The sequence below is a fragment of the Oncorhynchus keta genome, chromosome 27, assembly GCF_023373465.1.
Source record: "Oncorhynchus keta strain PuntledgeMale-10-30-2019 chromosome 27, Oket_V2, whole genome shotgun sequence".
NCBI lineage: Eukaryota > Metazoa > Chordata > Actinopteri > Salmoniformes > Salmonidae > Oncorhynchus > Oncorhynchus keta.
In genome coordinates this window covers 39,718,334-39,774,732 of record NC_068447.1, presented here as the reverse complement: position 1 = coordinate 39,774,732, position 56,399 = coordinate 39,718,334, and the positions used below count along the sequence as shown (strand labels likewise).

The 56,399-nt window shown below is 41.5% G+C and overlaps 3 protein-coding genes across 4 annotated transcripts; 1 reads left to right on the top strand and 2 right to left on the bottom strand.

Moving 5' to 3' along the window:
- Positions 1-5,180: 5,180 nt before the first annotated feature.
- Positions 5,181-22,187, top strand: LOC118360014 (tumor necrosis factor receptor superfamily member 5). Of its 2 annotated transcripts, none has more exons than XM_052482399.1 (9): positions 5,181-5,454; positions 17,737-17,815; positions 17,948-18,073; positions 18,815-18,961; positions 19,157-19,250; positions 19,376-19,434; positions 20,593-20,631; positions 20,717-20,748; positions 20,850-22,187. In XM_052482399.1, the coding sequence occupies exons 1-9, from the start codon at positions 5,374-5,376 to the stop codon at positions 21,132-21,134; spliced, it is 942 nt and encodes a 313-aa protein (XP_052338359.1). In that variant the 5' UTR covers positions 5,181-5,373; the 3' UTR covers positions 21,135-22,187. The 2 variants fall into 2 exon arrangements, with proteins under 2 accessions (XP_052338359.1, XP_035594927.1); XM_035739034.2 differs by having other exon boundaries at positions 5,182-5,454; positions 20,539-20,631.
- Positions 22,188-23,907: 1,720 nt separating this feature from the next.
- irx7 (iroquois homeobox 7) lies at positions 23,908-25,664 on the bottom strand. The gene is made up of 2 exons (XM_035737998.2): positions 25,186-25,664; positions 23,908-24,979 (listed from the first exon to the last, which is right to left on the bottom strand). Exons 1-2 carry the CDS (start codon positions 25,477-25,479, stop codon positions 24,194-24,196), a joined length of 1,080 nt encoding a protein of 359 aa, XP_035593891.1. The 5' UTR covers positions 25,480-25,664; the 3' UTR covers positions 23,908-24,193.
- Positions 25,665-30,740: 5,076 nt separating this feature from the next.
- On the bottom strand, positions 30,741-53,164 carry LOC118360012 (ankyrin repeat domain-containing protein SOWAHB-like). Its single transcript, XM_052482397.1, has 12 exons — positions 52,879-53,164; positions 48,730-48,791; positions 47,990-48,280; positions 41,418-41,516; positions 38,142-38,192; positions 36,614-36,715; positions 36,427-36,438; positions 35,347-35,349; positions 33,581-33,667; positions 32,510-32,582; positions 32,251-32,352; positions 30,741-31,983 (listed from the first exon to the last, which is right to left on the bottom strand). The coding sequence occupies exons 1-12, from the start codon at positions 53,000-53,002 to the stop codon at positions 31,808-31,810; spliced, it is 1,182 nt and encodes a 393-aa protein (XP_052338357.1). The 5' UTR covers positions 53,003-53,164; the 3' UTR covers positions 30,741-31,807.
- Between the last annotated feature and the right edge of the window lie 3,235 nt (positions 53,165-56,399).

Here is a 56,399-nt window from a genome sequence, read left to right as displayed (position 1 = left end):
ATTTGTCACATACACATGGTTAGCAGATGTTAATGCGAGTGTAGCGAAATGCTTGTGCTTCTAGTTCCGACAATGCAGTAATAACCAACAAGTAATCTAGCTAACAATTCCAAAACTACTACCTTATAGACACAAGTGTAAGGAGATAAAGAATATGTACATAAAGATATATGAATGAGTGTTGGTACAGAGCGGCATAGGCAAGATACAGTAGATGGTGTTGAGTGCAGTATATACATATGAGATGAGTATGTAAACAAAGTGGCATAGTTGAAGTGGCTAGTGATACATGTATTACATAAAGATGCAGTAGATGATATAGAGTACAGTATATACATATACATATGAGATGAATAATGTAGTGTATGTAACATTATATTAGGTAGCATCGTTTAAAGTGGCGAGTGATATATTTTACATCATTTCCCATCAATTTCCATTATTAAAGTGGCTGGAGTTGAGTCAGTGTGTTGGCAGCAGCCACTCAATGTTAGTGGTGGCTGTTTAACAGTCTGATGGCCTTGAGATAGAAGCTGTTTTTCAGTCTCTCGGTCCCAGCTTTGATGCACCTGTACTGACCTTGCCTTCTGGATGATAGCGGGGTGAACAGGCAGTGGCTCGGGTGGTTGTTGTCCTTGATGATCTTTATGGCCTTCCTGTGACATCGGGTGGTGTAGGTGTCCTGGAGGGCAGGTAGTTTGCCCCCGGTGATGTGTTGTGCAGACCTCACTACCCTCTGGAGAGCCTTACGGTTGTGGGCGGAGCAGTTGCCGTACCAGGCGGTGATAGAGCCCGACAGGATGCTCTCGATTGTGCATCTGTAGAAGTTTGTGAGTGCTTTAGGTGACAAGCCGAATTTCTTCAGCCTCCTGAGGTTGAAGAGGCGCTGCTGCGCCTTCTTCACGATGCTGTCTGTGTGGGTGGACCAATTCAGTTTGTCTGTGATGTGTACGCCGAGGAACTTAAAACTTACTACCCTCTCCACTACTGTTCCATCGATGTGGATAGGGGGGTGTTCCCTCTGCTGTTTCCTGAAGTCCACAATCATCTCCTTAGTTTTGTTGATGTTGAGTGTGAGGTTATTTTCCTGACACCACACTCCGAGGGCCCTCACCTCCTCCCTGTAGGCTGTCTCGTCGTTGTTGGTAATCAAGCCTACCACTGTTGTGTCGTCCGCAAACTTGATGATTGAGTTGGAGGCGTGCGTGGCCACGCAGTCGTGGGTGAACAGGGAGTACAGGAGAGGGCTCAGAACGCACCCTTGTGGGGCCCCAGTGTTGAGGATCAGCGGGGTGGAAATGTTGTTGCCTACCCTCACCACCTGGGGGGCGGCCCATCAGGAAGTCCAGTACCCAGTTGCACAGGGCGGGGTCAAGACCCAGGGTCTCGAGCTTGAAGGGCACTATGGTGTTAAATGCCGAGCTGTAGTCGATGAACAGCATTCTCACATAGGTATTCCTCTTGTCCAGATGGGTTAGGGCAGTGTGCAGTGTGGTTGAGATTGCATCGTCTGTGGACCTATTTGGGTGGTAAGCAAATTGGAGTGGGTCTAGGGTGTCAGGTAGGGTGGAGGTGATATGGTCCTTGACTAGTCTCTCAAAGCACTTCATGATGACGGAAGTGAGTGCTACGGGGCTGTAGTCGTTTAGCTCAGTTACCTTAGCTTTCTTGGGAACAGGAACAATGGTGGCCCTCTTGAAGCATGTGGGAACAACAGACTGGGATAGGGATTGATTGAATATGAATATAAATAATGTATAGCGCAAGTGATGTGTGGTTATGGAAACTCATATCAGACTGAAATGTAAACAACGACAGCAAAAAACTCCACGACATTTCACGACAACAAAAAACTCCACGACATTTCAACGTGGACATTTATGTATTATTTGGTTGACGTTGATCAATGAGATTTCAACCTTTATTCACTCACTCAACAAGCCATCCAAAAGTTTGTTGAATTCCCAATGTGTTTTCACTATGCTTTCAACCATCTAGCACAACCAAATATCAATGGAAATATGTCAGAAGTTTGGTTTAGTTGTCATTTAAATATGTTATCACTGCACTTTCAACCACTTAAAAGCAAAACAAACTTCAAATGTGAATACAATGTCAGATATTTTGTATTTATACAACAATTGAATGTGTTATCACTGTGCTTTATCTAGCGTAACAAAATTACGTGGATTGCATTCGAGATTACATTAAAAGCATATAGTGCAAGTGAACAATTATGTTCGAGATTCTATGCAGATCATAGGAATTGTGATATGAGTTCCCATAACCGCAGACCTGCAAACTTTGCATGCCAACTTGAACATGCACACTTTCTATGGTTGCATAAGTAGACATTTATAGATACAGTAACCTCAAAATGTGACATTGGATATTTTACTCAAAAGATTGAATAAATACTATTATGTTAGTTTGTAATATAACTTTAGGCTAAGGCTATTTACTGTATTACAAAAGTAATGTTGTGTTTGGTCGACAACATAACCAAATATCAACATTTAAAGGATGTCTAATGCTTGGATAATTTCATCTGAGCCACTGGCTTAATCCTATTCTTTAAGTTTGGTTTAGTTGGAGACTGAATTCAACATAACTTGTCAATAAAATAACACATTTTAATAGGCTATTTTCTGTATTAAAAAAATGATTTTGAATTGTGTTTGGTTGTCAACGTTAACAAATATTTGAAGGAGATGTATATTTTGTGCTACTAACTTCTGGCTTTAATTCCCGTTTGTCTCCAAATGAATAATTGATATGTTGGATTCATGTCCCCATCATAACCAAAAAGCAAAGTTGAAGAATAGGACTAAATCTAATCTAATCAAACTTTAAATGTACTTTCAATAAAGTTTGATTTGATTTAGTCCTATTCTTGAACTATTTTTGGTTGAGATGGAGACGTGAATCAAACATATTAATTAATAACTTGACGATTACATTTTGAAATCAACCAAGGCTTGAAACCCTAGGCCTCTATGTATTGTCTGTTTTTAGTTGAACTGTGGGTTGAATTGAAACCGAGCAGCTGTTGATGACTTTGCAAATACTATATGGGCTTAAACAGTATCATAGATGATATATGACTTATAAGTTATGGTTACATTTAATTAGCTCTTTTATATCTGCCCTTTTGACAGACTTTGCGACCATCAATGAATCTATCTAGTTATTAAGAGATCTCTCAATAATCTTTTTCAGGATAGCACATTGGTAGCAGTCACTGACAAATATCTAAGCAAATTCGGGCTGGGCATGATAACATTTTGGGATGGGAGACCAAATGCATCCCTATAGATAAATCAACTCTCCAGTAGGAGGTGCTGCCCAGCCTATTGTTTTTTTTCTTCCTTTTTTATCCCTATAGATAAATCAACTCACTTGGCTCTGTCATAACCTCACATGGTCTCTCCTATCATTGCTATGCAGACGACACACAATTAATCTTCTCCTTTCCCCCTTCTGATGACCAGGTGGCGAATCGCATCTCTGCATGTCTGGCAGACATATCAGTGTGGATGACGGATCACCACCTCAAGCTGAACCTCGGCAAGACGGAGCTGCTCTTCCTCCCGGGGAAGGACTGCCCGTTCCATGAACTCGCCATCACGGTTGACAACTCCATTGTCTCCTCCTCCCAGAGCGCTAAGTACCTTGGCGTGATCCTGGACAACACCCTGTCGTTCTCAACTAACATCAAGGCGGTGGCCCGTTCCTGTAGGTTCATGCTCTACAAAATCCGCAGAGTACGACCCTGCCTCACACAGGAAGCGGCGCAGGTCCTAATCCAGGCACTTGTCATCTCCCGTCTGGATTACTGCAACTCGCTGTTGGCTGGGCTCCCTGCCTGTGCCATTAAACCCCTACAACTCATCCAGAACGCCGCAGCCCGTCTGGTGTTCAACCTTCCCAAGTTCTCCCACGTCACCCCGCTCGCTCCTCCGCTCTCTCCACTGGCTTCCAGTTGAAGCTCGCATCCGCTACAAGACCATGGTGCTTGCCTACGGAGCTGTGAGGGGAACGGCACCTCAGTACCTCCAGGCTCTGATCAGGCCCTACACCCAAACAAGGGCACTGCGTTCATCCACCTCTGGCCTGCTCGCCTCCCTACCACTGAGGAAGTACAGTTCCCGCTCAGCCCAGTCAAAACTGTTCGCTGCTCTGGCCCCCCAATGGTGGAACAAACTCCCTCACGACGCCAGGACAGCGGAGTCAATCACCACCTTCCGGAGACACCTGAAACCCCACCTCTTTAAGGAATACCTAGGATAGGATAAGTAATCCTTCTCACCCCCCTTTTAAGATTTAGATGCACTATTGTAAAGTGACTGTTCCACTGGATGTCATAAGGTGAATGCACCAATTTGTAAGTCGCTCTGGATAAGAGTGTCTGCTAAATGACTTAAATGTAAATGTAATATTGGATAAAACATTGAAGATGTGAAGTTGTTTCAAAGGTACAAATTCAACATATTTTATACAAGGTTTGATTATGTTAAATTGATTACCATGATGGCATAATCCTGTGGTTGAAATGTCACCCTCAAAACAACAGTTGATTACTTTTTTAATAATATCCCATGTTTTTCCACATACTGTCGATTCCACGTCACAATACCTTGCACAGTATGCTGAAACCATGTTTATTCAACCAGTTTGTCTCCAGTGGGTATTATTGAAAGTGTATATTTAAAAAGTGTATATCAGAATGTACCAAGATTTACAATTATATTTGAGTCATTTAGCAGATGTTCTTATTTAGAGCTACTTACAGTCAGTGCTTTCATCTTAAAATAGCTCACGGGTGCCCGCATCCCCGCTGCTGACACCAGTGTAGAAAATGTGGGAGGCAAATAAAGTGGGAAATGACACTCCCAAACTATTGGTCTCAAGGCAAGCACAAACCACACTCCCAAATAGGCTTACGTTATTTCCATCGAGCCTGCCCTCTTCAACCTAAACTTGATGTACAGCTATGATAAATAGCCTAATCAAAGATCACATTTTTCACAAAAATATTGGTAGGCCTAACGTTTACATGACTCATTAATGTTCGTTCGTGCATTCCACATCTTGAGTACGTTAAACCTCGGGCATTTTACAGGAAACGGTCACGTGTGTTTGTTTGTCTTTTAAGGAATCCCCCATGTTTCAAGTCACTTATATATTCTCCGAGTCCAGCCCACCGCTCAGCCCGTAGGTCTACAATACCGTTGCTTGACTACCCAGACTCGTTGCTCTGGACAAACGCTACGCCTTACCCACGTTTATGTAGCGAAAGATTGAGCAGCAGAATAATTTAGCGTGAAGGCTTGTACAGTAGCCTATTTGCGGAGTGGGATTGCATAGAAGCGGATGAGAGGAGTTGCAAAAATACTTGGTTGTTTTATTACGACAAGGATCGAAATGATCGCTCTGCTTTTATGTATTCTGTCGGTGAGTTGCTTAGGTTACTTTTTATTATTGTGTGCTACATTGGCATACGTCTTTTGCATTCAGGGAACCATATACAATACATAATATGCTACAAATAGCCTATATTGATGTTGGGTTTCTTTTGAATTAATTTTACAATTGAAGCGATTTTAAAGAAGTTTGCCAAATGCGTCAAAGCTCATTCAACACTTTCACTTTCGATTTCGTTTTGAAGCAACTGCCTCTACAAAAAAATGTCAGTTAAAGCTACAATGTTGCAATATTTTGTTATTTTACTATCTCTAATGTGAAGTATTAACGCAACTGACTTATGACATGTGGTTTTATAGGCAATAGTGGCCAATCCTCAAAAGGGCTTAGGTTTTTGAGATACCACAACCTGAGGTTTTCACGTCTCTAATGCTTCCCATTTGTGAAATGGATTTGACAGCAAAAGTGCTTAAATTGATAGATATTATGACAAACCCCTAAACTCAAAACGTGCAGAATAATGACTGGCTGAAGGGGTTTGGGCCACATAGGTTAATGTAACCATAGCTGTGCAAAGTATGGGTGCTGACATGCTGACCAGACCGGACAAGTCGCATGCATAAATTTAGAAATCCATGTTAAAATAGAAGTCATTCCTATTTCTGACGCAGATCGAGCTGAAAGTCCTGCCTCTCCCATTTCTTCATTGGTTTATAGAAGTAGGTACCCACCCCATTGGTTATACCCACGTGGGTTATTGAAAGACGAACTATGTTGCCGGTTGTCGTGGTAATACAATGAAAGTTTAGATGTGATCGCCATATAAGTTCAAATATGAAAAAGCCTGGAAGGAGGAGAGATGACTAGAAACAATTCGGGTTGGCTGTTTTATGTGTGGATTAATTGCCGGAGTAGAGGTCCTTGTGCATTTCAGGTAAAATAACAACTCAATGTTTATATCCCAGGACAAATTAGTTAGCAACAGCAAGCTAGCTAAATAGGACAAATTAACGTTAGCTAGCAAGTGCAAGCTAACTAGCTAAATTGTTAGCTTGCACTTGCACTGTCCCCAAATTAATGTAATTGGTTCAGAGTTTGTTTGGATATTTGGATAACCTGCGTGTCGGGATCGCGTTTGGTGTGGGGGGGGCAAAATAAATATATGCATGATGGCGCACGCTCGCAGCTGGTTTGGGTTCCGTGTCAAGTGTGCTGCAGCAACTATGAAAATGTATGATGAATGTAAGCTTTTTAGTAGCTGACATAGACAGTGAAAATACTTATTTATTTTCAGTAAAAAGTTCCTATGTAGATTTTGTATGTTCAGCCTCTTGCAATTACGTTAGATTTGACCCCACATCAGAGGTGGCTGGTGGGACAAGCTATAGGGGGACGGGCTCATTGTAATGGCTTGAATGGAATAAATGGAACGGTATCAAACATATAGAAACCGTTCCATTTATTCCATTCCAGACATTTCAATGAGCCTGTCCTCCTATAGCTCCTTCCACCAGCCTCCTCTGCTGCAAATCAATGATGGTGTCCAAAATTCAATATGGCTGCCACAATATAATTAAAATGGTGGTTTAATCACCTGTATATACAGTACCTGTCAAAAGTTTGGATCTACGGTTTTTCTTTGTTTCCTATTTTCTACATTGAGGAATAACCGTGAAGACATCAAAACTATGAAATAACACATATGGAAACATGCAGTAACCAAAAAAGTGTTAACCTCTTGGAACCACCCATCCTGGATAATTGTCATCAACTACGCTAAATAGCATAGCGCAACGGTCAAATAATCTTACTAGAAAATATTAATATTCATGAAATCACAAGTGAAATATAGCGAAACACAGCTTAGCCTTTTGTTAATCACCCTGTCATCTCAGATTTTTTAATTATGCTTTACAGCGAAAACAATACAAGCATTTGTGTAAGTTTATATATATACTACAAAACATTATGTACACCTAGCGGCAGGTAACTTGGTCACGGAAATCAGAAAAGCAATCAAATTAATCATTTACCTTTGATCTTTGGATGTTTTCACTCACGAGACTCCCAGTTAGACAGCAAATGTTCCTTTTGTTCCATAAAGATATTTTTATATCCAAATACCTCCGTTAGTTTGCTGCGTTATGCCCAGGAATCCACCGGAAATAGCAGTCACGACAACGCAGACAAGTTCCAAATTATATCCATAATATCAACAGAAAATTTCAAACGTTTTTATAATCAAGCCTTGAGGTGTTTTCAAATATCTATTCGATAATATATTAACCCGGACAGTTGGCTTTTCACTAGTACCGGGAGGGAAAATGGCTACCTCTCTTTTTTGCGCAAAAATCACACTGAGAGCCGCCAACTGACCACTTACGCAATGTGGACGTTTACGCTCATTCTTCAAAATAAAGGCCTGAAACTACGTCTAAAGGATGTAGACACCTTAGGGAAGCCACAGAAAAAGGAATCTGGTTGATATCCCTTTCAATGGGCAATAGGGATGCATAGAAAGACATGGGTTTCAAAATAAGAGTCACTTCCTGATTGGATTTTTCTCAGGCTTTCGCCTGCGCCTTGCTTCAAGGTTTAACAAATCCAAATAGATTTTTTTATTTTTGAGATTCTTCAAAGTAGTCACCCTTTGCCTTGATGACAGCTTTGCACATTCTTGGAATTCTCTCAACCAGCTTCACCTGGAATGCTTTTCCAACAGTCTTGAAGGAGTTCCCACATATGCTGATCACTTATTGGCTGCTTTACCTTCACTCTGCGGTCCAACTCATCCCAAACCATCTCAATTTGGTTGAGGTCGGGTGATTTTGGAGGCCAGGTCATCTGATGCAGCACTCCATCACTCTCCTTCTTGGTCAAATAGCCCTTACACAGCCTGCAGGTGTGTTGGGTCATTGTCCTGTTGAAAAACACTTTTTAATGTTTTATTTCACCTTTATTTAACCAGGTCGGCTAGTTGAGGACAAGTTCTCATTTACAACTGCGACCTAGCCAAGATAAAGCAAAGCAGTGCGACACAAACAACAACAACACAGAGTTACACATGGAATAAACAAACAGTCAATAATAGAATAGAAAAAGTCTATATACAGTGTGTGCAAATGAGGTAGAATAAGGGAGGTAAGGCAATAAATACAAATGGGTGCTACGGGTAGGTGCTGCTATAGTGAACAGTGAGCTGAGATAAGGCGGGGCTTTACCAAGCAAAGACTTATAGATGACTTGGAGCCAGTGGGTTTGGCGACAAATATGAAGCGAGGGCCAGCCAACGAGATCATACAGGTCGCAGTGATGGGTAGTATATGGGGCTTTGGTGACAAAATTAATGGCACTGTGATAGACTGCATCCAATTTGCTGAGTAGAGTGATGGAGGCTATTTTGTAAATGACATCGCCCATGTCAAGGATCTGTAGGATAGTCAGTTTTACGAGGGTTTGTTTGGCAGCATGAGTGAAGGCTGCTTTGTTTGCGAAATAGGAAGCCGATTCTAGATTTAATTTTGGATTAGAGATGCTTAATATGAGTCTGGAAGGAGAGTTTACTGTCTAACCAGACACCTAGGTAGTTGTCCACATATTCTAAGTCAGAACTGTCCAGAGTAGTGATGCTGGATGGGCGGGCAGGTGTTGGCAACGATTGGTTGAAGAGCATGCATTTACTTTTACTTGCATTTACATTGGCATTGTAGCTCGTCTGGAGGTTAGTTAACACCGTGTCCAAAGAAGGACCAGATGTATACAGAATGGTGTCGTCTGCGTAGAGGTGGATCAGAGAATCACCTGCAGCAAGAGCGACATCATTGATGTATACAGAGAAGAGAGTCGGCCCGAGAATTGAACCCTGTGGCACCCCCATAGACTGCCAGAGGTCCGGATAATGGGTCCTCCGATTTGACACACTGAACTCTGTCTGAGAAGTAGTTTGTGAACCAGGCGAGGCAGTCATTTGAGAAACAAAGGCTGTTGAGTCTGCTGATAAGAATGTGGTGATTGACATAGTCAAAAGCCTTGGCCAGGTCGATGATTACAGCTGCACAGTATTGTCTCTTATCGATGGCGGTTATTATATCGTTTAGGACCTTGAGCATGGCTGAGGTGCACCCATGACCAGCTCGGAAACCAGATTGCATAGCGGAGAAGGTACGGTGGGATTCGAAATGGTCGGTGATCTATTTGTTAATTGGCTTTTGAAGTCCTTAGAAAGGCCAGGTAGGATAGATATAGGTCTGTAGCAGTCTGGGTCTAGAGTGTCTCCCCCTTTGAAGAGCGGGATGAGCACGGCAGTTTTCCAAACTTTGGGGATGATACGAAAGAGAGGTTGAACAGGCTAGTAATAGGGGTTGCAACAATATCGGCAGATCATTTTAGAAAGAGAGGGTCCAGATTGTCTAGCCCGGCTGATTTGTAGAGGTCCAAATGATAGTCCCACTAAGCGCAAACCAGATGGGATTGCGTATTGCTGCAGAATGCTGTGGTAGCCATGCTGGTTAAGTGTATCTTGAATTCTACGTAAATCAGAGACAGTGTCACCAGCAAACCACCATCACACCTCCTCATCCATGCTTCACGGTGGGAACTACACATGCGGAGATTATCCGTTCACCTGCTTTGTGTCTCACAAAGACACGGCGGTTGGAACCAAAAATGTCAAATTTGGACTCATCAGGCCAAAAGGCAGATTTGAACCGGTCTAATGTCAATTGAATATAGAGAATGCAGCAGACTGCTTGACATGACAACACCAAGCATTCCAAGTCACAAACGCCTCTGAGGATCAATGAGGCAACTCAGAGGCTCCAACTGAAAGGAAAGAGAACCCTGGACATCTTCTCCATAGCTCTACCTCTTGCGGTATACCAACAGTGGTAGAACTTTGGATTGGGCTCTTAAGTCACCTCCTTATTATTTGGAAGTAAGCTTGAATAATTGCTAGTCCAATACTGTTGCCTGAATCCAACATGACCTTCCGCTGGCTCACTGCATTTGTGATGCCCATTGGGATGTTCCGGTGCACTCTTATGATATTTGGGTTGAGCTGGCACATTTATCTAAAACAGAAAATCATGTCCACCATCCTGGCTGTCTGCCCTGTAGTTGCCTTATAACAGTGGCAAGAAAAATGTGAACCCTTTGGAATTACCTGGATTTCTGCATACATTGGTCATAACATTTGATCTGATCTTCATCTAAGTCACAACAATAGACAAACACAGTGTGCTTAAACTAATTACACACAAATCATTGTATTTTTCTTGTCTATGTTTAATACATAATTTAAACATTCACACAGTGTTGGTTGGAAAAAGTATGTGAACCCATGACTTCTCCAAAAGCTAATTGGAGACAGGAGTCAGCTAACCTGGAGTCCAATCAATGAGATTAGATTGGAGTTGGTTAGAGCTGCACTGCCCTATAAAAAACACTCACAAAATTTGTGTTTGCTTTTCTCAAGAAGCATTGCCTGATGTGAAACATACCTCGAAAAAGCGATCTCAGAAGACCTAAGATTACGAATTGTTGACATGCATGAAGCTGGAAAGGGTTACAAAAGTATCTCTGAAAGACATGACGTTTACCAGATCACGGTAAAAACACATTTTCTATAAATGGAGAAAGTTCAGCACTGTTGCTACTCTCCCTAGGAGTGGTCGTCTTGCAAAGATGACTGCAAGAGCACAGCGCAGAATGCTCAATGAGGTAATGAAGAATCCTACAATATCAGCTAAAGACTTACAGAAATCTCTGGAACATGCTAACATCTCTGTTGACGAGTCTACGATACGCAAAACACTAAACAAGAATTGTGTTCATGGGAGGACACCACGGAAGAAGCCACTACTGTCCAAAAAAAACATTGTTGCACGTCTGAAGTTCGCAAAAGAGCACCTGGATGTTCCACAGCGCTACTGGCAAAATATTCTGTGGGCAGATTAAACTAAAGTTGAGTTGTTTGGAAAGAACACAACACTATGTGTGGAGAAAAAAAGGCACAGCACACCAACATAACCTCATCCCAACTGTAAAGTATGGTGAAGGGAGCATCATGGTTTGGGGCTGCTTTGCTGCCTCAGGGCCTGGACAGCTTGCTATCATCAACGGAAAAAGGAATCCCCAAGTTTATAAAGACATTCTGCAGGAAAATGTAAGGCTATATGTCTGCCAATTGAAGCTCAACAGAGGTTTGATGCAACAGGACAACGTCCCAAAACACAGAATTAAAACAACAACAGAATGGCTTCAAAATAAGAAAAAACACCTTCTGGAGTGGCCTATTCCTCTTTCCGAAACTGTTTCGGTTCAGCAATATTTTTGGGGTGTCTGGTGTGAACTCTCTCTTGAGGTCATGCCACAGCATCTCAATCGGGTTGAGGTCAGGACTTCCTCAACCGATTGAGATGCTGTGGAATGACCTCGAGAGCGGTTAAATAAATAATAAACAGACACAGCCCTTTCACAGACTCTCCTTCACAACCAGACAACCAACCATTACACTACAGCAGTATCATCAGCATCAATCAGACTGAGATAACTATAGTCAATGGGTCTCGTTGGCATGCAAGCTGCATCTGCTGAGTGCCTGCACCCAACTGTCGTAGAAATGGAAGCTGCTGTACTACAGGTTGCTTTCCTGTAACTTGGTTATGCTACTATGTGCTTGTGTTGTGAAAAACATGAACACAGATTGAAGAACTAGTTGTATTCAGCTATTCAAACACAACAGAGGCGGGGCAGTGCCACTCATAGTTTTGAGTTATATCAAAAGCAGTAGCGGTGGGTGGGTAAAATCACAGGGGAAGCCAAGTCAGGGGGAAAAAATGCAATTGATTACAACCTATGTGTTGTGATAATTGCATTGTTTGCTCTATAACCTGTTAGTTCATATGACTTCACAATGTGATAGACAGTGCTTTCGGAAAGTATTCAGACCCCTTGACTTTTTCCACATTTTGCTACATTACAGCCTTATTTTAAATTGGATGAGACATTTTTGTAAATCTATTTTTTTTTTCAATTAAACGGAAATAATACATGGTCATAATATTCAGACCCTTTACTTAGTACTTTGTTGAAGCACCTTTGGCAGCGATTACAGCCTCAAGTCTTCTTTGGTATGACGCTACAAGCTTGGCACACCAGTATTTGGGGAGTTTCTCTTATTCCTCTCTGCAGATTCTGTCCGTTTGGATGGGAAGCATCGCTGCTTTGGCTAGGCCACTCCAGGACATTCAGAGACTTGTCCTGAACCCACTCCTGCATTGTCTTGGCTGTGTTCTTAGGGTCAATGTCCTGTTGGAAGGTGAATCTTTGCCCCAGTCTGAGGTCCTTAGCACTCTGGAGCAGGTTTTCATCAAGGATCTCTCTGTACTTCGCTCCGTTCATCTTTCCCTCGATCCTGACTAGTTTCCCAGTCTCTACCACTGAAAAACATCTCCACAGCATGTTGTTGCCACCACCATGCTTCACTGTAGGGATGATGCCAGATTTCCTCCAGATGTGACGCTTGGCATTCAGGCTAAGTTCAATCTTGGTTTCATCAGAGCAGAGAATCTTGTTTCTCATGGGTCCTTTAGATGCCTTTTGACAAACTCCAAGCGGGCTGTCGTGTGCCTTTTTACTGAGGAGTGGCTTCCGTCTGGCCACTAACATAAAGGCCTGATTGGTGGAGTCCTTCTGGAAGGTTCTCCCATCTCCACAAAAGAATTCCGGAGCTCTGTCTGAGTGACCATCAGGTTCTTGGTCACCTCCCTGACCAAGGCCCATCACCCCTAATGCTCAGTTTGGCAGGGCGGCCAGCTCTAGGAAGAGTTGGTTTCAAACTTATTCCATTTAAGAATGATGGAGGCCACTGTGTTCTTGGGGACCTTCAATGCTGCAGACATTTTTTGGTACCCTTCCCCAGATCTGTGCCTCGCCTCAATCCTGTCGCGGAGCTCTACGGACAATTTCTTTGACCTTGGTTTTTTCCTCCAACATGCATATATAGACAGGTGTGTGCCTTTCCAAAACATGTCCAATCAATTGAATTTACCACAGGTGGACTACAATCAAGTTGTAGAAACATGTCAAGGATGTTCAATGGAAACAGGATCCACCTTAGCTCAATTTCGAGGCTCATAGCAAAGGGTCTGAATCTTATGTTAATAAGGTATTTTTGTTTTTTATACATTTGCAAAAAAAATCTAAAAACCTGTTTTTGCTTTGTCATTATGGGGTATTTGTGTGTAGATTGAGGAGTTTTATTTATTTAATCAACTTTAGAATAAGACTGTAATGTAACAAAATGTGGGAAAAGTCAAGGGGTCTGAATACTTTCCGAATGCACTGTATAGGCCTACGGCCGAGACAAAGAATACACAGTGGCAGAATAAATTTAACCATACCTTTGTTTCATCACAAAACCGGAGAGCGACATCTGTCTGAAGTCTAGCACCACAGACTCACTGATCAGCCAAAACAGCCATGCACACACACTCCTATTGAATATGCATGAATGTGTATTGTGAGCAGGCCTATGCCACCTTAATCTACCCAGTTTTTTAAAAAGATTTACCATTCAAATAAAAGTATTACCATTATGATGTTGTTATGAGTGAGATTGGTTAAAAACAAAGCCAAATGTATTGTTTGATTTAAACAAAAGTATGCATTAATGCATATTTTTTCATAAAAAGGATTTAATGATATTGAACATCCGCCTAAAATATTGTTCATTGGCCTCCCTAAAAAATCCTGTTTGGTCATTCTCCAATTTACAGGGTATTTGAGCTCCATCTAATGGCAGCCATATTTGATTTTGGACGCCATATTGGATTTGCGGCAAAATCCAGGATGGCCCCAAAGATAATCTGTGGTGGCCCCCTGACTATTGCAAGAGTAACTATATGTGTTTTTGTCTGGCAGAACCATACAGCACTGAATGAGAGCAAATTTTACTCGGAAAGTTGTCTATTAATCAGTTCCCAAAAATGACATTCATCATAATATTTATATTATATTCATAGGTCAATCAATCAATCAAATATATTTATAAAGCCCTTCTTACATCAGCTGATGTCACAAAGTGCTGTACAGAAACCCAGCCTAAAACCCCAAACAGCAAGCAATGCAGGTGTAGAAGCACAGTGACTAGGAAAAACTCCCTAGAAAGGCCAGAACCTAGGTAGAAACCTAGAGAGGAACCAGGCTATGAGGGGTGGCCAGTCTTTTTCTGGCTGTGCCGTGTGGAGAATATAACAGAACATGGCCAAGATGTTCAAATGTTCATAGATGACCAGCAAGGTCATATAATAATAATAATCACAGTGGTTGTAGAGGGTGCAACAGGTCAGCACCTCAGGAGTAAATGTCATTTGGCTTTTCATAGCCAATCATTCAGAGTATCTCTACCACACCTGCTGACTATAGAGAGTTGAAAACAGCAGGTCTGGGACAGGTAGCACGTCCAGTGAACAGGTCAGGGTTCCATAGCCGTAGGCAGAACAGTTGAAACTGGAGCAGCAGCATGACCAGGTGGACTGGGGACAGCAAGGAGTCATCTGGCCAGGTAGTCCTGAGGCATGGTCCAAGGGCTCAGGTCCTCAGAGAGAGAGAGAGAGAGAGAATTAGAGAGAGCGTACTTAAATTCACACAGGACACCGGATATGACAGGAGAAATACTCCAGATGTAACAGACTGACCCTAGCCCCCTGACACATAAACTACTGCAGCTTAAATACTGGAGGCTGAGACCTGGAGGGTCGTGAGACACTGTGGCCCCGTCTGACGATACCCCTGGACAGGGTCAAACAGGCAGGATATAACCCCACACACTTTGCCAAAGCACAGCCCCCACACCACTAGAGGGATATCTTCAACCACCAACTTACCATCCTGAGACAAGTATAGCCCACAAAGATCTCCCCCACTGCACAACCCAAGTTGGGGCGCCAACCCCGACAGGAGGATCACGATAGTGACTCAACCCACTCAAGTGACGCACCCCTCCAAGGGACGGCATGGAAGAGTACCAGTAAGCCATTGACTCAGCTCCTGTAATAGGGTTAGAGGCAGAGAATCCCGGTGGAGAGAGGGGAACCGGCCAGGCAGAGACAGCAAGAGTGGTTCGTTGCTCCAGTGCCTTTCCGTTCATCTTCACACTCCTGGGCCAGTCTACACTCAATCATAGGATCTACTGAAGAGATGAGTCTTCAATAAAGACTTAAAGGTTGAGACTGAGTCTGCGTCTCTCACATGGATAGGCAGACATTCCATAAAAATGGAGCTCTATAGGAGAAAGCCCTGCCTCCGGCTGTTTGCTTAAAAATTCTAGGGACAGTAAGGAGGCCTGCGTCTTGTGACCGTAGCGTACGTGTAGGTATGTATGGCAGGACCAAATCGGGAAAAATCGGGAGGAGCAAGCCCATGTAATGCTTTGAAGGTCAGCAGTAAAACCTTGAAATCAGCCCTTGCCTTAACAGGAAGCCAGTGTAGAGGCCAGCACTGGAATAGTATGATAGTAAACATGCTAAACACGGCTGCTAGAATCTTGACTAACAGAAGTTTATTTACTGCTTTATCCGGGTAGCCGGAAAAAAGCATGGATGAATTTCTTTGCATCATTTTTTGGACAAAGTTTCTGATTTTTGCAATGTTATGAAGATGGAAAAACTCTGTCCTTGAAACAGTCTTGATATGTTCGTCAAAAGAGCGATCAGGGTCCAGAGTTACGCAGAGGACCTTCACAGTTTTATTTGAGATGACTGTACAACCATCAAGATTAATTCTCAGATTCAACAGAAGATATTTTTGTTTCTTGAGACCTAGAACAAGCATCTTTGTTTTGTCTGAGTTTAAAAGTACAACATTTGCCGCCATCCACTTCCTTATGTCTGAAACAGGCTTCCAGGGAGGGCAATTTTTGGGCTTCACCATGTTTCATCAAAATGTACAGCTGTGTGTCATCTGCATAGCAGTGAAAGTTAACATTATGTTTCCAAATGACATCACCAGGAGGTAAAATATACAGTGAAAACAATAGTCGTCCTAAAACGGAGCCTTGAGGAACACCGAAATTTACAGTTGATTTGTCAGCGGACAAACCATCCACAGAGACAAACTGATATCTTTCCGACAGATAAGATCTAAACCAGGCCAGAACTTGTCTGTGTAGACAGATTTGGGTTTCCAATCTCTCCAAAAGAATGTGGTGATCGGTGGTATCAAAAGCAGCACTAAGGTCTAGGAGTACGAGGACAGATGCAGAGCCTCGGTCTGACTCCATTAAAATGTCATTTACCACCTTCACAAGTGCAGTCTCATTGCTATGATGGGATCTAAAACCAGACTGAAGCATTTCATATACATTGTTTGTCTTCAGGAAGGCAGTGAGTTGCTGCCCAACAGCTTTTTCTAAAATGTTTGAAAGGAATGGGAGATTTGATATAGGCCGACAGTTTAAAAATATATATTTTCTGGGTCAAGGTTTGGCTTTTTCAAGAGAGGCTTTATTACTGCCATTTTTTTGTGAGTTTGGTACACATCCGGTGGATAGCGAGACGTTTATTATGTTAAACATTGGAGGGCCAAGCACAGGAAACAGCTCTTTCAGTAGTTTAGTTGGAATAGGGTCCCATATGCAGCTTGAAGGTTGAGGCCATGATTATTTTCATCAATGTGTCAAGAGATCTAGTAGTAAACAATTTGAGAGTCTCCCTTGATCCTCAGAACAACTTTGCTTTGGAGGAATACGTATTTGCTTTTGTGAGCTTTTCCACAAAGAAGTTAATGAATTTATCACTGCTGAAGTGAAAGCCATCCTCTCTTGTGGAATGCTGCTTTTTAGTTGATATTTCCACCTTTTGTATCTCTGTGTTTACAGGTCTATATTTCCAAGATGCATTAAGAGATCCTGGTGTGTGTGTGTGTGTCCACATTTGAGCAATTTCAGAGCTTACGATATTGGGTTACATGTAACCCCTTCCCCACCCCCCTCCAACCAGGCATTATTCTGCACATTTTGACTTTAGGGTGTGTCACAATATCTATCAATTTAAACACTTTTGCAGTAAAAAAAAAAAAATCACAACCAGTCCATTTCATAAATGGGAGACATTTAGAGATATGAAAAATATGATTGTGTTTTGTTCTACCCCTGAGTAGGAGTATCTCAAAAATGTGTCTGGCTTGCCACAAGCCTATTAGACTAGAGCGTGAATTTAGGTACTTTCCGCCCCTGTTGTAGTGGTTGTGACGGTTGAGGTGAGAGAATAGATCATTGTAGGGACAATTTTTTTTCTACCTTTTTGTTGACAGGTTTTGACCGTGGTTTACTCATGTGATCCAGAAACACAGTACATGAAGAATGGGGTGTGTTGCAGTATGTGTGGGCCAGGTAAGGAAGAGAACATTCATTATTTGACATATCTGTACTCTTATCAGCCTTTTGAGTGAAACTGAGTCAATAAACCCTTGTTAGGATCTACACTCAATATTCATAATCCGCAAAACTATATTATCTTAACAGGCACCAAGATGTTATCCAGCCATAGCGGTTGTTTAGATCCACATTGTATGCCATGCCAAGAGGGTGAATACCAGCATGCATTCACAGACAAGAACCGCTGTAAACTGCAACCATACTGCGACCCAAGTAAGACTTTTGATGCTCTTTATGTGTTTGAAGACAAAGTATGTGTCTGAAATCAGATGTGTCATGCCCATAGGGGGCACAGGGGCAAGATTTGTACTGTAAAAAAAAAAACATTGTTTCTCTGTAATGCTACTATCCACTTAGCAATTTGATGAAGTTGCCTTTAGTAGCCCAGATAGGTTCCCAATCCCGCAAACTCATAACTAGCTACCAAGAAGACATTTCAGACTATCATTCAAGTTAGAATAGCTTATCAGCTGGCATGCCTGCTGGCTAGGTTGGTAGACTTTAGAAAAGCAAGCATGTACTGAATAAGACTCAGACCTTTCAATATTTTTACCCAGAGCTGCAAAGAAGCATATTTAATGTATTTTAAAAAGAACCTCCAGTCAGGAAGATACAGACAGCTGAAGAGGTATGCTTAGATATGCAGAAAAAGAGACCTATTTATTTCATAGAATTAATGATTATGGTTCTAGATTGCAGGGGAAAAAGCTGTTTCAGGTGTTTTAAAAATGCCCCCCTGCCATCCTCACATACTTTCTGCCCCATCAGATTAATGGGGTGCATGACACCCCTGTCCGAAATGACACCCTTTTCCCTATTATTGCATTACTGCAGGCCCTGGTCAAAATAGTGCACTAAGGAATAGCATGCCATTTCAGATTCACGTAGGGCCTACTGTTTATCTGGCTTATCTGTTTGTAATAACACAACACTTGTATCTCCTTCCTGCCACAGATAAAAACTTTGAGCACAGTACCAATAGGAACACGACAAGCCTCAGCCCATGCAAATGTAAGCCTGGATACCACTGTTCCAGTGAAGAGTGCCTGACATGTGTTCCACATACTAAATGCAGACCTGGAGAAGAGGTCAAATCCAAAGGTAGAAAACACTCACTTTCCTCATGCTATCAGCAACGATTGAGTTCTACGCTAGTGTGCCCTACTACGTGTTCAAACATGGCTTTTAAGTTTCTGTTTCTATTCTGTTGTATTCTATTAAACTGCAAGAGTTAGGCTAAACTGTGTTCTTTTTGAGAATGTGGTCACTCGAACCGTATACTGTATATTTTCTCAGGTAACCCCATACATGACACGGTGTGTAAGGCCTGTCCTTTAAACATGTTCTCCAGTGACAGCTCTGCCGAGAGCAAGTGCAAGCTATGGACAGTGTGAGTAGTTCGATCCTTGTACCATTAAAACAAATGTGATGTGTATGTTATCGAACTGTAAATGAAACCACAGCCATCATACACGTAATAATGTTGGTTTGTTTGATCCCAAATGATGTTTTCAGTTGTACGTCTGAATTCAAAACTGAAGCCGAAGGGACAGCCACCTCAGACACGGTCTGTGGTAAGTACTATACAGGGTCTACTAATTGAATGCAACACACATTTACACATATCACAACGTTTCCATTCTACCATACTGAATTGGGGAACTATAAAATATATTCCTTTATTGTCAGTTGACCATCACTTTCTCACAGTAACTCATTCACTTGAATTGGGCTACATAGTAGGAGTGGCCTGTTTATCCTGGTTTCAAAATCTGACAGCTTAAACCGAAAGTTGTGGTAGGGCTGTGTGGGAGTGTTTTCTCAGTATTACAGTAGCCTGTAGTAGGGCGGCCAACAATAGCCTGTAGTAGGGAGTCTAATACTAGCCTGTAGTAGGGCGGCCAACAATAGCCTTTAGTAGGGAGTCTAATACTAGCCTGTAGTAGGGCGGCCAACAGTAGCCTGTAGTAGGGCGGCCAACAGTAGCCTGTAGTAGGGCAAGTAACAGTAGCCTGTAGTAGAGCAAGTAACAGTAGCCTGTAGTAGAGCAAGTAACAGTAGCCTGTAGTAGAGCAAGTAACAGTAGCCTGTAGTAGGGCAGGTAACAGTAGCCTATAGTAGGGTAAGTAACAGTAGCCTGTAGTAGGGCGGCCAACAGTAGCCTGTAGTAGGGCAAGTAACAGTAGCCTGTAGTAGGGCGGCCAACAGTAGCCTGTAGTAGGGCGGCCAACAGTAGCCTGTAGTAGGGCGGCCAACAGTAGCCTGTAGTAGGGCAAGTAACAGTAGCCTGTAGTAGGGCGGCCAACAGTAGCCTGTAGTAGGGCGGCCAACAGTAGCCTGTAGTAGGGCGGCCAACAGTAGCCTGTAGTAGGGTGGCCAACAGTAGCCTGTAGTAGGGCAAGTAACAGTAGCCTGTAGTAGGGCGGCCAACAGTAGCCTGTAGTAGGGCGGCCAACAGTAGCCTGTAGTAGGGCAAGTAACAGTAGCCTGTAGTAGGGCAAGTAACAGTAGCCTGTAGTAGGGCAAGTAACAGTAGCCTGTAGTAGGGACGCTAACAGTAGCCTGTGTAGTACCTCTGTCGACACTAGTCTAAGGGACACATAGGCTGTAGGGTATGGTTGGTTGGTTAACAATAGTTGGTTGAATTGTTTGTAATATTGTTTTGATTTACTTTACAGTGCCAGTACCCAATTCCTATGGAACAATAATCACAATTGTAATGGCCTTTCTAGCTGCAGTGGTTTTGGGTGTTGTCCTGTGCAAATTCAGAGGTATTTAACACTAATTGTATTATGTTATTTGAGTGATATCTTTACGTTGGAATCTTTGAGTAATCATATTTTTATTTTGTTCTAGGTCAACTCGGAGAGGCCTGCAAGAAAGCAAATGTACGTTCTCTATATACCTTTAGTACCAGCCGTGACAGTAATGCTGCTATTCTGTTATATTTAGATGCTAACTCACAGATGCATTGTGTCATTCACCGTAGGAATCCTGTATGGACTTGAATCTTAAGAGGGGAACTAAGAGGGCTACAGCAGACGGAAAAGCAGAAGAGGGAAACGCAGGACCTGAAGAGGGGAGGGAACAACTTCAACCTATAATTCAATTTGAAGAGCCACCATCAACACCATACCCATCATTGCCAGGTCCTCAAATACCAGAGGAGGTTGAAGCTAAAGACATGTCTGAAAATGGACAATTGGTGGTGCAGGAGGAGGGTAAATCTCACCATGTTTCTGTTTCTGATACACAAAGTGTATTTTATGAATAGCTATAGATCACATGACCACCTGGCTTCACCTATTGCTTAACATGACAAACAACAGCCAGGTTGTGCATTAATTAATACAGTAGCGGTGTGTGGGTAAAATCACTGGGGAAGCCAAGCCAGTAAAAAAGGTCATACTACAACCTATGTTGTGATAATTGCGTTGTTTGCTCTATACCCATTAGTTCATACACCACCGTGATATACAATAAGACAGTGACAACAAGAAGACAACAGTCACACAGTGGTGGAATAAATTCCGCGACACATACGTTTTTGTTTCATCACAAGACCGAAGAGCAACATCTGACCCGTTGAAGTCCACAAAGCATATTGCATGTAACAAAAAGTTGTGTTACCTACAGCATGGTCAATAAAGTTTTATGTATTTGACAGTTACTAAAGAGCTACTGAATTAGAACCACAGAATTACCTCAAGTCACTACAAAGACAACACAAACACTGCCCCCGCTATTCCAGCACCATTTCAACTTAAAACATTTAAACATCATCAATCAAGGCTATATATGCTTAGTTTAATACACTGAAAACAAACTTAAAAATACCATAAACATTTTAGTCCAATCAATGTTGCTAAATATAATTCTGGCTGTGTGCGTGTGTGTGTGTGTGTGCGCAAGTGGGAAAAAAAGAAAGTTCACTCACCCTAATTGTAGATTAGTTGAACGCCAATGCCATCCTCCTCTCTTTCATGTTGGCAAAACGTTCTATGGCTTTGTCATATAGTATGCTTTTAGTTTTTATTTTCATAGGCTACCTAGATAAAATGCTTGCTATCCTAACTTCCTCACATGGGCAACAATGATTGATATGGTTGAATGTTCTGTATATTGTAAATTGTTGTAAAAAGTATTGGTTGCTGTATTCTGTTATAGAAGATGTTCATAAGCACACTAGAGAATGGCTTTTTTATTATGTCGTTACTCTCCTTTGCATTAAACTATCAAAAATAAATGCTACTGAGTTGTTCATAAGTACAATGCCCATTCAAATTTGAAATGTCTGTTTTGTTTTTTATTAAAAATCAAGAGACTATTTTTTTGTGTGTCTCAATTTTAGTTACATTTATAAAGTATAGATTATAATATTGTTGGAGCACACAGTACCTGGCCTTTTCTTTTACAGTACTTTTACATTTTTGGGTCAGTAGCAGGTACTCAGGTTTTCCACAAGGGGGGGGTAGTGCTTCACTAGAACCGTGAGATTAGAGCATCAGGGGGTGGACTTCACCCTCTGGTGGCTCTCAGTGGTGGAAAAAATACCCAATTGTCATACTTGAATAAAAGTAAAGAATATGACTCAAGAAAAAGTGAGGATTACCAATTAAAATACTATTTGAGTTAAAAGTCTAAAAGTGTTTGGGTTTTAAATATACTTAAATAACAAAAGTAAATGTAATTGCAAAAATATAGAGCCTCCCAAGTCGTGCAGCAGTCTAAGACGGGCTGTGTCACAGCCGGCCGCGACCGGGTGATCCATGAGGCAGCACACAATTGGCCCGTTGCGCTCAGTGCAGCTTGGCAGGGTCGTGTTTCGGAGGACGCATGGCTCTCAACCTTCGCTTCTTCCGAGTCTGTACAGAAGTTGCAGCAATGGGACAAGACTGTAACTACCAATTGGATATCACAAAAAGGGGTAAAAAGTACAAAAATAAGTAAAAATATAGATCATTCCAAATTCCTTATATTAAGCAAACCAGAAGGCACCATTTTCTTTTTTTTTCACATTTTATGGATAGCCAGGGGCTCACATCATTTTCAAACAAAGTGTTTGTGTTTAGTGAGTCAGAGGCAGTAGGGATGACCAGGAATGTTCTCTTGATAAGTGCGTGAATTGGACCATTTTCCTGTCCTGCTAAGCGTTCGAAATCTGGGTATCAGGGAGCATTTCAGGCTTCTTTCCTCTTAGGTGTTTTCTCATTATCCCCGGATAAGTGCAGTTTACATGCATGGAAACCTGGGTGATTGGCAAGGAAGTTTTTCTAGTCTTTCACCCCCCACTCATCTCCCTCTTAACTGGCTCTCACCCATCAGATCCTGTAGGTATGATCTCCTGTTGTCTGATTATGTCCATTTCTCTCTCACACACACACACACACACACACACACACACACACACACACACACACACACACACACACACACACACAAAATCTCTCTCTCCATGTGTGTGTGTCTCCCTGCTCCCCCTTTTGGACTCTTCAAGTTGCATTGTAGGATCAATCTGTTTCTGCACATCTGCAGTTATACTGTGTTCCGGTTTGAAACGGTATTATTCAGCTCTTGTCTGAATTTGGATAACGACCCCCATGCAGTTTCCTTGTTTGGGCTATGTTCCATCAAATTGTTAGTGTGACTATCACCCTGCATGGCCCAACAATGAGATAACCAATTACTTTATTAATTAATTGAAATAATTTTAACTGATTAAAGAATGATTTCAGTCAGTGAACATGTCACCATGGGCCATGATTAATTTTCATCCTTGTTATTCAACAATATTTATCCTGCATTGATTGAGGTTTAGATAACAAATATTGAATTTGCATACCAAGCAGATCTGTTAAATCGTTACAATCAGGTATTAAGCTATATTTTGGGATAAAAATCGTAATAAACTACCAGAATAAGTTTGGAAAGCTAAATATAAAACATGACAAATCTGATTGTGGCCTTGCCAGACCTTGCCCCAAAAAAACAGTAAGAACTGGTGAATGATCAACACATGACAATTCCATTTCATATTTTGAGGGATTTTATTTTACCAAAATAAATGTTAATGATAAGACAAATGAAATTAGAATGTACAGATGATTCATGCAAATACATCTACACGTATGTACACAAAACATAACTCTGTAAGAGTCTTCGGTTTTACAAGAAGCCAAACAACATATAGGCCTGCCCAGCATTTTCCATAGTAAGCGTGTAGGCTCCCACATAAAAAAAAATAAGCCTGTTCCAATCTCTGGAGTTTGGCATTTTAAAGTGCAAAAGATGTAAACATGTGTTTTTTGGTCATTTAAAACTGTAAATGCTTCGTTAAAGAATATCGTGAGCAGTATATCTGGGAATATACAGTCCATTCCTTGATGCCCATTCTGACCAGAATTTGCCCATTTCAGTGCTCCTGGGATGACACGCATTGTCCTGGTGGGGCTTCTTCACCGTTTCCGAGGTCGCGGTTTCTGCCAAAGACCATATTTTGGGTTTTTGACACTCAGCGTTGTCCTTACATCCTAGACGAGATGGGGATAATGTGCGTTTGGTGTAACTCTTTTCGACATAATTTTCCCCGTGAGCACGCGTGCTGTCTCTATGGTCATCGCTTGATTGTTTCTCCAGGCGTGCATCCACCAACTCTGGCGTTGAGTTGTCCACTATATGTCCAATATCCTCCACCTTGTCATCGACGGTTTGAAGATCTATTTCGTCTTCATCAACCAACGCGCTTTTCTGCAGAGTGACATCACTCTTCTCCTCGTCGCTTTCGCCCTCATCCTCGTCAGATTTCCCCTTGAACGCCCAGCTCACCCTATTCTCCTTCTTCAGCCGTCGCCTGGCGTTGGCAAACCAAGTTGACACCTGCGTGAGGCTCATTTTGGTTACGATGGCAAGCATGATCTTCTCGCCCTTTGTAGGATATGGGTTCTTGAGATGCTCGTTCAACCAGGCCTTGAGCGCGCTGGTGCTTTCCCGGGTAGCCACCTTGGCGACTCTGCTTGGGTCATCAGTTGCGCCTGGTCGGTATTGCGGGTAGAACGGCCCTCCTCGGCCGAGAAGCGCTTCATAATACGGAGAGACAGTCTTCAGGTCGAAGGAGTTGTTCTGAAAACACAAGGGAGAGTTGCAACGTTTAAACTTCTGCATAACCGACCACACTGATTTGTCAAGTGCGTAATTACGCATTTTATTTTATTGGCGAGAAAGGCAAGCAGCATCAAGCACAGTTATACGTTGTATCTGTTGTAATTCAGATTACAAAATGTAATGAATTATCCATTAGAAGCATAGGCTATTCTCAAGTAACTTACCATGTGCGCAATGTGTCCGTAGTGTGGATAGGGGATAAAGTTGTATCCCTGTAGTCCTGAATATGTCAAAGGGACCCCAGTCATCGCAGCAAGATGAGGGGCTTGTTGCTGTCGTACCCTGGGTTGACATCCCAAACCCGGTATCTGATATCCAGGGAGCATGTTGATGTTTCTTTCAAAGAAGAAGTTGCCAAATCCAATTTGTGACGCAGGCATCCTTACGTCCTGACTATCAGATTTTGAATGACAGTATGTGCACCCTCGCGAACTTTTAATATACCCCTGTGCAGTCATGGGCGTTCCTTAGCCGCGGCGACTGACGGGTTGAAAATACTCGCTTTCACTCCGACCAAATCCCATCAAAGGAGAACTCCGCTGTTCCTTTTAACAGTTTCTTAAAGGCGCTAAATAGCCTACGTGATACTTATCTCGAACCAAGCATTTCTATGGTGAGAGACGAATAATTAAACCTAATTTGAAATTCACAATTTTATTCTGATGCGTAGGATATAGAGATCTAGCTAACTATTTCTAATAATTGACTTACTATTTTTTTGTCACAACATGATCGGGAACCTTAATAATGGAACAATTCCAAACTATTAATTTATGGGTCACCTGAAATTAGCCAAAATTCCACATTTTATTTAACGCCCAACAAATCGTAATCATTTCACCTTTACTTACCCCAACATTTTTAAAAATCCCAAAAAATTAAGTGTTTTACAGGAAAAGAATAAACACATTTTTCCAAAAAAGAATTAAACTCTTTTAAACTCAAACTCAAGTTTCCCATCAAATTTGATAATAAAATAAATAAATACAATTACTTGAATAAGATTAACACCAGGCAGACCTATCTTGTCTGCCGATCAGACCTCTGTTGGAAATTGACTTATGAACATATAGCTGTGAATTTAATTAGTTGCCCAGCCAACTGAATTAGTCTAATGATGTTAACAGATTTTCAGGTTTCTTTCCATGACCATTGACTGAAACTCTAATGCCTTTAATATATTGTTATTTGGATTTGTCTGAGGTTTCATCTAATATTTGTAACTTGAATTAAGCTATGGATTTTTGTAGCCTATACTAAATGTCCCTCAACATCTGAAACGGAAAAAAATGTAGGCTTTATGCAGATATTCCACAAGTCTATCTTAAACTAGTAAATTAATATCAAATCGGGAAACATCTCACATATTTAGTTAGATACCAATTTACTTGATTTACTATTCCTAATTAACAAATGTAGGCTTAATCTTTGGGTGCCAATTGGTCAATGGGTTTACCTGCCTCAGAACTTTTTTTGGTAATTTATTCTGATTGAACCATAACAGACTTCCCTTTGCATGTCGGAGAGTTTTGTTGTGGCTTCAGCATGTCGTTTCAACGGGGCTAATTAAAAGTGGTTAAGTGAAACAGGTGTTGACTAATGTATATGATAATTATGAGATAACAAATGGTGATGTGGGAAGATCGAATGGTTGTTAAAGATACGAGAAGATACGAGAAGAAGAAGGGTTCTTATTCCACTCTGCCCTTTCATGTTCTCCAAAAGGACATCAGTTAAAGAATACGTTTTTACAGAATTTGTGCGCACTATAGGTATTTCTGGTTCATTTCTAAAAGGGTGAATTGTTAAATATAAGTATCAACATGTCAGAGAATAACATTTAGCCATGTTTGCATAAAGGTGTAAAAAAAAAGAAGTTAGAAATATATATACATATAACAACGCATAGCTTCTATTTATTTGTTTAAAAAAAATAATGTTATTGAAGTAAGATACATGTATAACAGAAGACTAGCATCTGCTATTCATCTGTTATTAGCAGAATTCATGAAGTAAATCATCTTGATTTAAATGTTCACATTATGCTGAACATTGAGGTTATTCAAAAGGCCTATTTCCACAGATGGCTTGTTTCTGTCTGTGTGTGTGCGTGTGTGTGTATGTGTGTGTGTGTGTGTGGCATTAGGTAGATGGAAAGGGATAAACAATGGGAAGAAATACAGGGGAGAGGGGGTATTTGGGCGAGGTCCCTCAGGCCTAGAGCAAATTTGTTCAACTGGTACAATGAGTTGACTGGAGAGCAATGAGTCAAAGGCTTAAATAATGCCATCAGTATGTCTTAAAACACAAACAGCTCAGGGCAATTGCTTTTGTCTGACTTGTAGACTGTCCTTTCAATTCTTTTCCTCTTTCGCATGTCGGCGACAATGCAGGTGCTGGTCTTGTTCTGACAGGTTGCATATGTACTGTTTGCTCTCAGGATGTCCCTCGTTTGCCCAGAAGAGTGGCCAAATGGAGGAGGACTGTCCTCAGTTCCCTGTGAGATTCAGTATACAAGATAAAATGAATGATAGTGTCTTGTGAGTGTTATATGGCCAGCACATGCACGACTTGGCTGGTCTTAAGGTGAATGGAAAAGTTTCCTCCGGGAAAACTCCCTTTTAGACAAGACAAGCAGGCCCACTTTAGTCCATCATAGATGGAATCGACTGGAAGCCTCAATGATGCCTTTCATTTCCCACTCTCGTACATACAGTATCCTATATAACTGTGCCAATTAACCGTGGGCCTCTGATTAAGTCCAGGAGAAGAGCCATGCAGGACAACATTTCAAGCCCCTTTCTCTAGTGGAACTCTCAATTATGCTTTTAATTTCCCATTCTCATACTGTATTCTATATCTGTGCCCCCCCCTATAGTCTAACAGTGGGCCTCTGATTGATGAGAAGATCCAGGATCATGACAACAGCGTGAGTCCTTAATGAGCTACTAACAACAATGGGCTTAGGTGTGACTTCAATTACTGGTCATCACCTGCCGCTGAGCTGACACAACAAAAGGCCTAAGTAAGGCATGTCAATAGAATAGCTCACGAGAAGGTGCGAACAACACAACAAAAGCTTAAAGGGAATCTACAGAGTATTCAACACCTAGTCCTTGTTCGTTTAAAAAAAAAAAAAACAGATACCTGTACTTTTCCTAACAGGGAAAGTGGTAAGCAGAGAGTAAATCTGGATATTTAGCATAGAGGGAATGGAACGCATTTCTAAAATGCTTATTTGAATATAATTTACCCAAATACAGAACTAATCACTACTAATGTAACATAAGCATAGGAGGCAAGATACACTACCTCTTTAAATCTGACTCAGTGAAACAAGTCAATGTATCAACCTGCTCATTCCTTTAACATTCCATTCCATTTCCAGGAAATTAAGTGAATGTCAACTCATGACATGGAAAAATCCTCATATAACAAATCCCATTCTTCCCAGGTCATGTGATTTAGAGGGACACAACCCCAAATGGAGAAATGTAAGAAAAGTGTACATTTTATCAAGCTCTCCCACCCACTCCTCAGCTATCAACCCCTCCCCTCCCCTCCCTTCAGACCCTCATCCCTCCTACCTCTTTGTCCTTTGTCATTACTCTTATCAGCTACACTCTATCATTCTTTTTATAGAGAAGTGGCGCTGAAACCGCTTGCAAATGTAAGTATGTCTTTGTTAGTGTCTCGGCGGTAGGATGGTGTCCCGCCCCTCTGCTCCCTCCTGGGTGTGCTCTGATTGACGGCCCTCTGCTGGGTGAGGGACAGGCCGTGTTCGTTAGGCTGTGACGGACAGGCCAACAGCTGGGGGACTGAATGACTGCTGGTGGAGCTGGTTGGGCCCTCTGCTGCGTTGGACGTTGGAGGACACTGGCCCGCTCCACCACCACCACCCCTGTGGGGCCTCACTGGGCCCCTAGGACCCCCAGCCTGCCCAGCAAGTGTAGTTCCCCGGCAGGCTTGCTGTGCCAGAGCAGCTCGTTAGCTGTTAACTGGCAACGCCCTGCCTCTCCTCCCCAGTGACAGGGGGACTCAGCATGGTATGTTGGTCCAGGTGGCCCCCAACACACATCTGCAAGTCAACATGCCCTGCTGCCCAGGAGAGTACATAATTAATTAATTGAAGTCAGAAATAGCACTGTAGACACTGAATGACATATTATAGAAAAATTGGTTATAGTGAACTCCCACAGACAGACATATAGTATCTACTACTATATTACAGTAGCTACAGCGGAACATGTGACATGGGAGTACTTTGTTTCTACATGCTGCAATGTTTCCAATTATTATTACTGGAAAATAACCATCCACAAAAAGAGAGGGATTAAACATATTGCTAATGCACACTGTGGCAAATAATTCCACTGCTACTCGTGGTGCCCTGTACGTATGCTTGTTTTGTTAAAGAGTTATGAATGGAGGTAGGGGAAGAAAGCAGCTCCTAAAATGTAACAAACTTAAGTTCACAGCCAGCATCTAATGAGCTTGTGGGGCATCTGTGACGTGACATCTACATTTCTGCCCATTTGTAAAACAAAGGCTACAAGGAAGCCGGGGGCACTGGTTCTCTGTGTTTCAACCCTTATAACAATGAAAAGCAGGCGCTGGTGGGAGGCAGTGCCCTCATGGAAATGAGCAACCAAACCAACAATGTGTCTCCTAATCTCCTCAGAGAGAGGAATCAGTTACACAGCAGTATGCACCCCTCAATGCTTTTCATTAGAACCAGCGTGCTATTGAAACACTACCCCCCCCCCCCCCACCCCAACCCCCCTAATGTGTAGCCACGGGCTCTCCTCACACATGGGCCAGATACAAGGTAGCCCCTCCAGCAGTGAGGGGGGGGGATCTAGACAGTGGGACAGGGGGTTAGTATTGGGGAGCTAGGCCTCAAAGCATGGGATTAGAGTTAATGTGCCCTCCCTGGGTTATAATCTCTTCAGAGGGGGACTTTGTTTGAGGGCTTGAGGGCAGTAAAATAAGTATCTATTACAGAAACCCCCCTCTTATCCCACACTCCAACAGCCTCCCCCTCTTCAAAAAATGAAGCACAAAAACACTTGCCTCTGTTCCCCCATGTCTTCTGATATCCAAAAGCAAGTGCTGCTGCCCTTTTCAGCTAATCTGGAGTTAAGGGCTAAAGCCGTATGGAGAGTAACCGCGACACATATTTACTCCATCTGTAGCCTGCAAAGTGAGGAGGTTGATGTAGATCAAAGGAGGCTTAGAAAAGAAGTGAGGATATCACCATGAAAAGAAGAAGAAAAAAAATAGCGTTCTCACAAGTTTCATTTCTTGTTGTTGGGGAGTCATAATGTGAGAGCTGAACTACGGGGTCCAAAGCTGAGGATTTAATGAAATGTAATCTTGTTAGTATACCCGTGTATAAAGAAAAATCTTGATATTATTATCCATCGACTAAATCTTAAGACCATCCCAACCACAGGAGGCTGCTGAGAGGGAGGACAGCTCATATTCATGGCCGTGACAGAGCCAATGGAATGGCATCAAAGCACACATGGAAACCATGTGTTTGATACCATTGCACTGATTCCGCTTCAGCCATTACCACGAGCCCGTCCTCCCCAATTAAGGCACCACCAACCTCCTGTGATCCAACAGCTGATATGAAGTGCCCATTTAACCAAGTTTAACTTGGTAGAACTCCACCTACTGTGACTCTCATAAAGATTAAAAAGTGAACACAAAATTAGAAGCACAGCATAGCACTTTAATATCAAAATATCTCAGATATAAATAATGTGGAAAACAAAACAAGCTTGAAGAGGCAGGTTCAAATTGAGGCAATACAAACAACTTGAGGAAAAACATGATGCAAAGCCATGGCTCATCAACTAACTTGTTTCCCAATTGAATAAGACACTTAATTATGAACTGACTATTCTATGCCAGTACTCTGGTAATGTTTTGTCTTTCAATAGAATACAACGTGAAATACAAATAGAATACAACGTGAAATACAAATAGAATACAACGTGAAATACAAATAGAATACAACGTGAAATACAAATAGAATACAACGTGAAATACAAATAGAATACAACGTGAAATACAAATAGAATACAACGTGAAATACAAATAGAATACAACGTGGAATACAGAGGGTGAAAAATAAAAAACATATTGTCCCTCGTTTTGTCCTTCAATAGAAATACAATGAGAAATACAGAGGGTGAACCAATAGAAAATAGTGTCCCTCGTTTTGTCCTTCAATAGAAATACAATGCGAAATACAGAGGGTGAACCAATAGAAAATAGTGACCCTTATGACAAATCAACCAACTGACAATGTAATAGTGCGATCATCAACATGTAAACGTGGCACTTCAAATCTGGAACGTCAGATCGGCTTGGAAACTACACATTTGGGCACGGTCTTCACTAAACACGGTGTGAGGAAAAAGGCAAGTGAAATTCAAATACACACTAAATTGAAAGAGCAAGAATACAAATGCAGCATGCAAAATAGCTCCGTATGTAATGTCACATTTTGTCTCACTAGAATCAAATTCTACTTTTAAAATGGAATTAAATGATAATCAAATCATTTTGGGAGATTGCTACAATACAATCAAGGCAGTAAACAACAAACTAAACAACTCAATAGTTACAGCTCCCTACAACATAAAAGCATACAGAATAAATACTATAAACGCATACATTACAATTCAAATAAACACACAGTGACTGAACATGTTTTTGTGATGTCATTTCTGTGATGCCATTGAATGCGGGACATTTGGCTTAGCTTCTTCCTTAGCGTGAGAATTTCCTGGGTCTGAATGCGGGGACCATGAGTTGATGGGGTGCTAGTGCCACCCTCTCCTTTACAGGGGCTAGCTCCTCCGCTGAGCCCCACTTCTTCTTGGACTGGAACAACGAGACCAACTTCCTGTTCCTACTGTGGTCTCTGGCCAGGAACTCAGGGAATTCTGAACAAAATACAGACCACCATATAATACATTCTATGTAAGGCTGAAACGGTAATACATTCTATGTACGGCTGAAACCTAACGGTAAGGATGACCTTTTTTGGGCTCTGTTTTGATCTTAGTAACAAAGCCACAGGCATTGTTATGACAATGTTATTCCGTATCAGACCGGGGAGGGAAATATTGTGGTCTTTGTTCATTTCTTGCGTTTAGACAACATTTCAGAGACGTCAGAGAGTCAAAAACAAAATAGTAAGAGACACTCACGTGTCTCCTCTGGAGCTGCTCGGTCGTCCTCTGTAGGCTCCGTGATGTTCAGGTACTGGCAGGCAAGATGGCCGCTGTAGTCCCGCAGATTCTTCTTCGCACCTGAGAGGAAAGGAAGAACATGTCAAACAATGACTATAAGAAAACATGCAGCTGGAAAAAGGCAATCAATGGCAGAAAGATAATAGATTACCTGTTGCACTGATTCCACACCCCAAAATTTTAAAAAGCACGTGGGTTAACTTTCCCTGTCATTTACCATATTTTCCAATGAGCAGCTCCAAAATGTGTCGATGGCCATGCAATGCTGCAATATGCAGGGGTGTATAGCCCTGCAAAACAAAAAGTGGAAAATTATGCAAATGTATTCCCCACCAAAGACATAGGGGTATAATGCTAATTGTATAACCATTTTTTTTCAAGAACAAAACAGGCTGTGCAATACAACTATTTGAACATAACCTCTGACATCCACTGTGTGCAGAGTTCAAGGTTTAACCCTGGACAAATGTACAAGGCGTTTTAAGACCTACCCCCTAGAGTTTCCCATGGCCCCAACACAGTCAATGAAAACATGAAAGGAGAGAATATACAAATTACCAGAGGTTATGGCAACACAACATAATGACCACATACATAATTGGCTAGTTATTCTCAGAAAATTGCCATAGTTGTGAGTTTGGCACGGTAATACATTTACACAATTGACATGATTTATTAGTAGACACTCTGTGGGCGTGTTTTAAGAATAGTAAACTAACAAATATTTGACTGACTAGGGACATTCTGTTAGTCCCCACAAGGTAAAATGCTATTTGTAGGGGGTTAAGGTTAGAATTAGAATTAGGTTTAGGGTTAGGAGCTATGGTTAGGTTTAGGGTTAAGGTTAGGGTAAGGGTTAGAGTTAAAAATAGGATTTTGAATTATTTATCCCCACAAGGTTAGTTATACAAGACTGTGTGTGTGTGTGTTTTGACTGCTGTATTGAATTTGCACAGCTGGATCTTCACAGGAACCATTACGATGCAACATTATATCACCAACACCACAAAAAACAAGATAACTAACCTGGCCGCAACCCATAGGCTCATTACCTTGGTAACAAATCTGCCTGGCCGGTCTCCAAATATACAAACACTGATCACTTCCTGCGTATGATATACTGTACTGAAAGAAGAGGTACTCACATGCTGAAAGAAAATTTAAAAAACAGTAGTAATGTTATTACTACGGTTCGACAATATTTTATAGCATTCCATTCCAATAGCATAAGAAATTACAATGCAGAACACAATACAGCCCATATTCACAAAAAAACGAGCAGACTCACAGATTTAGTGTTCACATCAGCTCCTGCATTAACCATCATGGTAGCCATGTCCTCCTTGCCATGTTTGGCTGCCCAGTGAAGAGCTGTCTGTGTCCAGAACAAGGAGAGGGAAATGTGAGCCATTCACAAAATACAGCCGTTTGAACCAAACTATTTCCCTATACAGAACAAAAGCACTTTACTGCAACACCGACACAGGAGTTGCCCTATTTATGTATACAAAGATACTTGTATTGTATTGACATATACACAGAGACTTGTATTGAATTGACATGCACACAGATCATTGTATTGATGTACACACAAATCAAATTGTATTGGTTGCATGCACATGTTTAGCAGATGTTATTGCGGGTGTAGCGAAGCGCTTGTATTGTATTGACATATACACAGATACTTGTAGATACATTCCCAGTAGTGGTTAGTCAGTAGATAGTAATTGGCATACCATCATTTCTCCTCTACCAAGTGGTTTCAACAGTGTGGATCAGATGAGAGTTCTGATAGGCTGGCTGAAGCGGTGGGCCAGCTGTGCACAGGAGGAGTGGAGAGATGGAGGGAGAGGTAGAGGGAGGGACGAAGGGATGGTTTCCTGCCATCTAACAGAGCCTAATTACAAAACAACACTGCACTGTGCCCACACCAGGGGGGCAGCCGCCTGTCACAGGGAGGAAGATTGATGATGTTGGTGTGACCCTCAGAGGGGAGCGAGGGAGACCCACCCAGGAATCGCCCCACTGTCAGCACTCAGCCATCAGAAAGACAAGGCTAGGGCCCCACCACGCTGTGTGCCCCCTGTGCGCGCACACACACACACACACACACACACACACACACACACACACACACACACACACACAATGTAGACAATTGCCCACAATTTCACCTGCTGAATCGCCCGTAATTACACAGCCTGAAGTGCTCAGAGACCCATTGACAAGAGTAACACAGTTGATCACAGCAGCGGCACTATGTCAGAAAGTTGTATGTGGTTTGCGTGGGACTTATTCTTGAGTGTGCAGAGCTTGGCTGCAAATGTCAGCCTCTGCACCACAATGTCTATGTTTCTCAGTCTGACTCCAGACATGGAACAGGGAGAGCAGAACAATGATGAGAAGTAGGTTACCTATGTCAATCAAGACTAGTAAAGGTATTCCTGCTTAGGCAGCTGGAGCTCACCAACTATGAACATCCTTGCCTTAAATGGCATTTCTTCATCTCCTGAATTACACGCTACTACATCAGGAACTTGGTGAACTATATCACAACCTCGATATTAGGACTCAGAGCAGTTGGGGGGGGTGCACCTCTAGATATCCAAAACCAGTCTGGGACACAAATTGTGATAGATGAAGTCTGGCTCTGAGTATCTCCATTTCTGCTGCCCGCCCTGTCACACGCCGAAGACGGATTGGACGGCTGGGCCGTTTGAGTGGCAGCTTGGCGGGTCTCCTAGTGAGCGGGAGTGATGGACGAGATGGGACAGGATGTGGCGTTATCCCCTCCTCGTGCCTCTCGTTCCTGTCCCAGCCCGCTGGGGCCACCTCCCGCGTTCCTGCCTGACTGGTGACACACTCAGTGTGTGTGTGTGTGGGTGGGTGGGTGGGTGGGTGGGTGGGTGTCATGCACCCAACATGGGAGTTAGTAGTGTCCAAAGGGACAAGGGTTGATCAAGAGGAAACATTGGACAAAATGACCTATGGCCTGTGACACTTTCCTGTTCATAGTAAGACCACTGAGGAGTGATGGGAGAATGATTTACTTACAAACTGCAGGGTCAGAGGAAGTACGTCACAGTCCAGCACGGCAGAAGAGGGGAACACATGTCATGTGTAGAGGACGAAAAGGACAGAGATCAGGAAGGAATAGGCTATGTTAGATGGGGTTAACATATGTGGGTCTTTGAATTAGCCATTCCCTGTCAATGACAGTTGAGGAGGAGAGTGTAGCTACACAATCTACTGCTTTTGGGAAGGTCAAAGTTTATGAGTGGTCTAAACTTTGTCTGATGGAGACAGAACTAGTCCACAAACGGCACCCAGACCTCAACTTCAGGCCCTAGGTAAGAGTGACTTCACCGCCGAAGGGTGAAGGTGGGGGCATCAAAGCCGCCCGAGAGAGATTTAGCTCCTTCCCGGGGACATGGCCAACACTGTTCTTCAATTAATCCCAGCCTGCTCTATAACTTTCAGATTATCTTTAAGTGGTTGAAGTCTTTGTGGTGCATTAAGAGTCTCTCTCTAATCCCCGCTCCCATCTCCCTGCACTTCAATGGCGACCCTGGTATCTTGTCTGGGTGGGGATGCTGATGGCAGGGGCTTAGGGATAGGTCTTAGAAGGTGGTCTGACACAGGACAGTGTGAGAACCCCAACACAGGGGAGGGACAACAAACATGAACCCAAATCTCTTGAGCGCACAGGGAGACCAATAAAGGGATTTGGGTTGTCAGGGGGATCCAGGAGCTAAAAAGCTATCTTCCATAATCCTTTTGAAAGCGGTGCCTTTGAAATGCATGATCTTGATGTGTGTACATCACAGGGTTTTTAGAATACAACTAACGGAAAAATAACAATGGAATGTCGACTATTTGAAATGCATTTTTATAGGTTTCATAAAACAATAGGTATCATTTCAGAATATGATCAACTTTCTAGAAATCTAGAAAATGATTGTCAGGAATTGAGATTAACAAGATATAAAGTAGGGCATATCAATATTTAATTCACTTACCCCCTGACAGTCATAGCAGATTCCAAAAAGAAAATAAAGAACACAAAATCAGTCAATTATAATAGAAATGTAATACAAATATTCCTAATTGAAGTTGTGGAGAAAGTATACTCACTGAAACAAAGTCCTGGTTTAGTCAAATGAAGGAAAGGGAAGGAGGGAAACTACATTAAGTGGTTGCATCCAATAAAACAAAGCTACCCATTTATCCACAAGTATACTGCAATGTTATGCAGACACATCAAGGTAGTTTTGGAAACCTTGGCCTTTGTGAAGGGCAGAGGTGGATGGGTAGAGGTTACCTTCTTGTTGGCCAAGGAGGGCTCCTGTTTTAGCAGCTGGGAGAGGTCAGAGAGACTGCCACAAGTAGCAGAGTAGATCCATTCCTTCTCCACGGGGTCCAGCTGTAGGGATTGGATGAGCTAAGCAATTGGATAGTGTCCATGAAGCACACGTCTAGTATGTACAGTATTATGAATATTCATGTCTAATATGTACAGTACCAAATCAAAGGTTTGAACACACCTACTCATTCAAGGGTTTTTCTTTATTTTGACTATTTTCTACATTGTAAATAATAATGAAGACATCAAAACTATGAAATAACACATATGGAATCATGTAGTAACCAAACAAAAGTGTTAAACAAATCAAACCATCTCAATTGGGTTGAAGTCGGGTGATTGTGGAAGCCAGGTCATCTGATGCAGCACTCCATCACTCTCCTTCTTGGTCAAATAGCCCTTACACAGCCTGGGTGTGTGTTGGGTCATTGTCCCATTTAAAACAAATGATAGTCCCACTAAGCGCAAACCAGATGGGATGGCGTATCGCTGCAGAATGCTGTGGTAGCCATGCTGGTTAAGTGTGCCTTGAATTCTAAATAAATCACAGACAGTGTCACCAGCAAAGCACCCCAAAATCCATCACACCTCCTCCTCCATGCTTCACAGTGGGAACAACACATGCAGAGATGATCTGTTCACCAAGTCTGTTCTTCTTATTGAAATTCGACCATGAAGGCCTGATTCAAGCAGTCTCCTCTGAACAGTTGATGATGAGGTGTCTGTTACTTGAACTTTGTGAAGCATTTATTTGGGAAGACATTTCTGAGGTGCAGTTATTCTAATTAACTTTGACCTCTGCTGGTAACTCTGAGTCTTCCTTTCCTAAGGCGGTCCTCATGAGAGACAGTTTCATCATAGTGCTTGGTGGTTTTTGTGACTGCACTTGAAGAAACATTCTTGAAATTTTCCAGATTGACTGACCTTCAAGTTTTAAAGTAATGATGGACTGTCGTTTCTCTTTGCCTATTTGAGGAGTTCTTTCCATAATATGGACTTGGTCTTTTATCAAATAGGGCTATATTCTGTATACCCACCCTACAGTGTTACAACACAACTGCTTTGCTCAAACGCATTAAAAGGGAAAGAAATTCCACAAATTAACAAGGCACACCTGTTAATTGAAATGCATTCCAGGTGACTACCTCATGAAGCTGGTTGAGAGAATGCCACGGGTGTGCAATGCTGTCATCAAGGCAAAGGGAGGCTACTTTGAAGAATCGCAAATATATTTTTATTTGTTTAACCCTTTTTTGGTTACTACATGATTCCATATGTGTTATTTCATAGTTGTGATTTTTTTACATTTTACATTTAAGTCATTTATCAGACGCTCTTATCCAGAGCGACTTACAAATTGATGTCTTCACTATTATTCTACAATGTAGAAAATAGTACAAATATAGAAAAACCCTTGAATGAGTAGGTGTGTCCAAACATTTGACTGGTACTGTATATATTAGCATATATAAATGTGGAAACTCACAGCCACTGGGGTGGAGCGCATTCTGCTCATACACTCCTCTTCCGACTCAGACTGAAAGAGACAGACAATAAGACAAATGATATGAGTATTATTGATCCAGCATGCTGAAGCAGTAGGGACATCTCTCCCAACCAAGGCCTTATGTTGTTCCACATAGGAATGAAGAATGAATGTCCTAAAGCCCTAATAGACACACCCACCCACGCACACACACACACACAAAATCAATCAATCACAATTTTTGTATGTTTATCACCTCAGACATCAAAAGGGACGAAGTGATCCAACAAGTGTCAGACAGCTTTTCACACCAAGGGGTCAATGTAATAATAACTGTGAACTCCACTGTTAACCAATAGACAAGTCCGTCTGTGGACCTTAGGGCTCCTGAGTGGTGCAGCGTGTCTAAGGCACTGCAGCTCAGCGCAAGAGGTGTCACTCCAGTCCCTGGTTCGAATCCAGGCTTTATCACATCCGGCCGTGATTGGGAGTCCCATAGGGCGGCGCACAATTGGCCCAGTGTCAGCCAGGGTAGGCTGTCAATGTAAATAAGAACTTGTTCTTAACCGACTTTCCTAGTTAAATAAAAGGTTAAATAAAAAAATAAAAAATACATTGGTCAGAGACCATTCCACCATCTGTGTTCCCCTTTGTTTTAAACGTGGTCAGAAATGCCCCGAAATTAAAGCACACATTTCTCTGAATTGCACAAAAGTGTCATTCTGGCTGATTAATGTGGGGAGAAAATGGCCGTTTTCTATATGTTTTGTTTTGTCAACCACTTGATTGCTAATTGTTCTGAGATCATACAGGGACATGATGTAAAAACACCAAAGTCTTTCATGTCGCTGTCATACATGCCTTGTATAACACGAAAAGTGGAGGCCTATTTATCCACTGGCACATGTCCACTTTCTCTGCTGGAAATAAAGAAGACAGGGTAAGAAAAATATTGTTGGGCAGAATTTTTTTCCTATAGTTGAGTTTCATTTTGTCAAGTGAATCTCTCAGCACTTTCCTCCTCTCTGTCATGTAATTCCATTCTCTTTGTCTTGAGGTTTAGAACCAGGGTTTAGAACACAGTTTAGAACAGAGTGATACTTCAGCTTCCCAAGCGCTTCAAGAGCAAATGAGAGCAGCACAGGCAGAGATACAACTGGGTGGGGGGTCCACCCACACAGACAACGTGGTGAAGAAGGCGCAGCAGCGTGTCTGTCCAGTTGGCGACAGATTTGAATGTGAACATTGTCAAAAATGCATGAAAACGCAAAAAATATATAACTTTTTGTCACGGCAGGTGTTTCCATCAAACGGACCTGTTGCTGATAAAAGGCTGTGTGTGATAACATAGTGCACATAAAAATGACTTTTGCAGTTAAAGTTCCCATGTACCAAATAAAAGTAAATGAGTTTCCATCGCATTTTCAACTCTCCTGATGGTTTTTTCACCAAAAAAGTTGTGATAAATAACCAATCTTTCCCAATCTGGCATTAGCCCATGCTCTTTAGACAAGAGTTTGCTGATAAGGCGAACAGGTTATATGATGAGATATGGAGAAGAGCAAAATCATTGTATTTGATAATTGGCAGCCAAACACTAATCATCATGCCACCAGCAATAAAATAATAGCCTAACCTCGACATTTAGCCTATATTGGACATTTGCATGATCACTGATAATTTAACCACAATGAGAAGTTAAATCTGCCAATAAACGTTTCATGCTTTTCCAAGAGTTTTTTTATTTTTATTTCACCTTTATTTAACTAGGTAGGCTAGTTGAGAACAAGTTCTCATTTACAACTGCGACCTGGCCAAGGTAAAGCATAGCAGTGTGAACAGACAACAACACAAAGTGGCACAGAAGAAAAGAAAAGAGTCTACACATTGTGTGCAAAAGGCATGAGGAGGTAGGCGAATAATTACAATTTAGCAGATTAACACTGGAGTGATACATGATCAGATGGTCATGTGCAGGTAGAGATACTGGTGTGCAAAAGAGCAGAAAAGTAATTCAATAAAAACAGTATGGGGATGAGGTGGGTAAATTGGGTGGGATATTTTCCGATGTAATATGTACAGATGCAGCGATCGGTTAGCTGCTGAGATAGCAGATGTTTAAAGTCGGTGAGGGATATAAAAGTCTCCAACTTCAACGATTTTTGCAATTTGTTCCAGTCACAGGCAGCAGAGAACTGGAACGAAAGGCGGCCAAATGAGGTGTTGGCTTTAGGGATGATCAGTGAGATACACCTGCTGGAACGTGTGCCACGGGTGGGTGTTGCCATCGTGACCAGTGAACTGAGATAAGGCGGAGCTTTACCTAGCATGGACTTGTAGATGACCTGGAACCAGTGGGTCTGGCGACGAATATGTAGCGAGGGCCAGCCGACTAGAACATACAGGTCGCAGTGGTGGGTGGTATAAGGGCGTTGTTGCGCCTTTTTCACAACACTGTCTGTGTGGGTGGACCATTTCAGATTGTCAGTGATATGTACGCCGAGGAACTTGAAGCTTTTCACCTTCTCCATGTCGATGTGGATAGGGGCGTGCTCGCTCTGCTGTCTCCTGAACTCCACGATCAGCTCCTTCGTTTTGTTAACGTTGAGGGAGAGGTTATTTACCTGGCACCCCTTTGCCAGGGCCCTCTCACCTCCTTCTTGTAGGTTTAGGGCCATCAAGGAAACCTGTATCTTTCTAGATTAATCTTAATCTGTTTAATGGGCAAAAATCTGAATTATTTTTCTAATGAGTTCAAACATATTGTTGCAACTTGCTTTACATAATGACAGAACAAAGGGCAGCATTCAAATGCTAATGCTCGCCCCCTTCATATTGTTTCCCACTCTCAAACATCCGTGGTTTGTTTTAAATCCAGATAATTTAGCTACTGCCATCTGGTGGAATTTTGCAGCAACAGTTCCTGCTATGACTCACTATTTTGTTTAGAGAGAGAAAGTAAATAATAAGTATTACTAGGGAGGCAGAGACAAAGGCCTGTAAATCTCCAACACAGTGAAATGTGACGAAGTAACATTAGGGGAAAGTCTAATCTCAAAAGTATTTTCCTTGTTCCTTGTGTACTCTGGCTCCAGGACCTGCTCTCCTCGCCTCCGTTTTGGCATTTTGAGAGGGAAGTAAGAAGAGCATTGGATGACATCTTCTCCTTAGAACTTAGAACCTCCGATTTGTTCAGAAGATAAGGCGAGGAGAGAGGACACAAGGAATTAAGGAAAATACTTTTGAGATTTTCTCCTGCTGTCACTAGCCTCTCACCTTTGACCCGGAGTCCCTGTCTAGCTCATCCTCTCCGTTACTGTGCGCTAGGGTTTTCTCTGAAATGGACGGTGAGGGGGTCCTCTCGGTGTGCTGGTCCTGGAGGTACAGAGACAGCATACAGAATTAAGCTATGATGAGGCAGCCTTAGTCTGGCCTCAACACCATTTAAAAAAAGGTCTTAATGTAATTTAAAAAGTGTAAAAGTATATACGTGTGGTTAAGATAAAGTGCACGGCTAAATCCCAAATCACCCCCTTCCCCCTCCATTTGCACCTTCACACGCACAAGTGTCCCAAAGATGAGGGAGTGAAAATTATTGAATGTGTAGGAGCTAATTAGACCCTCCAAGCCGGCAAGGTTGAAGGCTCCACAGCCAAGTGCTATCGCACCACAAAACGCAATATGTTTGGAGTTTGCGCAATTGAATACAAAATAATGGTGAGGCGTGCCTAATTATATGCCAGTGCATATGTTCCTCTGATTACAAGGCTTGACACATTTAACAAATGAAATACCTTCCAAATGAAATGTTTAACTGTTACGGAGGATTACATATTTTCTCCGGGGTGGATCAGCTTAATATTGCGGAAAGATTGTTGCTTTCATCAATGTAATTGTCTGCAACATTTCCAATCCCCCATATCTTTTTTGGTAAATATATATATATATGCATATACATACATACTTTAAGAATATACCTTTATTATTCACTGCAAACCTTACCACCCTTCCCCCAGTAAACTAAAAACTAATAAATAATAAATAATAACACTTAGGCTTCTACCGTCAGTTTAAACGTATTATACACATTTTAAATCATCAAATCAAATTTTATTTGTCACATACACATGGTTAGCAGATGTTAATGCGAGTGTAGCGAAATGCTTGAGCTTCTAGTTCCGACAATGCAGTAATAACCAATGAGTAATCTAACCTAAAAACTCCACAACAACTACCTTATAAAGGAATGTAAAGGAATGAACAATATGTACATAAAGATATATGAATGAGTGATGGTACAGAACGGCATAGGCAAGATGCAGTAGATGGTATCGAGTACAGTATATACATATGAGATGAGTAATGTAGGGTTTGTAAACATTATATTAAGTGGCATTGTTTAAAGTGGCTAGTGATACATTTTGTACATCAATTTCCCATTATTAAAGTTGCTGGATTTGAGTCAGTATGTTGGCACCAGCCACTCAATGTTAGTGGTGGCTGTTTAACAGTCTGATGGCCTTGAGATAGAAGCTGTTTTTCAGTCTCTCGGTCCCTGCTTTGATGCACCTGTACTGACCTCGCCTTCTGGATGATAGCGGGGTGAACAGGCAGTGGCTCGGGTGGTTGTTGTCCTTGATGATCTTTATGGCCTTCCTGTGACATCGGGTGGTGTAGGTGTCCTGGAGGGCAGGTAGTTTGCCCCCGGTGATGCGTTGGGCAGACCTCACTACCCTCTGGAGAGCCTTAAGGTTGTGGGCGGAGCAGTTGCCGTACCAGTCGGTGATACCCCCTGACAAGATGCTCTCGATTGTGCATCTGTAAAAGTTTGTGTATCTGTAAAAGTTTGTGAGTGTTTTTGGTGAAAAGACAAATTTCTTCAGCCTCCTGAGGTTGAAGAGGCGCTGCTGCGCCTTCTTCACCACGTTGTCTGTGTGGGTGGACCATTTCAGTTTGTCTGTGATGTGTACGCCAAGGAACTTAAAACTTACTACCCTCTCCACTACTGTCCCGTCGATGTGGATAGGGGGGTGCCCCCTCTGCTGTTTCCTGAAGTCCACAATCATCGCCTTTGTACATTTACATTTACATTTAAGTCATTTAGCAGACGCTCTTATCCAGAGCGACTTACAAATTGTCCACAATCATCTCCTTTGTTTTGTTGACATCGAGTGTGAGGTTATTTTCCTGACACCACACTCCGAGGGCCCTCACCTCCTCCCTGTAGGCCTTCTCGTCGTTGTTGGTAACCAAGCCTACCACTGTGGTGTCGACCGCAAACTTGATGATTGAGTTGGAGCGTGCATGGCCACGCAGTCGTGGGTGAACAGGGAACACAGGATAGGGCTCAGAACGCACCCTTGTGGGGCCATAGTGTTGAGGATCAGCGGGGTGGAGATGTTGTTACCTACCCTCACCACCTGGGGGCGGCCCGTCAGGAAGTCCAGTACCCAGTTGCACAAGGCGGGGTCAAGACCCAGGGTCTGGAGGGTACTATGTTGTTAAATGCTGAGCTGTAGTCGATGAACAACATTGTCACTTAGGTCTTCCTCTTGTCCAGATGGGTTAGGGTAGTGTGCAGTGTGGTTGCATTTTACAGACACAGTCTATTTTACGATAGTTATATTTTGTTTGTTTTTAGTCCTTCCTCTATTCCTGATGTCCATCCAGTTTCTATTTGTAACTGTGCTATTTCACAACATTTCTGAGCCTATATACATTTTACAGACCCTGTATGTTTTACATTCAACCCCTCCCATCTATCTCTTAACACCATCCATTTTGGATTTCTAGTTGCCATTATTTTTCAACTGTGCTTTGATGTTTCACAAAAGTACTGAACCTTTCCATTCTCAGAGCTTCTACAGATTATAAATTAAAGAAACATTTTATCTAAAATAATTATTATATTATTGATTGCTTGACTATGGCTTTTCAAACCAACCAGTATTGTTATCTACAGTGTTAGTTCTAGGCAAATGTTGCAATTCTTCAGCCATTCCTGGACCTGTGACCAAAAATGAGCTACATATGGACAGTACCAAAATAAATGACCTAATGACTGCCTCCTCACAGCAAAATCTGCAGAGCTGGGAAGATTGTTATAAATATGGGGGCTACATTCTATTGGTTGCAATAAATGTGTATAGTAATTTAAATTGAAAAATGTGAAGTTTTGAATCCGGCGTTGTTTTACATTTCAATTCATAAACCATGTGCCATGGAATGGGTACATCGGAAATCTCTTCCCAACTAATTTGCAATTTATATGGCACAGCTGTCAATTTGGTCCTTAAATTAAATTGGTATACGTTCTTATAATCTATCACACCATTTACGTTCTTTAATGCAGGGCCGACAGACAAGTTCCTTACTTTTTTCCCCTTCCACTTGCCTCTTCCATTTTTGTGGTAATGCTTAGTTAGTCGTAATTTTGGGTAGAGCAGACATTTCCATATGTCTGTGTTAGTTGCATGTGTGACATAACTCCACCAGTCCTATTTATGATATTATTCACAAAAATTATACCTTTTTTAAACATTTCATCGAAAAATACGTTTTTTTAATCAATTAGTATATTTGAGTTTAACCACAAGACTTGTTGTATTATTTGTTCTGTCTTTTCAGGTGGATTAAACTGAAATTGCAACCAACTTTGTAAGGCTTGTTTAAAAAATAATGATATTTTGGAGATTATTTCCTTTTCAAACAACCGAAAGTGAGCAGTTGTAATCTGAATAAAGGGGAAAAGGCCATTCTTGAATATAGGATGAGACATTCCTGCCAATTTACTGGAGAACCAGTTTGAATTTAAGTATAACTTTTGTATGACTGATGCCTTTAGTGAAAGATCTAATGCTTTAATATGTAATAATTTCTGCCCCCCGAATTTATATTCAGATTTATATATTAAATAAATAGGCCCTTTAAATTTGGTCTTGCTTGCCATTCCAAATAAAATGTCATATTTTTTGTTCATATCATTTAGAAAGCAGGTCACTAGGTGTAGGCAAAACCATAAGCAACTAGGTAAACTGTGATATGACAAAATCAGGGTGATTTTTTCACAAATAGACAGGTATTTTCCATAAAAATGTATTGAGTGAGATCATTTCTTTCTTTTGGGATTTATATACCGAGTATGTCCACATCTCCACCTGTCAGACTATTGTCAGACTATGTAAAACTATGTAAAATTTGAATTTTTTAGTGATCCAATATAGCACATTTATCATAATTTGGTTATAATCCAGAGAGGTTAGCAAAAGTATGTAGATCCTCTATGAGGCCATGGAGAGACTCAAATTGTGGTTTTAAAAGAAAACATGAATAATCAGCGTACAATAACACCTTTATTTTTAAGGCATGGATTTCTAATCCCTTAATATTATTGTTGGATCCAATTTTAACAGTTAACATTTCGATGGACAACCATGTTTTACTCCTCTAGACAGTTTTAAACTGTCTGAGATGTAGCAATTATGTACTATTTTACACCTAGGGTCACTATACATAACTTTGATTTTTTATTTATTTATTTATTTTACTAGGCAAGTCAGTTAAGAACAAATTCTTATTTTCAATGACGGCCTAGGTTAACTGCCTGTTCAGAACGACAGATTTGTACCTTGTCAGTTCGGGGATCCGAAACTTGCAACCTTTCGGTTACTAGTCCAACGCCCTAACCACTAGGCTACCCTGCCTCAATTTTATAAGAGATTCCCCAACATTGAAATATTCTAGGCATTTAAATATAAACTCAGGTCGTACTTTATCAAAAGCCTTTTCAAAATCAGCTATGAAAACCAGGCCTGGTGTCCCCGATATTTTATAGTATTCTATAGTTTCCCGTACTTGTTTTTATATCATCTCCAATGTATCGTCCACGTAAAAAAAAACCTGTCTGATTAGGATGAATAATATCTGATAATACTTTTTAAATTCTATGCGCAAAGCATTTAGCTAGGATTTTTACATCACAACACTGAAGTCTAAGAGGATTATAATCTTTGTTAATTTCAATTTGTTTAATTATTAAATGTGGAACATAAATTGCATCATTCAAAGTCACAAGTGTGTCCTGAAGTTAATGGGTTTATTGATCCCGTCGCCACTCGACGGAAGTCACGGTCGGAGTTGACATCATCAACAACACATGACAACAGAGCAAGTTGGTAGAGGCGAGGGGGTGATTTGGGATTCACGGCACCAATCCATTGCTATGCATAGGTGTGCCTTACGTTAATTGCTTGCTACAGAGTTGATTGCTCAGGTTTAAACCAGGTATGGCAACTTAAAATAATTCGCGTGCAACTCACCCATACTTTCAGTCTCTCTGAGTAGTAGTTCTAATCCTGTTCCATTTGATGCAAGCTCTGTATTTTAAACTAATGTCCACTTGACTAAATATGCAATTAACTTCATGTTTTCCATAGTATCGCCTGGTCTAATTAAAGTAAAGTTCAACTAATTAAATGTACATTCTCATTGGTTAATCATTATGGGTGGGGTTTAGGAGCAAAGGTAGAAAGGCTGTCGTTTTCTCTCAGCTCAGGGTTGAACACCATTTTACAACGTGTATAGGCAGTTGATGTTAGCTGTCCTGGTTGATTCTCCTAGTCAAATCAAATCACATTTTATTTGTCACATACACATGGTTAGCAGATGTTAATGCGAGAGTAGCGAAATGCTTGTAAGGGGTAGAGTTAGGCTCTGTTTATCACGAAAAAAATAGTAATCCGTGGTTATGCTGTTTAACATTAAGCCTAGTCTTAAAATGCAGTAGGAACCGTACTGAGGGGGCTGAGCTTTAGACTCGCCATCTGTCATTTTGTGAGTTTTTGTATCCTGAATTTTGCTATGACAATGTTTTCAAGACGAGCCAAATTTCCTGCAATAAATCCAAGTACTGTTTTTCTACAACCATTGGTCCTCATTCCCACCTGTCACCTACCTTGGATCTGCTATTCAACAGAGGCCATCTCTCCATGCTACATTTAATAAGAGCTTTCTTGTTTTACACCTGCTTACTGTAATTTTGACAACGTTCTAGGTAGTATGCTATATGTCCACTTCATGCCAAAACCACTTGTGTTGTGCTGTTGCCCTTTTCCTGTGTGAGTAGAGATATTGTTTGCACATACTTATGTGGACACAGACACTATTGGCTTAGCATATATTCTATTTAAGTGATGCTTGTAGACACACTAAGGCTGCGTTTAGACAGGAAGCCCAATTCTGACCTCTTTTCCACTAATTGGTATTTTAACCAATCACATAAGATCTTTTCGCATCAGATCTTTTTCAGAACTTACCTGATTGGACAAAATACCAATTAGTGAAAACAATAACAGAATTGGGCTGCCTGTCTAAACGCAGCCTAAGTAAAATCCCTTCTGCTAGATTGTGTAAACTGAACAGCTGGATTTTTACTTTGGTAAAATATCATTGTGCAATTAACCCTAACATTTTTTTAGGAAATGCAATACGAATTCCACAACTCAAACCAAATGGGAAAGACAACCAGAATGAGGTTGTTAAATTAACAGCTGCACCCTTTGAGTAAAATATATGGTAACTGGCACAAGCCATTTGTAAAAAAAAATATATATATATATATTTTAAATTAGACAATACAGAATGATCTTTTTGAGAAGTCCATAAAATGACAGATTGGAAATTAGTAAGAAGGATAATAGTATCAAAGTCTTGCTTTCAATCCATGCTTCTTCCGCTCTAATGCCATGCTCTTTGTGTGAGTTCTTCTCAGCTTTCCTATCAATGCATCTCATCCCTCTTTTTTTTGTGGGAAACAAAAAACATCAAAACTGATCATGGTTGAAGCTCACCTCCTGCGTGTGCTCCTGCTTGGGTGCCTCTTTGAAGGTAATGCTGGGGATTCCTCCACACCACATCACCTGTGAAGGCTTCCTCGCCTCTGCCCTCTTGGCAGGGTCCGGCTGGAGGTCTGGTTCCCCCAGGGTGTGGAGAGACGAGACCCCCGACACATCCCGCTGGACTGATGCCGAGGGCCTGGCAGTGCTGGCCGCAGGACTGGCCTGTCTGTCTGTCCCAGGCTCTGTCTCACTGCCCTGCTCCTGCTGCCTGTACCTCTTCTTCAGAATCAGGTACTTCTCACTCTAATCGGGACAGACGGCAGGCAGGTGATGAGGATGAGGGTATAGGACTACTGTTTAGGAGAGTTTAACTTTGATCTAAATGTAAAGTCATTATGCAGAGTGGAATTTCTTAAAAACGAAGATATATTTTATTGTGGAAATAATTCAAACTGTTTGAGATGTATTTGTAAGTTGCCCTTTCTAATTATTATGTAACTGAATGGTAATAACCTTGTGTAGGCCTACAACCGATAACACAGGGCGGGGGCCCTAATCCTATTGCTGAATAGCAAACTACATAGTAAACAGACACAGAAAAGAAAATCATTTTTTTGTAACAAATTAACTACCATGGCTGAGTACTGATGGTGGGAAGGCAACTCAATTTGAGTGTGGAACATTAAAGAACTATGCACACTTATCACAGCACACTTTCTACAAATGGTCGAAAGTTCACCTACTTCACTTACATTCTCTGATTTCACAACAGCAATCATGTCGATGATCCGTTTGAACTCCTCTCTGTATTTGTCTGGGGAAAATGACCAATTTTGGCATCATAGAATTAGGAATTAGAATACTAGAATGGGCATGAACCTTCTTATGAGGGTCCAAATGTCAGCCATGTTGGTCAGGGAGTTAGTCAAAATCAACGTGAATAATGTATCTGCAATGTATATGTGTTAGCTAGCCTACTAGTTTTAGAGGAATGGTTCCATAAATGTTTCTAATTAACTGCCAATATGCCAACATTCCATTCAAACAATCCCGTCAATTCACAGCCATATATACACTGGCTCAAATCAGTTGATGATAGGATTTAGACAAGTTGTAAATGCAACAACTACTGATATTGTATCATGTAATAGCACTCACAGCTTTCCAAGAAAAAAATCATATGAGACATATATTGTCTATTTACATATATTTTAGAGGCTATTTATAAATAAAATGTGCATAAAACCTGTATAAACTGTATTTTTTATTATATTACAAGATTTTAGGTTGACCATAATTCAATAACACAATTTCTGATACATCACATGCCTTACTTTTATTTTTGCACAAGTAAAAGCAGGAAATGCATCATCTATGCCTCTATTGCAATTAATTCCAATGAGACTGGTTTTGGATTTCTTCCTGGCCAAGATGGCTGCCATTTTCACCCCATTCTGGAACTTTGGGGTTTATATAACATATCCCCTCTAGTAATCTAATAGGATCTCTAGAGTTGGCATATCAAGTTCCAAAAACATGATATAACTTTTTGTTTTCTCCCAAAACCCCAGACTTTCATTCTCTGAGGGGGTTAGAGAAAGAAAATGGATGATGAGTATAATAAATATAATTTGTTGTAAACAGTGTAATAATGTAATAATAGCATTCTTATGGAATGAACTCTAATGGGATTAAGTGTTGTCTTACAATAGATTTAATCAATCAATATTTTTTATGATTTTTTTTCATTTTAAAATGTATTTGTATTTTATTTTATTAATTTTTTACCCCTTTTTCTCCACAATTTCAGGATATCCAATTGGTAGTTACAGTCTTGTTCCATCGCTGTAACTCTCCCGTACGGACTCAGGAGAGGCGAAGGTCGAGAGCAACCCTGCCAGGCTGCACTGCTTCCTGACACACTGCTCGCTTAACTCGGAAGCCAGCCGTACAGCCGGTGACCGAAGTCAGCGTGCATGCGCCCGGCCTGCCACGAGGAGTCGCTAGAGCGCGATGGGACAAGGACTTCCCGGCCGGCCAAACCCTCCCCTAACACCGCTTGGCCAATCGTGCACCGTCTCATGGGTCTCTCGGTCGCGGCCGGCTGCGACACAGCCTGGTATCGAACCCTGGTCTGTAGTGATTACTCTAGAACTACGATGCAGTGCCTTTAGACCGCTGCACCATTTGGGAGACCCTAGATCTTTCTAGTTGACAAGCCTCTCTAAATCAGGCTGTTGAATCACTGGCATTCCAAGATGTAGACCTATTGAGTCTGAAGAACGCATGATGGCTATTTGAGATTATTGTGTGGCCTGTGAAGACTTGTGGCTGATCTGCCCTCCCTGTTACTTCATCATCTTTCCCCTTCTTGCAGAGGCCAGGTTTGTGTCCCAAATGGCACCCTACTCCCAATTTAGGGCACCATTTTTGACCAGCGCTCTGGTCAAAAGTAGTGCACTTTATAAGAAATAGGTTGCAATTTGGGGAGCACGACAGGGGCTCCAAGAGGGAGGGGCTTTTATTCTTCATTCCTCTGCAGGCCAAACACAGCTCGAGTTGCAAAACAATCATCTCAGAAAAAAGTCACTGACTGGTAAAAGGGACGAAGAGGAAACTAAGGCTCTCTCTGCCAACATGAGGCAGGCAGAGATACAAACAACTCTACTCCCACATCTCCAAAAAGCCCACCCCCAACCTATCTGTCTATTTCTGCAGTATTAAAGCTTTCCTATGGGAACCCAAACAAACTGCAAATTGATGGCTATTATAATAGTTTACTGTTTAACTTCCTCGCTGACAGATACAACTGGGTTTGTGAAACGATATTCAGACCTGATGCTGACAGACGTCAGGTTGTATAGGCTGCTGTTTCTGAGAATGTATCTATTACCCCAGCAGGCCAGACCACTTAACATAGGCCATCTTACGTAGAATGTATGCACACATGACTGTAAGTCGCTTTGGATAAAAGCGTCTGCTAAATGGCATATATTATTATATTATCTTAGTTCAACAAGACAATACTAATGGCTGAAGCCCTGTGTTTGAAAGAATGTTTAGGTATGTAAGAATATAGGCCAGAACAATTGAGCTCTTTCCTTTTTCCTGACAGCAGCAGGGAGTGGAAAGAACATTTTGAATGAGACAGTGGCATAGCTCACAACTTCACGTCCACAAAAACAGGAAATCCAGAGGAAGTGGCCACTTACATCTCATCAACAAAATAATTCCTGGTTTACTAGTACAGGGGTGACAGTTTACATGTTCAGTAATTCTTTAGCTAAAAAGGTAGACAGATAGCCATAGCAACTGAACAGACACAGCAATGTTAGCTATCACTTCCCCACATTATGGGGAAGTCCCCCACTATATCCCCACTTTATTCAATCGTAATAAAAAGAGCACCTCATTCGCGATCTAGTTGCGCTGGTGGTGCCTGTGGCCTAAATGATTGCATTATGATTAAAACACTATTATCGTGCCCATTAAAAAAATGGGAACACACGTGTTGTTATAAATGACTAAGTACTGGAACTATGTGCTGGAAATCATTTTCATAATTGGACACTCCAGCCATGTCAGATAGCACAATATCAAAGCTGCTTTATTTGGAAACCTCGGTCAACAACTGTACCACTGAGATAGCATCTGGACAGTACAACTGTAAATACAAGGTCACATTGGATAATCATTCATCTAGCGCCTGTCAAAACATGTTAGGGCCTCGTTATTTTATCCAGAACCAAGCCGGGATAATGCCCTGGTGGATTCCATTGCAAGTGATTGGTCAAACGTAACAATATTGTAATTTAAGGTATCAGTCTCAAATTGAGGGAGGACATTGGAGAAAATATTAGCTGTCAATAAAACTATAACGGTCTCTCCACCCGGCACAGCCAGAAGAGGACTGGCCACCCCACATATGCTCTCTCTAATTCTCTCTTTCTTTCTCTCTCTCGGAGGACCTGAGCCCAAGGACCGTGCCCCAGGACGACCTGACATGATGACTCCTTGCTGTCCCCAGTCCACCTGACTGTGCTGCTGCTCCAGTTTCAACTGTTCTGCCTTATTATTATTCGACCATGCTGGTCATTTATGAACATTTGAACATCTTGGCCATGTTCTGTTATAATCTCCACCCGGCACAGCCAGAAGAGGACTGGCCACCCCACATAGCCTGGTTCCTCTCTAGGTTTCTTCCTAGGTTTTGGCCTTTCTAGGGAGTTTTTCCTAGCCACCGTGCTTCTACACCTGCATTGCTTGCTGTTTGGGGTTTTAGGCTGGGTTTCTGTACAGCACTTTGAGATATTAGCTGATGTACGAAGGGCTATATAAATTGATTTGATTTGAGTGGTATTAATTAAAAGGCAGCACCATAATCACACTGTTTATCAGTGTGAATCATTGTTGTCATACCACAACAGAACACCAAAGTCCAATGGTGAAAATGGTTGGTTGTTGTGGTCTGGGTCTCAGGCAAGACTTGGGTAGCAGGCACCAGAGAATTCAAGCAATTATAACTGGTCTCAGGAAAGGAAATGACAGAATTCCTGGTGTAAATGTTCTGTTTAAAGGCCCTTTAATGTAAAGCAGATGTTTAGTTTCGGCTACCCGACCGGGAATTGGGAACAATGATAAACAAATGGGTTTGAGGGGAAACTATTCATGAAATAGAATTGTTATAACGGAATAAATTATGTATGATCATATGATGTGTCTGGACCACACAGATTATGTTATTGTGACAGCTACATACGTGACAGATGTCGCACGAGACGAGAAACGGTGATATCGCGTCAAGTCATCCATCACGAAGCAGTTGATGAGAGCAACTGTTGCAGTTTCGTTGAAATCATTTTTGAAATTCCACATTTCCGATACAATGTACTGCTACTTACCACGCAGCTGCATGTCGTTATGACCAATGAAAGGCCTGTATATTTTCATTAAATCAGCATTTTTTACTTTCCCTCCGGCTGAGTAGAAATAATCCAGCAACGATTCTTCACTGACATCACCCATTCTTGCTTTATGTGTGCTCGTTTTCTATGACTAAAAAATGTTTCTTTTAGAGTTAGTATGGTCTTGCTGCTATGACATTGTACCCTCCCTGGCTAATTTGAGAAGGAAAAAAACAAACATTTGTAGCACATGTCCAACTTCATTCCAACCAAACCCAACCCACTCACTGCGCCCCCTCCGTTTAACTATTTCAGTGCTGAAAGAAAACTGTGAGGGGTAAAAGCCTTTTGAAAGCAAATGTTACGGTATAAAATATATTTCCGACCAACTTGAACCATTGTGTTTAAGCACAATTACAAACTCTTTAACACTGATGGACACATTCCCATGAAACCTAACCCATGCATCTCAGTGGATTACTTTGTGTACAAATCTTTCCATTTTCCCGCAAGTTTATTATTTGTGACCAAGTGGGAGGTGAGAATTTACAAGTTATGAAGTCGTAAATACCAGTTTGATGCATACACATGCTTTGAACTCGATAGGCTAATGGCCAACAAGCTGAGTAAAACATGAACTAAACGTACAGCTATCATGCTTGTAAACAAATAACAGTGATGAAAAACCATATTAATAGATATATTTGTATATATTTTTGTTGTTGTTGTTGTTGTTGCATGTAACTCCTGAAAATGCTATTATCAAGGTCAGTTCCATAGTACAGGGTTCCCCAGCAGGCCAATTTTGGCCGGCAAGTGATTCTATTAAGTTTTCAGAAAAAATATATAAACTATTTCGTTATTTATTTATATATATTTTTTGGGGGGGAGGGACATAAAATACTGTAAAAACACCAGCAAATCAGCTCCAAGTGATTTTCATTTTGGAAATCTGTTCCATACTATTCCTATCTATTTTAGAGAGATAAATGTGATCATAGGGGGCACAGGGGCAGGTGCTCTGTCAGATTTGTCCTGTTGTTTCTCTGTAATACTACTAGCGACCTAGCAATTTTATCAAATTGGCTTTAGCTCGCCCAGATAGGTTCTCAATTTCCCAACCTCAAAACCAAGCGATTTCAGGCTATCGATCAAGTTAGAGTAGCTAGCTTGTCAAACTATCTAAACTGGCATGCCTGCTGACAAGGTTGGTAGACTTTAGAAAAGCAATTTAAAAAATATATAATAATTAAATGTACTGAATAAGACTCACATTCCTTTGAATGATTTTAGCAGAGATAAGGAGAAGCATATTTAGTTTCTTTAAAAAAAACATCAGTCAGGAGGATACAGACAGCTCAAGAAGTATGCTTAGATATGCAGAAAATGATGCTTATTTTTCTTTTTTTCTTTTACATAGAATTAAGCATAATTGTTATGACTCTAGATTGTAGAAAAAAGCTGTTTCTGGTGTTTGAAAAATACAAAATTCTCCAATTTCAGGACCGGCCCCTGAATATACTTGAGTATCAAAAGTACCACATTTTTCTGTATTTTTCCCACTTTTCTCCCCAATTTCATGATATCCAATTGCGATCTTGTCTCATCGGTGCCGTTCCCCAACGGCCTCAGCAGAAGTGAAGGTCGAGTCATGCGTCCTCCGAAACATGACCCACCAAACCACGCTTTATAATACCCGTCCGCTTAACCCGGAAGCCAGCCGCACCAATGTGTCGGAGGAAACACCATCCAACAGACAACCTAAGTCAGCCTGCAGGCATGTGCCCTGCCACAAGGAGTCACTATAGCACGATGAGCCAAGTAAAGCCCCCCCAGCCAAACCCTCCCCTAACCCGGATGACGCTGGGCCAATTGTGCGCCGCACTATGGGACTCCCGATCTTGACACAGCCTGGGATCGAACCTGGGTCTGTAGTAACACCTCAAGCACTGTGATGCAGTGCCTTAGACCGCTGTGCCACTCTGGAGTCAAAATTATATTTAATTGCTAAAATATACACTACATGATCAAAAGTATGTCAAACATCTAATTCCAAAATTATGGGCATTAATATGGAGTTGGTCCCCCCTTTGCTGCTATAACAGCCTCCACTCTCCTGGGAAGACTTTCCATTAAATGTTGGAATATTGCTGCAGGGACTGTCTTTCTTTCAGCCACAAGAGCATTAGTGAAGTCGGGCACTGATGTTGCACGATTATGCCTGGCTTGCAGTCGGCATTCCAATTCATCCCAAAGGTGTTAGATGGGGTTGATGTCAGGGCTCTGTGCAGGCCAGTCAAGTTCTTCCACACCGATCTTTACACACCATTTCTGTATGGAACTCGCTTTGTGTACAGATGTATTGTCATGCTGAAACAGGAAGGGTCCTTTTCCAAACTGTTGCCACAAAGTTGGAAGCACAGAATCATGTAGAATGTCTGTAGCGTTGATATTTCTCTTCACTGGAACTAAGGGGCCTAGCCCAAACCATAAAAACAGCCACAGACTATTAATTCCTCCTAATTTACAAATGAAGTATTTGTGTTTAGTTAGTTTGCCAGATCAGAGGTAGTAGGAATGGCCAAGGATGTTCTCTTGATAAGTGTTTGAATTGGACCATTTTCCTGTCCTTCTAAGCATTCAAAATGTTACGAGTACTTTTGGGTGTCAGGGAAAATGTATGGAGTAAAAAGTTTTTTTTATTTTTAGGAATGTGGTGAAGTAAAAGTTGTCAAAAATAGAAATAGTAAAGTACAAATACCCCAAAAAACTACGTAAGTAGTACTACTTACGTATTTTTACTACACCATTGTGGTTACTTAACGCAAAAACGGTGTTTGATCAGGATGGATGTCTAACGCAAACGTCTAGCAACCTTCACAGGTTCAAATCTCATCAAGGACCATTTTAGCTAATTAGGAACTACTTACTACGTTTTAGCTACTTTACAACTATTTACCATGTTAGTTAACCCTTCCACTAACCCTAACCATTTTTAGCTAACCCTTCACCTAACCAAATTATAACAAGTTATGCAAATTCGTAAGATATAAAACTAATGTACATTTGTGAAATATCACACAAAATGGGTGATGGGCATCCACAAATTATTACATACCATATCATATCATACTAAATGGAGTGTCTTGATTTACGTACAGAATAATACGAAATGCTTTGAGACCAGGTTGTTTACTTGGGTGTGTAACCATACCCCACAGCAAAAGGGCCCATCCTGCTTAGTCAGAGCCCCAGTGTAGTGGATGGCTAGTGTCAGTTAAGGTATTATCCTTTAACACAATGTCAGATTAATTGTGTCAATGCATTCTGAATATTAAATGTGTTTGATTTACCCCAGTAATCTCACTCTCCCTTTTTCTCCACTTGTAGCGAGCTACTCTTTAAATTAATTTCTATTTCATTAAGAAATATGCTTGTGATTTCAATTTCATATGTTTTACCATACAAAAAATACAATATTGAGATGACAATAAGCTCCTTATAAACTGATACAATTA

Coding starts and splice junctions, on each gene's coding strand:
- LOC118360014 (XM_035739034.2), top strand. CDS start 5,374: ATGAGAGGAGTTGCAAAAATACTTGGTTGTTTTATTACGACAAGGATC. Junction 19,251..19,375: donor AAGTGCAAGCTATGGACAGT/GTGAGTAGTTCG, acceptor TGATGTTTTCAG/TTGTACGTCTGAATTCAAAA. Junction 20,749..20,849: donor AGGCCTGCAAGAAAGCAAAT/GTACGTTCTCTA, acceptor CATTCACCGTAG/GAATCCTGTATGGACTTGAA.
- irx7 (XM_035737998.2), bottom strand. CDS start 25,479: ATGACTGCACAGGGGTATATTAAAAGTTCGCGAGGGTGCACATACTGT. Junction 24,980..25,185: donor ACGGACACATTGCGCACATG/GTAAGTTACTTG, acceptor TTGTGTTTTCAG/AACAACTCCTTCGACCTGAA.
- LOC118360012 (XM_052482397.1), bottom strand. CDS start 53,002: ATGGGTGATGTCAGTGAAGAATCGTTGCTGGATTATTTCTACTCAGCC. Junction 41,517..47,989: donor AGCAGGAGCACACGCAGGAG/GTGAGCTTCAAC, acceptor CTGTACCTCCAG/GACCAGCACACCGAGAGGAC. Junction 32,353..32,509: donor GCTGCTCATTGGAAAATATG/GTAAATGACAGG, acceptor CTTTCCTCTCAG/GTGCGAAGAAGAATCTGCGG.